The sequence below is a fragment of the Rhinopithecus roxellana genome, chromosome 9 (genome assembly GCF_007565055.1).
Source record: "Rhinopithecus roxellana isolate Shanxi Qingling chromosome 9, ASM756505v1, whole genome shotgun sequence".
Classification (NCBI taxonomy): Eukaryota; Metazoa; Chordata; class Mammalia; order Primates; family Cercopithecidae; genus Rhinopithecus; species Rhinopithecus roxellana.
Window position 1 is genome coordinate 67,325,549 of NC_044557.1, and position 60,948 is coordinate 67,386,496.

At 38.1% G+C, this 60,948-nt stretch overlaps 1 protein-coding gene across 2 annotated transcripts; it reads left to right on the plus strand.

Moving 5' to 3' along the window:
- The first annotated feature begins 16,951 nt into the window (after positions 1-16,951).
- Positions 16,952-52,571, plus strand: FZD6 (frizzled class receptor 6). 2 transcript variants are annotated; one of them, XM_010354525.2, is made up of 7 exons: positions 16,952-17,079; positions 18,094-18,422; positions 38,339-38,535; positions 44,231-45,248; positions 48,000-48,148; positions 49,326-49,736; positions 51,030-52,571. In XM_010354525.2, exons 2-7 carry the CDS (start codon positions 18,246-18,248, stop codon positions 51,196-51,198), a joined length of 2,121 nt encoding a protein of 706 aa, XP_010352827.2. In that variant the 5' UTR covers positions 16,952-17,079; positions 18,094-18,245; the 3' UTR covers positions 51,199-52,571. The 2 variants fall into 2 exon arrangements, with proteins under 2 accessions (XP_010352827.2, XP_010352828.2); XM_010354526.2 differs by lacking the exons at positions 16,952-17,079; positions 38,339-38,535 and having other exon boundaries at positions 18,249-18,422.
- Positions 52,572-60,948: the final 8,377 nt, after the last annotated feature.

A 60,948-nucleotide genomic window follows, 5' to 3' on the forward strand; every position in this document is an offset into this window, starting at 1 on the left:
GCTATTAGCCACACCACACTGCCTCCTGCTAGCCGTCCTAATGGGAAGATTGTGTGCAGGGACTATACTTGCACTCACAAAACCTAGTAGTTGCATTTCCTTATTATTTTCACCAGGCTTTCTTTACAGAGTCTGGGATGTCACCAAATGTCTCGTTCATTTTCCACGTTTCTCCCACCTGAAAGTCATTTTCTTACTGCCTATTTCTGAGTAATCTCACTGTTAAGCTTGAAACCTAGAATCTATGATCAGGAGAAATGTTTTAAAAGACTCATTACTGGCCGGGCACAGTGTGGCTCACGCCTGTAATCCCAGTACTTTGGGAGGCCAAGGTGGGCGGATCACAAGGTCAGGAGATTGAGACCATCCTGGCTAACACGGTGAAACCCCATCTCTACTAAAAATACGAAAAATTAGCCGGGTGTAGTGGCGGGCGCCTGTAGTCCCAGCTACTTGGGAGGCTGAGGCAGGAGAATGGCATGAACCTGGGAGGGAGGCGGAGCTTGCAGTGAGCCAAGATCGTGCCATTGCACTCCAGCCTGGTGACAGAGCAAGACTCTGTCTCAAAAAAAAAAAAAAAAAAAAAAAAAAGACTGATTACCAAAAACATGGGAGCAAGCAGAAGAAACACTCCTTTTCCAAAAGAGAATTAGTTCTCCAGTATGAGAGTTTCCATTCTATTCACAATTGGAAATGTGTGTAAATCAGGTTTAAGAAATATATGAGATGAGCTTATGCAAAAGTCTTAAGCAGGGAATCAAATGCTAAATAAAATGTTAAAAAAGCAGGTTTAATAATCATGCCTGACATCCAAGATGGGTCAGGTTTTTTTTTTTCTCCTAGATATAGTCTCCCTGAAGCTCAAGATAATTACAAAATGTCTTAAACCCCTGTTTTTCTTGTTGAATACAATGAACTGCCAACATTTCAACTACAGTTAAACCAGCCCAACAGGAAAAAAGCCAAGGAATGTGTCTATTCCAACATTTTCTGCAAAGTCTGGTAGTATATAGCTCTCTGTTTTGAGATATCTTAAATGGAAATTCCATTTCCAAAACTGGATGAAACATGACCAAGATATATACATTTTTCTAGAAATTTCTTCTGCTTTATCTAATTTCCCCATTAGAGGAGGCAGTATCATTTATTTCCCTGCCATTGTGGGTTTTTTCCCAGATACCTCTTGGGGCCCTGGTGCAGTTCTCCCCACCCCTAACACACACACACAGACTACAGCATAGCAATTGTTGACTTAAGTAATGTGGGGCAGTGGGAATCCCCTAGGACCCCCATCCCCCCCACCCCCCGCCCACTGCTAGGGATTTGACCACTGCGTCTAGGCAAAGTAGTGTCAATGCCTGTGTGTCTGCACAGACCTTGCTTTAATTTCACCCACTATGTAACTAATGTTTTAGGAAACTCTGGTAATTTCAACTTCCTCTTGCCCATGCCTTTTTAAGGCCCAGATAGGAGCCGCCCCCACCCCCTTCCACCCTTTAACCACCAGACTCTCGAAAGCAAGATGTCAGTCTTGTTCTGGGAAGTTTTCATGGAATCCTTCCTGTCCCCTCCTCCCCTCCCCTCTCCTCTTCTCTCCTTTTCAACTGTATTTTTTTTTGAGAAGCTTTAGGTTCACAGCAAAACAGCAGAAAATACAGAGATTTCCCATATCCCCCCCTGCCCTCAAACATGCACAGCCTCCCGGACTATGAACATCCCCCACCAGATGGTACACTTGTTATGATCCATGCACCTACACTGATACATCATTATCACCCAAAGTCTGCAGTTTGTGTTAGAGTTCACTCTTGATGTTTTATATTCTGTGGGTTTTGACACATGCACAATGACATGCATCTGCCATTAGGTATCTTACAGAGTAGTTTCACTGCCCTCAAATCCTTTATGCTCTGCTTATTTATTCTTCTTTCCCTCCTAATCCCTGGCAACCACCAATCTTTTTTTTTTTTGAGACAGAGTTTTGCTCTGTTGCCCAGGCTGGAGCGCAATGGCACAATCTCGGCTCGCTGCAACCTCTGCCTCCTGGGTTCAAACTATTCTCCTGCCTCAGCCTCCTGAGTAGCTGGGGTCACACGTATGCACCATCACGGCCGGCTACTTTTGTATTTTTAGTAGAGATGGGTTTTCTCTATGTTTGCCAGGCTGGTCTCGAACTCCCAACCTCAGTCTCAGGTGATCCACCCGCTTTGGCCTCCCAAAGTGCTGGGATTACAGGCGTGAGCCTCCACACCCGGCCCAATCTTTTTACTGTCTACGTAGTTTCGCCTGTGCATAGTTTTCCATATTTTCAGAATGCTACGTAGTTGCAATCGTACTGTAGTATTTTGACTTTTCAGATTAGCTTTTATCACTTAGTAATATGCATTTAAGGTTCCTTCATGTCTTTTCATGGTTTGATAGCCCATCTTTCTAGTGCTGAATAGGATTCCATTTTCTGGATGTACCACAGTTTATCCATCCACCTACTACTGAAGGACATCTTGGTTACCTCCAAGTTTTGACAATTATAAATATAGCTGCTATAAACATCCATGTACAGGTTTTAGTGTCAACATAAATTTTCTACACCTTTGGGTAAATACCAAGGTGTGTAATTGCTGGATCATATGGTGAGAGTATGTCTAGTTTTATACGAAATGACCAAACTGTCATTTGTACACAGAATGTACTGTTGCTGTACATTCTTGCCAGCATTTGTTGTTGTCACTGCTTTGGATTTTGACCATTTTAATAACTCTGTATGGTATATCATTGTTGTTTTTACCTTTGTGTATTTATTTCATTTTTGCCTTTTGCTCTTGTGTGTATACTATACTGTGAAATTTTCCTATTTTCCTCCAAAGTGTTTTTATAAAAGTCATGCATGATTGATGTGAAAGAAAGGCAACAGTCTCCTTTCCACATCAGACTCCCACTTGTTAAATGCAGCCATAAGGGACCCAAAGTTAATAGTTTCTTATACTTGCTTGGAAATATATATTTTATCTCCCCTCTCTATCTCTGTCCCTCTCATTATATCCCAGTCTCACCCAACTCAAGCCTAGACCTGCCAATTGTATGTGTGTGTTTTTAACTAAAGAAAATTTTATGTAGGAAGACAAACTTTCAGTTTGTCTTGTAACTGTAGTAAGACCACAGAATGGCTTTTACAATCTCAGATGTCTCTAGTTGTTAAACGTCCCATGTAATTCTCTTATTGTCATTTATGTTATGATGAATTTGTTAATCAAATTAAAGACAACATTTATTCTATCCGGAGTTCTTACTAAGATAGAAATGTTTTATTAATAAGATTCTTGTTTAAATTATCTCTTTCTTTTGAATAATATCTTTAAGATTATAATCCATTCAATTTGAGCAAAAGTATAATCATTTTAGTTAGGGCCATGTTTTAAAATTAAAAATAAAAGTGGTCATCCAAATTTACATTTAAAAACAGTCAAGACTGACCCATGTTTTTATTGTGAATTAAGTTGTTCATTGGTGGAGTTACTTGGAGGCTGAATCCGCCTTGAGGATAACTCAATTCTACTTTCAGACATGGCAGTGTGGGGGAAAATCCAACCCAGGGAAAGAGGATAATGAAGAGGACTGTTTGATGAAAAGAAATTCCTCATGATTAATAGAGAAGGTGGAGGGCCAGGCCAGGCAATGAGAGAGAAGAGTTTCCTCTTCCCACAAATTCTTCCTTTGGCAGCAAGGATCTCCAGATTGGAGGAAGGAGTGGAGGGACAAAAGCTGGCAGGGTTTACCTGGTTAGAAGATCTCTGCAATAAAGATCTTGCATGTACATGGGCTGCTCAGGGTTCCATCTCCCCGCAAATAAATAAACAAATAAATAGTTTTAAGTTTTGTCAAATTTATGCATACAAAAGTTAACTAGTAATACAAGGTTTATTATTCAAAAAAAAAAAAATGTCAGCAACTTCCTCTTCCACCATTCTCCCTTTCATTTCAAAGGAGAAATCAATTAAACTCTTCTAGATGTTATTAACTGCCTCAAAACCCATCTGAATTACCCAACTTCCCTGGTTTCCACTATGTTATTTTCCTCCATTCAAGAAGAGTGAATTTTGATTGTGAGGTTCTTAAAGCTTACACAATCTTGAGACTTTTTAAAGAAAAAGAATGTAAGATTCCATAATATCAAATTAGATAAAGCCTTGGAAAGGTCCCTGATGCTTAAGCTTCATTATTAATAGTACATCTGCTTCTGCCTTCAGGTGAGAACATACAAGATCCTTTGTATTAAATTATCCAATCGCTGCCTCTAAACCCATCTCCCCATCCACACACCATGTTGGGAACACCAAATCTCTCAATAATTTTATATTCAAGTAGATCCCCAAAGCCCACCTCCTCTATAAAATCTGTTCTATTGAACTGAAATATAGTCATATTTCTTTAATTCCACTTTCTCTAAAAATTTAACTCCATGTTTTCCTTCACTTATCAACCTATGATACATACTTATCCCATTGTGCTTATTTTTTGTATTTCTTTTTCCCTAGCTTTATTAAGGTAGAATTGGCAAATAAAAATTATGTATATTCAAGACATACAATGTGATAATTTGATACACATAAACATTGTGAAATGATGACCACAATCAAGTTAATTAACACATTCATCACCTTACATAGTTACAATTTTGTGGTATGTGTATGTGTGTGTGTGTGGTGAGACACTTAAGATCTACTTTCTTAGCAAATTTCAAGTATATAATCCAGTATACAACTATAGTCACCGTGCTGTACATTAGATCCTCAGAACTTATTCATCTTATTTTTATTTATTTTATTGAGCTGGAGTCTCGCTCTGTCATGCAGGCTGGAGTGCAGTGGCACAATCTCGGCTAACTGCAACCTCTGCCTCCCGGGTTCAAGCGATTCTCCTGCCTCAGCCTCCCGAGTAGCTGGGACTACAGGTGCCTGCCACCATGCCTGGCTAATCTCTTGTATTTTTAGTAGAGACAGGGTTTCACCATGTTAGCTAGGATGGCCTCAATCTCCTGACCTCGTGATCCACCTGCCTCGGCCTCCCAAAGTGCTGATCACAGGTGTGAGCCACCGCACCTGATCCAGAACTTATTCATCATAAGATGAATTTTTTTCTCCTTTGACCAACATCTTCCCATTTCCCCTATCTCCCACCCCCTAGCCACCACCTTTCTACTTGCTGCTTCTATGATTTTGACTTTTTTAGATTCCACATATAAGTGAGATCTTACAGTATTTGTCTTTCTGTGTCTGGCTTATTTCACTTGGTATTATGTCCTCCAGGTTCATCTGTGTTGTTGCAAATGGCAGGATTTCCTTCTTTTATGGCTGAATTATATTTCATTGTATACTTATATCATATTTTCTTCATCCATTCATCCACCAACAAATGCTTAAGTAGTTTCTATATCTTGGCTATTGTGAATAATGCTGCAATGAACGTGGACATGCATATATCTTTTCAACATACTGACTTCAGTTCTTTTGGATATATAACCATAAGCATGATTGCTGGATTATACAGTAGTTCTATTTTTAATTTTTTGAGGAACCTCCATACTGTTTTCCATCTGGCATACAGGCATACCTAGGAAATATTTCAGGTTTGGTTCCAGATCACCACTATAAAGTAAATTTTGCAACAAAGCAAGTCACATAATTATTTGGTTTCCTAGTGCATATTTGGTTTCCCAGTTCACACTATACTGTAGCCTATTAAGTGTGTGATAGCATTATGTCTAAAAAACAATGTAAAATACCTTATTGCTAAAAAATGCTAACAATCATCTGAGCCTTTAGTGAGTCATAATCTTTTCACCGGTGGAGGGTCTTGCCTTGGTGTTGATGGCTGCTGACTGATCAGGGTGATGGCTGGTGAAGGCTGCAGCAGCTGTAGCAATTTCTTAAAATAAGACAACTATGAACTGTACCTTATTGATTGACTCTTCCTTGCATAAAAGATTTCTCTGAAGCAGATGATGCTGTTTGATATCATTTTACCCACAGAACTTCCTTCAAAATTGGAGTCAATCCTCTTCAACTGTGCTGCTGCTTTATCAACTAAGTTACATAATATTCTAAATCCTTTGCTATCATTTCAACAATATTCACATCTTCACCAGGAGTAGATTCCACTTCAAGAAACCACTTTCTTTGCTCATCTACAAAAAGCAACTCTTTATCCATTAAAGTTTGATCATGAGATGGCAGCAATTCAGTCACATCTTCAGTCTCCACTTCTAATTCTAGTTCTTTTGCAATTTCTACCACATCTGCAGTTTCTTCCACTTCAATTTTGAACACTTCAAAGGTCATCCATGAGGGTTGCAATCAACTTTTTCCAAACTCTCATTTATGTTTTTTTTTTTTTTTTTTTTTTTTGACAGGGTTTTGCTCTGTTGCCCAGGCTGGAGTGCAGTGGCACAATCTTGTTTCACTGCAGCCTCAACTTCCCAGGCCCAAGCCATCCTCCTGCCTCAGCCACCCAAGTAGCTGGGACTACAAGCATGCGCCACCATGCTCGGCTAATTTTTTGTACTTTTAGCAGAGATGGGGTTTTGCCATGTTGCCCAGGCTGGTCTCGAACTCCTGGGCCCAAGGAATCTGACCACCTCAGCCTCCCAAAGTGCAGGATTAGAGGCGTGAGCCACTGCGCCCAGCCTCTATGTTGATATTTTGACCTCCCATGAATTATGAATGTTCTTCATAGCATCTAGAATGGTGAATCCTTTCCAGAAGGTTTCAATTTACTTTGCCCAGCTCTATCAGATGAATCACTCTCTCTGGCAGCTATAGCCTTATGAAATTTGTTTCTTAAATAGTAAGATTTAAAAGTCAGAATTACTCCTTGATCCATGGGCTGCAGAATAGATGTTGTGCTAGCAGACATGAAAACATTAATCTCCTTTTATATTTCCATCAGAGCTCTTGGGTGACCAGATGTAGTCTCAATGAGCAGTAATATTTTAAAAGAAATCTTTTTTTCTGAACAATAGGTCTCAAGAGTGGGCTTAAAATACTCAGTAAGCCATGCTGTAAACAGAAGTGCTGTCATCCAAACCTTGTTGCTTCATTTATTGAGCACAGGCAGAGTGGATTTAGCATAATTTTTTTTTTTTTTTGAGATGGCGTCTTGCTGTTGTCCAGGTTGGAGTGCAGTTGCACAATCTTGGCTCACGACAACCTCCACCTCCAGGTTCAAGTGATTCTCCTGCCTCAGCCTCCCGAGAAGCTGGGACTACAGGCGTGCACCACCATGCTGGGCTAGTTTTTGTATTTTTAGTAGAGATGGGGTTTCACTATGTTGGTCAGGCTCATCTCGAACTCCTGACCTTGTAGTCTGCCTGCCTCAGACTCCCAGAGTGCTGGGATTACAGGCGTGAGCCACCGTGCCCGGCTGATTTAGCGTAATTCTTAAGGGCCTTGGGGTTTCTGGAATGGTAAATAAGAATTGGCTTCATCTTAAAGCTGCATTAGCCTTTAACGAGAGAGTCATTCTATCCTTAAAAGCTTTGAAGCAGGTATTGACATCTTCTCTCTAGCTATGAAAGTCTTAGATGGCATCTTCTTCCAGCATAAGGCTATTTAGTCTACATTGAAAATCTGTTATTTAGTGTAGCCACCTTCATCAGTGATCTTAGATATTCTGGATAATTTACTGCAGTTTCTCCATTAGAACTTGCTGCGTCACCTTTCACTTTTATGTTATGGAGACGGCTTCTTTTCCTTAAACCTCATGAACCAACCTCTGCTAGCTCTGCAGCTTCCTCACTTCTCTCAGCCTTCATAGAATTGAAGTGAGTTAGAACCTTGTTCTGGACTAGGCTTTTGCTTAAGGGAAGGTTATGACTGGTTTGTTCTTCTATCCAGACCATTCAAACTTTGTCCATATCAGCAATAGGGCTGTTTTGCTTTATTATAATTTGTGTGTTCACTAGAGTAGCACTTTTAATTTCCTTCAAGAACTTTTCCTTTGCATCACAACTTTGCTAACTGTTTGGCACAAGAGGCCTACCTCTCAGCCTGTCTCAGCTTTCAGTGTGCCTTCTTCACTAAGCTTAATCATTTCCAGCTTTTGACTCAAAGTGAGAGATAGGTGACTCTTCCTGTCACTTGAACATTTAGAGGCCACTGTAGGATTATTAATTGGCCTAATTTCAATATTGTTGTGACTCTGGGAGCAGGGAGACCCAAGGAGAGGGAGAGAGATGGGGAAAACAGTCGGTTGGTGGAACAGTCAGAACATACTCAACATTTTTCAAATAAGTTCGCCATCTTCTGCGGGCATGGTTCACAATGCTCCCAAACAATTAAATAGTAATATCAAAGATCACTGATCACAGATCACCATAACAGATATAATAAAAATAAAAAAGTTTGAAATATTTTAAGAATTAAAAAATGTGACACAGAGATGTGAACTGAGCACAGATCACTGGGAAAATGGCACCAATGACTTGCTCCATGCAGGGTTTCCAGAAATCTTCTGTTTGTAAAAAGCACAGTATCTATGAACTACAATAAAGCAAAGTGCAATGAAATGAGGTGTTCCTCCACTAATTTACATTCCCACCAGTAGTGTGCCAAGTTTCCCTCTTGTCCATACTCTTGCCAATATTTATCTCATCATGTTGATAATAGCCAACCTAAGAGGTATAAGATGTATCTCATTGTGGTTTTGATTTGCATTTCCCTGATGATTAGTGATGTTGAGCATCTTCTCATACACTTATTAGCTATTTGAATGTTTTATTTAGTAAAACATCTATTCAGGTCTTTTGCCTATTTTTAGTTATTTGTTCTTTGGTTGGTTTTTGGTTTTTTTGTTTGTTTGTTTGTTTTGTATTTTTTGCTATTAAGTTGTATGGATTCCTTATATATTTTAGATATTAACTCCTTATCAGATATGTAGTTGCCAAATACTTTTTCCCAGTCCATAGGATTGCCTTTCCATTCTATTGATTATTTCCTTTGCTGTGCAGAAACTTTTTAGTTTGATGTAGTTCTACTTTGGAAATTTTGCTTTTGTTGCCTGTGCTTTTGATGTCATATCAAAAAAAAAATTATTGCCAAAACCAATGTCAAGGAGCTGTTCCTTTATGTTTTCTTCTAGGAGTTTTATAGTGTTGGCTCTTACATTTAGGTCTTTAATCCATTTCAAGTTAATTTTTTTTACATTGTATAAGGACAGGGCCCACTTTCATCTTTTGGCATGTGGATATCTAGTTTTTTCAACATCATTCATTGAAGAAACTATCTTTTCCCCATTGTACATTCTTGGTGCCCTTGTCAAAGATTAGCTGATTGTATTATACATAGGCTTATTTCTGGGCTCTCTCTACTGTTCCATTGGTCTGTTTTTATACCAGCATCATACTGGTTTGATTACTATAGCTTTGTAATACAGTTTGAAATCAGACAGTGTGATGCTTCTAGTTTTGTTCCTCTTTCTCAAGATTGCTTTCACTATCCAGGGTCTTTTGTGGTTCCGTATGACGTCTAGGATTATTTTTTCTATTTCTTTGAAAAATGCCATTGAAATTTTGATATAAATTGCATCAAAGCTATAGATTGCTTTGGGTACTATGGACATTTTAACAATATTAATTATTCTAATCCATTTGTTTTTAATGTAATTTTTAAAATCAGAGTTATTAGCAGCCCATGATCCATAATTGGTATAAAGTTGGTTCTGTACATCAAATAAAATTAATTTAGTTATTGTCTAAATTACTCAATTGGGGCAAGAAGCCCTTTTCTAGATGCTACAAGCTTTATAAAGGGAAAATACTATTTCTAATATTTGACTTAACCTGGCTGCTTTGGTTTAAAAAAAAAAAAAAAAGGATAACATATTAAATATTTAAAATGACCAGATGGTAGGTTTGAATCCACTAAAAACAAACTCAGCAGGGCAAACTCACAGGCACAAAATGTAACTCAAAGCATTAGTAGAGCTGAGGCTGTTTTTCTTTAGCATTATGAATCTCTTTATTTGCAATGACTATACCAGAGCTCTAAAGAGGCAGTCTTATACATCAAACTGTCATTAAAATATGTGGCTCTTTCCTGCAGTGTCATGTTACTACTGCACGGAAAATTTTATTTTTCTAGTAATACCGGAGGTAGTAATTAGAAGGTCTATTATTTCTGGCCAACCATAATAGATACAACCATAATGGACACAACCCAAAGGTTAATTGCTATGCTACAAACACTGCAGCAATTAGCTTTTAGAGTAGGGAGTGACAGGGAATGTATTTCAAGTGAAAATTAGTTTTTAAATAGAAACTATCCTCTATGTCGTATGCATAGACTTCCCTAAATTAAGTCAGTGCATGATCAAATTCACAATGCTACTTGGAGGGAGTGAAGCCATGGTAGAGCTTTTAAGGGTTAGGGAAAGAAGTATTTGGGAGAGAACTTCATGAGGGAAGGGGTTCATACCACTGGAAGTTCTAACTGCTTCCTCCCAAGCCCCTTTATGCTTCTGTACTCTTCTATGCCTCTGCTCAACCTAGGCTCCTCCAGCTGGGGTCCTTCTACTGCCATTTGTTCCTCAGACTACTAATGTCTCAGCATGAGGTCAGTGGCCACAAGCAGGCCTATCCCCTAGTATGTGTATAGGGACCAGGCAGGAGTACAAGGGAAGATACCATGCTATATGTCTACATAGCTAAAACTCATATATCAAACTAACAAACTGCTACTTGAAATATGTTCTATCCTCCTACTTTGAAAAACGTACCTTTATAAAGACAGAAATGTTTTTAATGTGTAAAGCTATGTTTTAATGAGTAGGCAAAATATCAAAAATAGATCAATTCAATTATTATTGCATGTGTTTGCATAGTCCGGTGATAGGCTGGAGATGTTCGGGTAAGTAATTAAATAAAAATTTACACAGTTTATAAATTACATATTTACCCCTGTGATATTTACTTTCTTCTCTTCATTTTAGTAAAATCCCTTAATTATATTGTCATAATCAAAATTTTCATAGTATTCTATGAATACTAATGCCAAATTACATAATTTTCCTGAATTATTGCAGCTATTGGGATTTTCAACTTGATTTTTTTTTTTTTATTATTATACTTTAAGTTCTAGGGTACATGTGCATAACGTGCAGGTTTCTTACATATGTATACTTATGCCATGTTGGTGTGCTGCACCCATCAACTCGTCAGCGCCCATCAATTCATCATTTATATCATGTATAACTCCCCAATGCAATCCCTCCCTCCTCCCCCCTCCCCATGATAGGCCCCAGTGTGTGATGTTCCCCTTCCCGAGTCCAAGTGATCTCATTGTTCAGTTCCCACCTATGAGTGAGAACATGCGGTGTTTGGTTTTCTCTTCTTGTGATAGTTTGCTAAGAATGATGGTTTCCAGGTGCATCCATGTCCCTACAAAGGATGCAAACTCATCCTTTTTTATGGCTGCATAGTATTCCATGGTGTATATGTGCCACATTTTCTTAATCCAGTCTGTCACAGATGGACATTTGGGTTGATTCCAAGTCTTTGCTATTGTGAATAGTGCCGCAATAAACATACGTGTGCATGTGTCTTTGTAGTAGAATAATTTATAATCCTTTGGGTATATACCCAGTAATGCGATGGCTGGGTCATATGGTACATCTAGTTCTAGATCCTTGAGGAATTGCCATACTGTTTTCCATAATGGTTGAACTAGTTTACAATCCCACCAACAGTGTAAAAGTGTTCCTATTTCTCCACATCCTCTCCAACACCTGTTGTTTCCTGACTTCTTAATGATTGCCATTCTAACTGGTGTGAGATGGTATCTCATTGTGGTTTTGATTTGCATTTCTCTGATGGCGAGTGATGATGAGCATTTTTCATGTGTCTGTTGGCTGTATGAATGTCTTCTTTTGAGAAATGTCTGTTCATATCCTTTGCCCACTTTTTGATGGGGTTGTTTGTTTTTTTCTTGTATATTTGTTTGAGTTCTTTGTAGATTCTGGATATTAGCCCTTTGTCAGATGAGTAGGTTGCAAAAATTTTCTCCCATTCTGTAGGTTGCCTGTTCACTCTGATGGTAGTTTCTTTTGCTGTGCAAAAGCTCTTTAGTTTAATTAGATCCCATTTGTCAATTTTGGCTTTTGCTGCTGTTGCTTTTGGTGTTTTAGACATGAAGTCCTTGCCCATGCCTATGTCCTGAATGGTACTACCTAGATTTTCTTCTAGGGTTTTTATGGTATTAGGTCTAACATTTAAGTCTCTAATCCATCTTGAATTAATCTTCGTATAAGGGGTAAGGAAAGGATCCAGTTTCAGCTTTCTACTTATGGCTAGCCAATTTTCCCAGCACCATTTATTAAATAGGGAATCCTTTCCCCATTTCTTGTTTCTCTCAGGTTTGTCAAAGATCAGATGGCTGTAGATGTGTGGTATTATTTCTGAGGACTCTGTTCTGTTCCATTGGTCTATATCTCTGTTTTGGTACCAGTACCATGCTGTTTTGGTTACTGTAGCCTTGTAGTATAGTTTGAAGTCAGGTAGCGTGACGCCTCCAGCTTTGTCCTTTTGACTTAGGATTGTCTTGGCAATGCGGGCTTTTTTGGTTCCATATGAACTTTAAAGCAGTTTTTTCCAACTCTGTGAAGAAACTCATTGGTAGCTTGATGGGGATGGCATTGAATCTATAAATAACCTTGGGCAGTATGGCCATTTTCATGATATTGATTCTTCCTATCCATGAGCATGGTATGTTCTTCCATTTGTTTGTGTCCTCTTTGATTTCACTGAGCAGTGGTTTGTAGTTCTCCTTGAAGAGGTCCTTTACATCCCTTGTAAGCTGGATTCCTAGGTATTTTATTCAACTTGATTTTAACTTGGAGATACTTTGCTCTGCTACGGCAGTAGCAACTGGAATTATCAATAAAATTCTTAAAGTCATACCTATTTTTTAAAATGAGATATTAAGGTTTGTAGTGTGGCATGTAAGGAGCTTAGCTGTTACTCCATCCTAACAAAAAGTAGAAAGTTGAATAAACTGAAAATCAACAACTCTTCCTAGATCTAGCAGAGAAGTGGGGACACAGAGCAAGCTGCTGCCTCCAAAGCTGGAGAGACAAACAGGCAGATACAGAGAATCTTAATTTATTGGAGCAGCAACCCACCAGCAGAAACCTCCAGGGGCAGGAGTACAGGGTAAGAAGACCAGAACTGTAACTGATGAATTGCTAGAGGCTCAATGTGGTCAAGACTAAGAGTTTAAAACTCCAGGGGGTTAGCCGGGCACGGTGGCTGACATCTGTAATCCCAGCACTTTGGGAAGCCTAGGCAGGCAGATCGCGAGGTTGGGAGATTGAGACTATCCTGACCAGTATGGGGAAACTCTGTCTCTACTAAAAATACAAAAATTAGCTGGGCATGGTGGTGTGCACCTATAATCCCAGCTACTTGGGAGGCTGAGGAAGGAGAATCGTTTGAACCTGGGAGGCGGAGCTTGCAGTGAGTCAAGATCACACTACTGCACTCCAGCCTGGCAACAGAGCGAGACACACACACACACACACACACACACATACACAAAAGGGGCGGGGAGCTAGTCTTTGGAGGGCACACCCACACTGTCATAAGTTTTACCTCCAGGAGTTCTTCCAGGTTCTCTCAGTGAAAATCAAAGAAAAATCACCTCCTACATCCAACAGGGAAAGGTTAAAAGTAACCATTTTGAAATATGTCAAAATATTCTGCTCTTTTTAACAAGGCCTGTCCTCAAGAGAAACTACTTTACCAGAGCCTAACCTATTAGTTTTAGCAGAGTCTAACCAAGCTGGTAGATGGCAAATACCCAGCCCCCTCTAGACATCCTGTCCCACCCAAGAAGGGGGATAAAAACTAGGAAGCACTTGTGAAGTTCCCAGCCTAGGGACACAGGCTCACTAAGACTGAGACCTAATCATAGGTCTATAGAATGCTTCCCCTCCTCCCACATCTTAACACCACATCACTAAAGCCCATTTATTCCAGTGCCTTTCACCCAGTACATCATGTCCAGCTTTCAACTAAAATTTACAAGGCACACTATAGAGCAAAAAACAGTTTGAAGAGACAAAGCAATCATCAGAACTAGACTCACATATGGCAGAGATATTGGAATTATCAGACCAGGAACTTCAAATAACTGATTAATACATTAAGGGCTGTAAAGGTAAATGTAGACAACTTGAAAGAACAGATGGTTAATGTAAGCAGAAATGAAATTTTAAAGGAAGAATAAATAAGAATTGCTAGAGATATAAAGTTCTATAACAGAAATGAAGAATGCCTTTGATGGATTCATTAATAGATTGGACATGGTTGAGAAAAGAATCTCTGAGCTTGAGGATACATCAATGGAAACTTCCAAAATTGAAAAATAAAGAGAAAAAAAGACTTAAAGAAACAATATCCAAGAACTGTGAAACAACTACAAAAATATAACATGTGTGTAACAGGAATACCAGAAGGAGAAGAAATAGAGAAAGGAACAGAAGAAATATTTGAAGCAACAGTGACTGAAAATTTCCCCAAATTAATGTCAGTCACCAACAATGTTAGACCAACTCTCTAAAATCTCTTCCAGAAGATAGAAACAGAGGGAATACTTCCTAGCAGCATTGCCCTAATACCAAAACCAAACAAAAACAATACTAGCAAAGAAAACTATAAACCAATACATCTCTAGAACAAAGATGTAAAAATCCTCAACAAAATATTAGCTAGTAGAATCCAGCAATGCATAAAAAGAATTGTACAGCATAACCAAGATTTATTCCAGGTATGAAAGGCTGGTCCAATATTTGAAAATTCATTCATGTAATCTACCATATGAATAGACTAAAGAAGAAAAATCACATGATCACATCAATAGATGCAGAAAATGCATTTGACAAAATCCAACACATTTTCATGATAAAAACTTTCAGCAAACTAGGGGCAGAGTGGGGAACTTCCTCCCTTGCTAAAGAACATCTACAAAAACCCTAAGGTAACATCATACTTAATGATGTGGAACTTACCTATAGAGGAATAAAAATAAAGAATGACATCCAACTTCTCAGAAACCATGTAGACAAGAAGAGAGGTGGAGTAAAACTGCTGAGAGAAAAAAACTACTAACCTATAATTCTGTACCTTGCAAAATTAGCCTTCAAAAGTAAAAGTCTGTTTCTTCTACTTTTGGTCACCACTGTCCCCTAGCATCAGCCCAGAGGAACAATGCAAAGAGAAAGAGAAGGAATATGAGGAAAACTGTCAGATAGTTCCATATTTACAGATGAAGAAACTAAAGAGGATCTGAATAATTTGCTCAAGTTCACACAGCAAGTGCCGGAGCTAGGTTTTGAACCCAGGGGTTTTCAACTCCAAAGTTTGTGTTCTTAATCTCGTACCATTGGGATGAAATTTGTACAGTGAAAGACAAGCAACGATATAGATGATTGCCTAAGTGTTCCAAATCCATCCTGACAAAAAAAATTGATAATTCCAGTTAATCACTGCTCACTATATAATTAAATACAATTAAAAATAAAACAATATTTCTGTATAAATCAACTTACTACAATTTTTCCTTCCAAATCGTGGAACAAGTATTCACTTGAATTACAAAAGTATCGTTTTCAAATGATACTTTAAGTGTCGTTTGTAAATGATGCTTTAAAAAGTATCGTTTTAAAATACTTTTAAAAGTATCATTTTTAAATGATACTTTTAGTGATACCTCACTGCCTGGTAATTACTACTTTTAGCGACACTTCACTGCCTAGTAGTCACTAGAGCCTGATCACAAAAAGATTCATTAAGTTCGTAGAAATTGGAGAGAAAGAGTCTTCCGATGTAGAAACTTAGAAATTTAGGGGGAAATATTCTTCCTACATAGAAATTTACTCTGCAATACATCAACTATCCAGCTCTTAATGATGTTAATATTTCTTCATCACTACCTGTCTCCCAACATCAGTCTTAAGCGTTTGATAAAACTGGGGAGGAATTCCCCTTTCCAAATTCAAGCCTTTTCCCCACAGATTTCAAAACTCTTACTCAGGTTGTTCAGTGTTGTCCTTCTAGGTATGGAAATATGACATTCCTTTTCTGCAACAGGATGATTTATCTGACAAGAATAGCCTCCATTTACAAGTTACTTTGCATTTTTCAAAGTACTTCTACAAGTTCCTTTGCTTCTCATACAATTCTGTTTCATAGGAGGGTCTTACAGGATAGGTGTAAACACTTGTAACGAACTTGGCACTATTTGACTTACAGCCAGGGCTCAATTAACGTTAATCACTACAACTATTGTCATTCCCATATTGTGAGGAAACTATGTCCCTGAAAGATTAGGGTAATTTATCTAATATCTATGACAGGGTTGGTACCCCAAACTAGGTTGATTTCTACAGCAGTTAACTTCCTATTAGGGTTTGTATCAATAAAACTGTAGGACCCGCCAGGGCTGGAATCCCACTGCTACCTGAGCATCCAGTTGGTGACCAGACTCCCCGAATTAATAAAAGGATTTGTTGTTGTTGTTTTTATATAGCAGTTGTCCAGGAAGTATCTCCTTTCGAACTCAAGTCACTGGGCAACTGACTTTACAGAGCAAATTGGCCCCGTTTAAGGATTCTTGGCTCCTGAAATCCGCAAGGAAGTGGGTTCTTTTAGAGGGAGCGCCAAGAGCTTCAAAAAATCCTTCTAAAGTGAACCCCTCCGGACCCGGATAGCGAGATGGGGCTCAGCCTTGTGCCTCGGCGGCCGTAACAGACGGCAAAGTGGAGGGGGCTTCCCGGGCCCACAGCTGGACCTCGGCACCCCAAGCCCGTTCACCCGGGCCGGGTCCTGGCGGGCCGCGGAGTCAGGCCGGGCGGCGCAGCTCAGGCGGTGCCCGGGCGCAGGGCCAGTCCCACCGCCGCCGCCGCCGCCGCCGCCGCGAGCCCGGACCTGCCCGCCCGACCTGGCGGCGCAGTCTCGCGGGATCGCTCAGCTCTCGCTCCCCGTGCGGCTCTCGAGGCAGCTCCAGTCCCGGACGCTCCCCGGAGCCGTCTCAGGTCGCTGGCGGGACGGTGGGCTAGCCGGGGAAGGCAAGGGAGAGCGGCCTTCGACCGCTGCCCGAGATGAGGCTCCCACGGCCGGGACTGGGCAGGGGCCGGGCGGGTGCCAGGGGAAGCGGGGCGGGCCGCGAGGGGCCGCGGCTGGGTGAGGCGCGCCGGGAGCCACAGGTGCTGGGGAGGCGGTGGCGGGACGGCCCGCACCCGAGTTTCCTCGGAAACGGGAGCCGGCTCTGAAAGGCTGGCTGTGCCGGGGCCCCGCGGCACCGCGCAGACCAAGAACGCGCTGTCTGGCTCTAGGCCTGGGGCAGGTGCCCGGGTGTGGGGCGTTGGCAGACCGGCCATCAGTGTGTGTTGGGGCGCGGGTAATTCGTAATCCGGGGCCCACAGCCTTCCTCCCCCAGGGGACTGCCTTCGCCCTTCCCGCGGGACGGTTTTGCGCACTTTCCTTTCGACGGCAGCGCTACACCCTCCTAGCCAGTGAGAACTGCAATGTTGCTCCTCCGCTGGAGGAATCCTAAAAGTCTCCCTCTAGTTGGCCTTTTGAAAAACGAGAAAACTCTAAGACTGCCACAAAAATTGACTCTTTAGAGTCTTTTACAAGTTTAAGAACTCTTTGGGTCTTAAGGAATTTCCTAGGGCCTTAGGTTTCTTGTACTTAATAAGCTTTCCAACAGGGGCTCTTAGATTGTATGCTTATATTAATCCTTTATGATTTACTCCGAATCACCAGCGTTCCTTTTTTCCTCCATCTTACTCTTGCCATTCCGAACCCTTTTAACCCTGTGTTCCATATAGCAGCAACCTCCTAGCATTGGTTCCTAGAGGTGCAGCTTCCTTAGCAAATGATATATTCCATGCTAAGGCAGGTGAAAGAGTATCTCGCTAGGACAGAATTTTCCGTTGTTTTTCCAGTGTTTGTTACCTGGGATGAAAATCTTAACTCTGCACTTTGACTCCACATTTGAGTTTATGACAAATGTTGCTAATATACCCTCTTGTTTGTTTTTACAGTAATCGACCCAGGACTTATTTTCAGGAAAACCTGAAAATGAGTAAAATCGTGAAATGAGGAATTTGAATATTTTATCTTTGGATGGGGATCTTCTGAGGATGCAAAGAGTGATTCATCCAAGCTATGTGGTAAAATCAGGAATTTGAAGAAAATGGAAACGTTTACATTTTTGTTGACGTGTATTTTTCTACCCCTCATAAGAGGGCACAGTCTCTTCACCTGTGAACCAATTACTGTTCCCAGATGTATGAAAATGGCCTACAACATGACATTTTTCCCTAATCTGATGGGTCATTATGACCAGAGTATTGCCGCTGTGGAAATGGAGGTGAGTAGTGCTTCATACCTTTATTGAAAAGTAGTTTATGCTCTGTTCTAGAAACTAGTAATGTGACTTATTTTTAAACACAGCCGATTTCTTCAAGTTGTGTACAAGTCGTGTTTTGAAAAGCCCTTTTGAAAATTAAATCCCTCTACTGACTTATGTTTTATGTACATTTGCGGCCCGGTTTAGTAGACTCGTTTAAATAGGGTTCATTTTATATAATGAAGTATGGTGACAAATGATTTCTAAATGCCTTGTACCTGGAAAATATTTTGCTTTCCTGAATCAAGTATGATAGTTCCTCTAAATGTGAATTCTGAATATTTTTCTAATTCAGTGAACATGTAATATTTATTGCCTGGACTAAAAGTGAAGAAATCTACATGTTTTTATAAGTAGTTGTAATATTCACTTGGTACAGTTTTTCTGAAATAAATAAATTATCAGAATATTTTGTTGCTGTAGACTGTATTTTAAGGTTATCACAAAGACTCTGAAAAGTGACTTTGTTTTCTAAGCATAGCACATATATGTTCTTTATAAGATACTTGTTAAAAGAAACCACTTGAGAGGAGTACAGTGACACTAAAGATTGCCTTAGGTGCCTTAGTTACCTGTCTCTGGTTTAGAGATATGCAAATTACTAGGGAGTGGGAAGAAAACTACCTGTACAGACAGGAACCTGCTTTCCCATGCAGATTTGTTAGGTTGTTAAGTCTCCTGAAGGGAACTGGACACATGTATTGTTTTTGTAGTTTTTCTCCAGAAAAACTGAGAATAGTAAAGGCTTTTTTCCCTCAGATTGTTGCTAAGAGAGGAAATCCCTACAAATTTAATATATATACTATTTTTAAAATTGATTAGATTTGATTTTGCAGCTTTGATAGTTTTCTATTGTTGTTCAATTGAATAGTCGTCTGACTGCCTCATTGTGGACTCATGTCTGGAATAGGAAAGCTTATAAATACTAAGTAGATGTTATTTAAAAGGATAATACAGATTGTATTATTGTTATCTTTCAGTGTTTTTTTTTCAAACCGATGCAAGATGTCCTTTTGAACACTGAACAAATGATGCACTGAGACTTTCATTAATCAGAACCATTTTGATGGTTCAGTCTGATTCAATATAAAGTGTATAAAGTATATAGTGAGAACACTGTGAAACAATAATTACTTCATTCGCTTTTTCTCTGATGATGTTTTGTAGTGTTCATGTTTTGATAGTGTTCCTAAATTTTTTAAATCTGATTTCCTTTGTATGTGGTAACTACATACATTTTAAGGTTTTTGTTTTTTCTTTTAGAGATGGGGTCTCACTATATTGCCCAGGCTGGTCTTGTACTCCTAGGCTCAAGTGATCCGTCCTGCCTCAGCATCCCAAAGTGCTAAGATTACAGGCGTGAGCCACTGCACCTGGGCGACCATTTTAAATTTGAATGCTAGCAGTGACCTTATAAATTGATATCATCTAGACTCAAGAGAGCTACATCCCTGCTATTAAATGCCTATAATTATAAGATAGTAGCACCTAGCTTTGTTCTACACATGTAGAACCAATTGTTTTTTACTTTCAAAAAAAAAAGTTACTTTTTAATTTACCTAGCTTCTTTCCCAAGTAGTTTTTTGCCTGGATATTATCAAGAAGGCTTTTGGTTCTTACCTCTTTTATGTGATTGCTAACACTACCAATCTCTTCATTATATAATTCTCCACATGTAAGTAACTTTTCTCATAGCCTTTGCTAATGAAGTTTTTTGTTTGTTTGTTTCTTTGTTTGTTTTTTGCTATAAATCATACTTCAGTAAGTTTAAGGATACACAAGAAGAAAGCCCTCAAGCAGTCACAATACCAGCGTTAACCTAAGTTTACAGAAGAAAGGAAAGAGAAATGAAAAGGCAAAAATATTGTCAACCTGGGTCAGGCTTTTAATCCCTATATGTAATTTTTTAGTCTATACTGTTGTGTTTTTCCTACCACCCCATTCCTATTTTTCCTTATACAATAGTATTCTCTTTTAGTTCCTGTATTTGAATGTCCAAAATCCTATAATTTGAGAGTTGTAAGTGACCCTAAAGATCATACAGAGCTTCTTAGCATTTTTTGTGCCATTAACCCCTTCTCAGAATAAGTTTTAATATTTAAATAAATAAAATGGGTAGGATTACAACGAAAACAAATTATATTGAAATACACTTATAGCTCAGGTAAAGAACCCCTGAACCCTTCATTGTACAGATAAAGAAACTGAAACCCAGAAAAGTTATGATTTGTCCAAGGTTCAGGCACTCCAATCTGGTAGTCTTCTCTGTCTACATGGACCATAATGTCATCTTTAACTGTTTTTTTTTTAAGGCCCTTGTCCTTATTGGATAAACAAGATAATATTTCTTATGCTTTAGAATGCAATGTATAAATTTCACACTTTGATACTTCTTTGCAAACTTCATTTAGATAAAAATTAAACTGGGTGATTGTTTTACCTCTGTTTAGCTCTGTCTTTCTTTTTCCTTCTTACAAGTGCCTTGAATACAAAGTCTTATGAGACCAAAAATAAAATCTCTGTGTCACACACCTGTAGTCCCATCTACTCTGGAGGCTGAGGTGCGAGGATCACTTAAGCCCAAGAGTTGGAGGCTGCAGTGAGCTATGATCGTTCCATTGCACTCCAGTCTGGGCAACAGTGTGAGACCTCAACTCACCAAAACAAAATGAAAACAATAACAACAAAAACAAAGCAAAAGTTAACTCCCTAATCTTCAGTCTCTCTAGTGGTGCCACAGTGATTTTACTATAATTCAAATTTGTGCAGTCCACTTTAGCGTTAAAATCCTTCATCATTTTCCCTAAAGCTGGGGAAATAAAGACCTGATTCTTGAGCACCCAGGCCCTTCATGTGGGACCCTGGCTTCTTGTCTAGTCTCCCATCTTGTACCATCCCACATTGCACACACTGCTTTAGCCAACTGACCTGTTTGGAGAATTCAAATCCATATTACTCTCTGTCACCTCTGTATCTTTACACACACTGTATCCTCTTGTGAGCTGTCTGTCTACCTAGCTTTCTTCACCTGCTCAATTCCTTCAGGTCTCAGTTAAAGCAATAACTTTTTAGTGAACCCTTCTTTCACCTTTCTCCTGAGCATATTTAATCAGCCCACTATACACCCTTACAGTACTTATAACGTACATTTGTTCTTATACTTATCATGCTGTTTTACAGTGATCTACATGTCTCTAGATTGAGAGTTTGTTGAAGGTAGGGATGGTGGGTTTGTTTGTTTGTTTGTTTGTTTATGTCCCAGTAAGTCAGCAAAGGAAATTTTCCCTCCAAATCTTTACCTTCCACTTCTATCATCTACAGTGTCCAAATCAAAGACATACTAATATTTTTAGGTGGTTTACATACCATTCTTTTTCATCCTGTCTGAGCCTAGCTCTAATGAAATTTATCAGTTGACATCCTCTGTTTTGTTTCCCACATTAGCTCTACACATACTTATTAGAATTTTGTTTAAAGAATTTGATTTTTAACCATTTCTAGTTATTTATATGAAGTAAAGGAATTCAACTTTTGATTGGACCGTTGGATTATAAGCTATATGCGTCTTTTTTTTTTTTCCAAACATTGTACTTTAGTCCTTAAGTGTATATTCCAGTTGAGTACTAAAGTATAGCTGCTTGTAACTTGGCTTTTACTAAAAATGTGTTTTATAGCTTCTCTAAAGATCAGTTTAGGTTATACACCTCCAACCCAATTGCCTTTAGTTTCTGCTGGTTCCTATTGAATTTCCAGGATTCACTGTGTATTAATGTTAGGATGAGGGGCTGAAGAATTGCCTGATGGCTATGGCAGTGAATTGTACTGTTAGCCACCAAGAATCCCGAATAAGTCAAGAGATCTATCTCACTCCTTTTTTGTTCCTAGTTTTCATTTTGTAACAGCTAGCCTGTTCTATAGAATGTAAGCATTTATGGTCATTTTTAATCTGTGATTATATGAGATGGTTTAGAGCAATGGTTCTTAAACTTTAGTTCATAGACCAGCAGCTTGTGAGCTTGTTGGAAATGCAAGTTCACAGACTCCTATCCCAACCTACTGAATCATGATCGCTGAAGATGGAGCCCAGCTGTGGTTTCATAAGCTGCCCAGGTGTTTCTTATGAGTGTTAAAGTTCAAGACCCCCTGGTTTAGAAGTTTGGATTGCAGGTTTTTACTGTTAAAGACAAAATTATTTTGGTTTTCCAGACCATACAGTCTCTGTCACAGCTATTCAACTTTGAAATTGTAGCACAGAAGCAGTCACAGACAATATGCCAACAAATGAGTGTAGCTGTGTTTCAATAAAACTTTATTTACAAAAACAGGCAGTGGGCTATGTTTGAACCAGGAGCTACAGTTTGCTGAACCTTGGTTTAAAGTATTTGAAAATGTTTTAAGGATAGTGTAGAATGTAATAAGTGGACATTATGTGCATTCTTATGTTAATACATTACCTGAGTTATATGTTACTTACTTTCCGCATAAATTTTTTTAAGTAAAATTTATCACAAACAAAAAGGATCTCACTGGGATATCTTGGTTCTTTAATTTTGTTTTGGAGATTGCTTAAAATGAGGGACTTCAGTTTTTTCCTTATTTTATTATGTGAACCTGAAATCATTTGTATTACAAAGAGTTAATTTACAATTCTGCATAGTAACTGGGCTTTGTAATGAAAAGGATGTACAGTCTAACTCTCCCAAGTGGAAAAACAAATGGCTGCTGCTTTTCCATTGTGTTCCTTTTGTTTCATATCTAGAGCATTGTTTCACAAATTGTGAGATTGAGGTCCCTTGAGAGACTGATTTCATCCCGAAAGAGCTGAGACTGATGTAGGGAAAATGGAAACAAGAATGTTGTATTTTTCTATTTCAATTGCCTTCATTGAGGTCTAGGCAAAAGCCAGGTCACGTATTGTGTTTGGAACAGCAAGTGGTCATTCCCCTTTTAAACAGTCTAAAGGGAAGTGAGCCAAAAAAAAAAAAACAAAAAAACTTTCCTTTCCACCTGTTAATATGTGCTGTTAGAATGTCTCTATTCAGTTAAAAATAAATGGAGAAAAGCTGGATAGACAGATTTTAAGGAAAATATCTATTTCTGTTGCATAGTGGCTTTTAAGCATTTTTATTTTCCTGCTTTTAGAAGAGTCCAGTCCCTTCCTGCTTTCACCTTTCTTCCATATTCTCTGCCCTTGTATGTCCATACACAAAGAAAGAAAATGTTTAGTGAGATTAACCTGTTTGTTTTTCAGGAAAGACTATCTGAAAATAACTGTAGCTATTCTGAAAGTAAGATATTAGTCATATAAAATGAAATAAATACTGAGAAGTGTTCCAAGCCAGTTGCATGTATAATGACTACTGTTGTGTTTTAAAGGTAGAAACCTTCCTTCATGATGTTGCATTGCAGTAGCAGGAAAAGTCCCTTGACTCCTTCTTTTGAATCTGCAGATTAAGGGCAGGACTGTATGTGAAGAGAAAGGATATTTCTTCTGGGAGGCTCTGCTGATAAGCACAAGGTTCCTAGCCCATTCCTTAGTATTCCACGGGAAGACTGTTGTGATTATTTCCTTTCCCCAAAAATGTGGCATGTAAAATGAAACTTTATTACTCTAGGTTATATATTTGTCATGTGTTCGTTCATTCATACTTATTGAATATGTACCTGAATATGTAGCTTTCCCAGAATTGTAGTTTTTCAAGTTCTAAGGTTTACATTAAAAAAATAATTGATTCTAGATCAATTCCTTTGTAGTATCAATCAGTTAATATGTACATTTGTCTAATTTCCAAAGGAAATCTCTTTTGGAGAAATGATTTAAATTTTCTAATGGTCCCTCACAAGAAATAGTTTTAAAATAACAAGTTTTCCATTATGGAAATAATGTAAATTCCTGCTTTTTATTCTCTTGTATTCCAGGCTCCACTTTACATTTTTTAAAGAAGGTGACTTGCCTGAGATGGATCACATTCATGAAAATAAGTAACAAAATTTGCACCACTTTCCTATACAGTAGTTCATTGGCATTCTCAAAGAATTTACTCGAGACTTTTATAACCACTTTAACAGTATTTGCCCAATGAAGTGTAACTGAAAACATTTAAGGGCCCCTTTAGACTTGAGTGAGACTATTGTTTTGCTAAGGTTCATCACTTTTTTTCAACCACATTTTAAATTTCTTTCACTCAGTTTTCATCACCATCACTGTAAATCGACTTTGTTTTTGGTGCCAATTTAGAGCAAGAAATATAACTTTTCTCACTGCATGGGAGTTACTGTGTATGTCACCATGAGTAGAAAGCACAAATCCTGAGCTTAGGATCAGATGCTTTGGAGTCACTTGATCTTGTTCACTGTTGATGTGGCTTGCTTCCATGTACCAGTGGGATTCTGATTCATGCTTCAGAAAAGTGACAAACGTTTATATATCCCATATTTTCAGTACTCAGGGAAGCAAGGCACTGCCAACATACTGCCACAGGACCACTCTGCTTAGGTTATGCTTTATATATTTTTAAGAAACCAAACAGTTCCTTCTTTTGATCCCTCTCAATTAAAATTCTAGCCCAGACTTTCCCTTTAGGACCTTACAGTGCCACCTACCCCAGGCCCATATTATGGTTCCTTCCATTATCATATTATTATAGCATCAGGAGCTAGCTGGTCCTTTCCCTGTATATTTCACTGAGACCAGCTGGTATTTATTCATTCAACAAATATTTGAATGCCTAAATAAATAAATATTTGAGGCACTGTTCAGGTACTTGACATACAGTAATGCACAAACAGACCTCACAGAATTTATATTCTGGTGGAGGGAATGTAAAACAACCTATCTGTTTTTGTCATTGTACTTTCAGTTCTACTTTTTGACAATGGCTTATTTTCTTAGATTACTTTTTTGCGCTTGTTTACTCATTTCCAAAAAATACTTTGACTTATTTTAATATTATTTTGCCCTGGTCATTTCTTCACTGATTTTTTTTTTTTTTTCCAAAGATCAAATTGGCTTTTATTACTGATTCATGAACTGGGCAATATCCCACCTACAAAATAGAAAGGGGCTCTGCTAAGCTGAGCAAAATGGGAGGGATTTATGGGTAGAAAAAGCTGAAAAAAGCAGAGACAAGGAAGAAAAAGCCAACTGGTCATTTCAAAGTTATTTTCTTTACAGAGTTGAAACAAAGGAGACTTTCTTATGCCAGCTCACATTGACCAGGCCTCTTTAGATTGAATGCTGTGAATCTGTAAATTGTCTGCTTTTTTTAAAAAAACAAAAACAAAAAAAGATCTGCTTTTAAGTTTGATTTGATCGTGTGGCACCTAGCACAGTGACTCCATTACGGTTTGGTCTGGTCTGTTGGGCCAGTGCAGGAGTACCTAGTGTGGGAGCTCAGTCCAAAACAATGGTTTCCTTTAATTTTTTTTTTTTTTTTAATACTTTAAGTTCTAGGGTACATGTGCATAACGTGCAGGTTTGTTACATATGTATACTTGTGCCATGTTGGTGTGCTGCACCCATCAACTCGTCAGCACCCCTCAATTCATCATTTATATTAGGTATAACTTCCAATGCAATCCCTCCCCCCTCCCCCCTCCCCATGATAGGCCCCGATGTGTGATGTTCCCCTTCCCGAGTCCAAGTGATCTCATTGTTCAGTTCCCACCTATGAGTGAGAACATGCGGTGTTTGGTTTTCTCTTCTTGTGATAGTTTGCTAAGAATGATGGTTTCCAGCTGCATCCATGTCCCTACAAAGGACGCAAACTCATCCTTTTTTATGGCTGCATAATATTCCATGGTGTATATGTGCCACATTTTCTTAATCCAGTCTGTCACAGATGGACATTTGGGTTGATTCCAAGTCTTTGCTATTATGAATAGTGCCGCAATAAACATACGTGTGCATGTGTCTTTATAGCAGCATGATTTATAATCCTTTGGGTATATACCCAGTAGTGGGATGACTGGGTCATATGGTACATCTAGTTCTAGATCCTTGAGGAATCGCCATACTGTTTTCCATAATGGTTGAACTAGTTTACAATCCCACCAACAGTGTAAAAGTGTTCCTATTTCTCCACATCCTCTCCAGCACCTGTTGTTGCCTGACTTTTTAATGATTGCCATTCTAACTGGTGTGAGATGGTATCTCATTGTGGTTTTGATTTGCATTTCTCTGATGGCCAGTGATGATGAGCATTTTTCATGTGTCTGTTGTCTGTATGAATGTCTTCTTTTGAGAAATGTCTGTTCATATCCTTTGCCCACTTTTTGATGGGGTTGTTTGTTTTTTTCTTGTAAATTTGTTTGAGTTCTTTGTAGATTCTGGATATTAGCCCTTTGTCAGATGAGTAGATTGCAAAAATTTTCTCCCATTCTGTAGGTTGCCTGTTCACTCTGATTCTTTTGCTGTGCAGAAGCTCTTTAGTTTAATCATATCCCATTTGTCAATTTTGGCTTTTGCTGCTGTTGCTTTTGGTGTTTTAGTCATGAAGTCCTTGCCCATGCCTATGTCCTGAATGGTATTACCTAGGTTTTCTTCTAGGGTTTTTATGGTATTAGGTCTAACATTTAAGTCTCTAATCCATCTTGAATTAATTTTCGTATAAGGAGTAAGGAAAGGATCCAGTTCTTCACTGATTTTATATAGCTCTTAATTCTTTTAACTCTGAAAAAGGAGCCTCCTTTCCTTGTGTTCTAAGGTTTTGGTTTTGGTTTGTTTGTTTTTGTTTTTATATCCTTTCCACCTTAGGGTACCCAGACTGGTTAAGCAGAAAAGGAATTGATTATAAGAGTAGCAGGTAGCTCATAGAATCAACAGGTGGGCTAGAATTCAAGCTCAGGCTGTAAGGAAACATGCTACAGCTAAGATGCTGGCACAGGTATGGTCTACTTGGGAACTTATAAGCAGGGGATTTCAGTGAGGACGAGTCTTGGATAGAAAGGATCCAGGATACTTAACCTGACACTAGATAGTTGGTTGATCCTGCTGGGACATGATACCATATTGAGGGCTTAAGATTGGTTACTGCTCTGCTTCTGGCAAATGAACTACTCAGCAATAGCCAGATCACCCCAAGAAGGAGAATTCTATGCTATTGGATCTGGGCACTCTTCTGCCACCATGACCCTTTTGTTCCTGAGCCTATTAAGCCTATACTGGTATAACTAGAGAAAAGGCTGATTGACATCCACAGAGTAGATTATTTAGTCTACACATTTAAGAGCCTCCTCTGTCTTGGGAACTTTGGGTTTGCATTCACATGCAAAAAAAATTTTATTTTTGAGATTATAGGCCCATTTTGGAGAAGTCCAGTCACATACTGCTTTTCTGGACTCCTAATACCAGTTCTGTAGAACTCTTCCAAGCTCTTGTTGCTTGCAAGTCCCTATCTTGTTATACCATTAGCTATAGTCCATGAATCAATGTAACTTCTTACCTGAGACCGTCTTTCTACTGATAACATAGACAGTGATTAAAGTTCTGCCTGCTAGGGTCACCTCTGAATGGAGTTATAATCCTACAGTAGCTCACTCTTGGCTGGGGCCAGCTATTGTAAGCCAGGCTGTAATTGTTTCTTCATGAGTCATTTGGTCAGAGGGAACTCTCCTTGAAGCCGTAGGTGTGTTTTAAGGAAAGGATTGTAATATGGCAGAAGCAGGCATTCTGAGAATGTGCTACTTTCCCATATCTTTGAGATCTACCCGGCCACTTGAAGATGGAATGCAACTGGTCCCTGACATCATGAGTTAGTGAGTTCAGTAACACTCAGTTCATGAGAGGTAACTTGACTTGATGATCTCTAGATGTTCTCTCCTGTTTAGTTTCTATGAGGAACTAGTAGCAAAAGCCAAGTTCCCTTTTAATTATGTAGGGTTAATCTCCTCATCTGCACTTGTGTCTTACTATGGCATCTAGAGTACATGTCTATGGCCTCATCATCTTTATGTCTTCGATAAGATAGATTAGTGTGATGTCCTGTGAAGTCGGTGATATGTTTCACTGACTGAATTTGAGGCACAGAGTTGATGTGATGCTAGCACACTGATGTTCCCCTAAGGCTGAAGCTCTTAAACTTTGGTGTGCATCAGAATCATCTGAAGGACTTGTTAAAACACAGATCACTGGCTCCACCCCTGAGTCCCTGAATCAATAGGTCTGGGATGGGGTGGAAAAATTCCACATCTAACAAGTTCCTAGGGGATGCTGATGCTGCTCACTCAGGGGCCACTCATTGGGAACCACTGCGCTAAGGCAAGTTGGCAAAGATATGCTGCTGTCCCTCCTGGGTGAGAACAAATTGCTTTTGTAGAAGAAAGAACTGGCTAGCTTAGAGAGGCATACAAGGTGCCTGAGCTTTAACTATTTGCTACAGGAAAGAGACCATATCTGGAGAATCACCTTAGCCAATTGAGTTGAGGTTGCTTAAGACAATCCACTGGAAAGTTGAAATGAGCAGGTGGTGGGAACTGTTACCCCTGAGTGTGTTTCTGTGGTGTTGCCGATCTCTCAAAGTCCCCTTAATCTGCAGTATGGTTTTTGATTTTCTATCATGGTAGGGGGGGAGACCCTAATGGTTTTTGTTTGGTCCCTACCATAATAACATTTACCCAGGAAACAAATATGACGATTGTGCTTTTGCTAAATACAACTATTTTAAGTGTGCATACATGAACTTGGAAAATTGCAGTGGGTTGGATTTAGGTCTCACTGAACCCTTGTCAAAAGCCCATTTATCATCTTACCTCCAAAAGCCCAGTCTCTGAAGCTAACACACTGAATCTAGAATCTCTGAGAAATAACCCTGTATCAGTATGTCTTAGCCCCATCTAAAATTGTATTATTTCCTCCTCAATTTGTAACCCTCAGAAACCAATATAAATTACAGTCTTACAACTAGTTTGTAGGTCTTTTTTTCAGATTCGATTTTGACTTGATGTTCCCAAGGCATGCTGGGGTGAAACTCTCGTTATAGGTTGAGACATTGAAGACTGGTGGGATGGGGCAGGGGGCTATTTATTTTCTTCTTACAGAAAGGGTCTACCTTGAGAACTGCAGGTTCCAAGCACTCTGTGATATCCTGAGCCTTGTCATGTGTCCCCACTGCAGAACTCTGGGTCTCACTGTTTCCTAGTTACAATATCACCAGGTCTCTTACATGAATGGGAAGCACATTAAACTGATATAATTTAGCCACCTGCAGATCAAACTGCTTGGTTTTCAACTCCTTAAGCCTTAAGTCCTTTTAGTCCTTGTGTGTGTGTGTGTTTCATTTTTTTTTTTTAAAGACAGGGTCTCACTCTGTTGCCTGGGCTGGAGTGCAGTGGCACAATCATAGTTCAGTGCAACCTGGAACTCCTGGGCTCAAGTGAGCCTCAGGCCTCAGCCCCAGAGGCAGCTGGGACTATAGGGCTGTGTGCATCCACAACCTGCTAATTTTTTTTTAAGAGACAGGGTCTTGCTCTGTTGCCCCGGCTGGTCTTGGACTCCTTGTATAAAGCAGTCCTTCCACCTTGGCCTCCCAAAGTGCTGAGATTACAGATGTGAGCCTCCGTGCCCAGCCTAGTGTTTTGCTCCCTACCTTGAGTCAAAAATTCAGAGATGCCAGTTTGTTATTCTCTTCCTAAACCAAGCAGTACCGTTAGAAGTCTACACCTTACCCTACAATCTGAATAACTCATGCTTTTTATATTATTTTCTAGTTCTCTGGCAGCAGCCACTCATTTGATCTCCCATAGCCTCATGTTCACGGGGCACATCACTCTAATATGTACAGAGAAGCTAAGCAAAAACCAAGCTAAGTGCTTACAAGGATAACTTAATTCACTTTGCCATGGGTTGCCAGATTTCCATCTTTAAATACTAACAGGATGCTCACTGCCTTTGGCCTCAGACCAGAAACCCAGTTCTAGAGTTCCTCCTGTTTTGCTGAGATCACTTGCAAACCATTCTGTATGTTTTTTTTTTTTTTTTCTGTACTGGTTGGTCTTCTTGATTACAAACAACAGAAACTAATTCTGACTAAGCCAAAAATGGATAGATATTGGACAGCTTGTAAGATCAATGGGAAGGCAGGAGAACCAGGTTCAAAATGTAAGGAGGAGCAAAGGGAACTGGGGCATAGCTAAGGTCATACCACAGGATTAGTTTGTCACCAGTGCCAATACCATTGGATACTTCCTGAGCCATTGTCAGTGGACGCTTATTTGGCCACTGCAGGAATTACTGATCGCATTGCAGCTTCCTCAAATAATCTGACTATATCTGTTCTTTTGCATAACCCTCTCCCCAGGAATCACAATACCCAGAGTATACAAATGGCCAAGCTTAGGTCAGGAGCCTATGTTTTCATTGCCAGGTTGTATTCCTGAATCCCTCTTAGCTTCCATGCTGTCTTACCTACTTTTGGATTCCCCCAAATAGTAAATATTCACTCTAGAGCACAGTGCAAAACAGTGTTACTCTCTGGGAACAGTGATTCATACTTGCAATCCCAGCATTTTGGGAGGCTGAGGCAGGAGAATCACTTGAGCTCAGGAGTTCAAGACCAGTCTGGGCAACACAGACTCTCTCTCTATTTGGGAGGCTGAGGCCTGAGGCTCACCTGAGCCCAGGAACTGGAGGCTGCAGTGAACTATGATTGTGCCACTGCACTCCAGCCTAGGCCACAGAGTGAGAACCTGTCTCTTTAAAAAAAAAAAAAAAAAAAAAAAAAAAAGTGTTCCTTACCAAGGAGAAAATTTCACTGTAACACCTACAGTTGTTTTGAAATTGATCTCCAGTTCTTCTACTCAATTCTTTGTTACCCTCTTCCTAAACTTTTGAGCCATAAATCTCCTTAGTGGTCATCTAGTTCATCACTCTCACTTTACTGGTGGATACTCTGAGACTCAGAAACAGAAAACTACCTGCCAAAGGGAGCACAGGTAGTTAAATTAAATAGTTAGAATTAAAGTATTAGAATTAAAGAAGAGTTAGAACCTAGTTAGAATTAAAATGCTGGCATTATTTCCAACGAAGGATTATATAAAATACTCCATGTATTTTGATTTTGATTCTCATTTTTCATTTTTCTTACTGTTGGCTCAGGCTGTTTTTCACGATAGAGATGCGAATTGCCTTCTCAGATGCCCTCTTCTTTCTCATCTCTGCCAGTACTAATAGTAACTGCTATTTCCAGGAATTTCTGCCAGGGACTGACCATTTCCTTAAAGGAGCTGACCTTTTATTTCTTGAGTTTTGAAACTGTAATAAATAGCACTGTTTTGGTTATTGAATGGTAGAATCTCAGAACCAACATTGATAGTTATGAGTTTTTTTGAGAATGAAATTTGAAAGGAGGAGTTTATAAGTGAGATCACGAAGGCACTGGGTTACTAAGAGAGTTGAAGAAGGTGGTATCACTAAAGGGGAGTAAAAGGAACAGACTGATGTGACCAGGTTTGATATCTACTCAATTCATGGATTTGCACTTTAATTCATGAGTTTAATTCACAGGTTTGGCACTTACCATGCTAAATGCTAGTTTAATAACATGATGAAATTCATAGCATAAAATTAAGGACATAAGAAATATCTCAATGTGTCATGTTAGATTTGGTTTCTGAGAATGGTACCCAGAACATTTTGAGGAAGAACATAAAATATTTCTATCATGATTTTTACTTCAAAAGACTGAAAATATGTTCCTCCTAGTTATGTTTCAACAGATTGGTATAACGAGTTCAATACTAGGCTGACTACCCATTATTTAAAGTGCTGTGATTTGTTCTGAAAGTATTCTATATGATGGAATACTTGCTTTTGCTTCAGGAGATACATCATCATCTGGAATGTGATCAACATAGCTTGAGGTTTTAAAGTGTTTGATATGTATTCTGTGAACATTAATTTTTTTAAACTGAAGAGTTTCTTTCATGTGGAAGAGTCCCAGTCCTCTTGATATATTTGCTTCCCTTCATCCTCACTGGCATTTCTGCCTGTCGCTGTGCTTTGGGAAAGGGTAATTTTCAGGGAGAAATGGACAGCAGCACAGAGTGAAGGTTAAAGAGGACATACTCTGGAGTCATAGGGACATTGGTCCTAGTTCTGCTTCTTACTACTATTGTGACTATACAAGTTACTTAACCTCTCAGAGTATCAGTTGCCTCAGCTGCAAGGTGGAGAGAACAAGTTGTGATAAAGGAAAATGGTATATGAAAAAGCACAGTGCCTGGTTTTTGGTAAGTACCAAATGAGCCAAAGCTCTGATTTATTATCAGTAGCCATAGAATTGGTAAAAGTAGCATTCAATCAGGAATAAAGATACCTAGCTTCTAAATCAGAGTACATTTTGGAATGTGAGTAACAATTTTAATAAGAAATTGGCTTCAGTTTTCTCGCTTGATCCAACAAGGGCTTAGATTAGGTCAGTGGTTTTCCATCTGTGATCTCTGGAGGTACTTTGAGGTCACTGGTAGCAAAGAGGAATGGTGAGAGGTATCTCAGCAGGGAGAGCTTCCTTTTCAGCCCAAGAAACTGTGCTTTTATTTATTTAGTATATCGGCCTCCTCTTAACTTCTTATTTAAGGAAAATGTTTCTTGGCAAAATGTGTATGTGTGCATGCACAGACACACATACACTTCAAAAATAATTAACTTAAAGGTTTTCTCTCAAGTCCCTTCCAAGTCTAAAATTCTTTAAGGCTGTTCATCTGCAACTGAACTTGGAAGTTGGTGGCCCACACTGGATCTGAACTGAGACTTGATTTTTCTATGTGTGTGTGTGGTGGGGAGGGGGAGGGGGTCCTGTTTCAAATGTATAGATTAAAGTGCCAAAATCTAAAATTTGGGAAATTATGCATAACAATCTAAGTTCTGTTTTCTTGGGAAAAATGGATATACCTGACAATTCTATGCCCCCATTTCCAAATAATAGTCTGCTGGAGTTGAGTAGCAGCTACTTCCCAAATACTCCCTGTCGTCTTACAGGCATTTGAGTTTACCTGGCTGGCCTCTGAAGGTATCTGAGTTTTCAGCATTCAGTTTATCCTACACACAGTGCAGGAATATCAACGTTATTGGATTAGCCACCTTTGGCACTGTAGAAGAATTTTAGGGAAGTGACTTGTGTTTTCCATGTAAGAAAATTGTTTTAGTATAGCAAAAGTACATGTATTGCATTCATTTTGCCTGCCCTTGAACTAGATAATTACTTAAGTGCTGACCACCAGTTAATCATGGCTTCTGAGTTAGAAGAACTAAATAAACACAGTGTGTTTTAATTCTTTCCACCAAAGGATCTGATTACCAGATAGTCAAAAAATTTAGGAACTAGGCTTTTTTGGGACAGTAAATACTAGAGTTTACCAGTTGCCCATAGTTCCCCTTCTCCTACCTCAGGCTCAGAGGAAGATTTGCACACCGTCTGGGCATTCTCTCCCACTCACGATGGAGGAAACTGAGAAAAGTACCATGCTGTTTGCACTCCAAGTTCCTGTGAGGTGACAAAGGATCCAATCTCAGAGCATCATTCAAATAAAAGCAATAACATACGTCAACGGTGGCAACCCTGTCTCTGCTTAGTCACTTTGCACTATCAGGACAGGGGAACTTCCCACTGGTCTGACATCCTCCATAGCTATTGTCCTCTAATTGTTGGGTGTGGGTTCTGTATATGCCCTTTAAGTCAGACTTAATTGTTAATTGTAGTCTGTAATCAAAGCTTATATTTACCTATTAATTTTTGTCTGCTTGACTGTTCATTTACTAAAGAAGATATATGGAAATTTCTCATGACCATGGAATTGTCCATTTCTCCCTACAGTTTTATTGCTTTTTGTTTATATGTTTTAAGTCTAGTTTTAAGGTATGTACAGTGCTCAGTAATGCATTTTAAAGTATATTTGTTGCACTTTATCCAGAACCTGAATGTTTTGTGGCAGGAGATATTTAATTGGCCATACTGATGAAAGAAGTTGTCATTGCTTCTTTTTATATTTCAAAAATTTCCCAAAGCTTATAGGGAGCCCTTTCTTTATTTTTTTAATGCAGTTATAGATTTTGTTTTTTACCTTTAAACCTTTTCTTTCATTTCAATGACATTTCTAGTGGAAGGAGATGCTAATATATAGTCAGTGCATTTCCCTTGAATCAGAATTTTCATCTCTCACTCTACTTGTTCTCCTTAGGTAGTTTCAGCCAATTATTTCAATTACCACTTTTATACTAATGACTTTTAAATCCATATCCTTAATTTAAAGTCTCACCTCTACATAGCTTTATTTAACCGCCTGCTAGTAGATATTCCACACTCAAATGTCCCATGGGCACTTCAGACTGTCCATCAACTGGTAAATTGTTAAGAAAATTATGGTACAGCCATACAGTGAAATACTACTCAGCAATTAAAAGGAATGAACTGGCCGGGCACGGTGGCTCACGCCTGTAATCCTAGCACTTTGGGAGGCCGAGGCGGGCGGATCATGAGGTAAGGAGATCGAGACCATTCTGGCTAACACTGTGAAACCCCCTCTCTACTAAAAATACAAAAAATTAGCCGGGCGTGGTGGCGGGCGCTTGTAGTCCCAGCGACTCGGGAGGCTGAGGCAGGAGAATGGCGTGAACCTGGGAGGTGGAGCTTGCAGTGAGCCGAGATTGCGCCACTGCACTCCAGCCTGGGCGACAGAGCGAGACTCCGTCTAAAAAAAAAAAGGAATGAACTACTGATGCATCAAACAACATGACTAAATCACAAAACAATGATGCTGAGTGAAAGAAGCCAGACAAAAAAGAAAACATACTGTATGATTCCACTTACGTAAAATTATAGAAAATGCCACTCTGCAGTGACAGAAGGCAGATTAGTTGTCAGGCGTGAGAGTTACTGAGGGGCTGAGGAGAATGGAAGGGTGGGAGGGATGACAAAGGAGCCAGAGGAAACTTCTGGTGGTGAGGGATATATTTATTACCTTGATTGTGATAATCATTTCAAAACCTATCAAATTGTATACTTTATACATGTTCAGTTTATCATACATCAGCTGTACCTGAATAAAGCTGGAAAAGAAAACCCTCAATACTAAAAGGCTTTGAACAGAAAAATAATAGTCCTTACCCACCTTTTCCACCCACATCCCAGTCCTGCGCTTGAGAGGCAGCCTCTTTGAACTCTTTTAGGTGTTCCTCTGGTATGCAGGCCACATTCTAACTAATAGGTTTACTCTGTTGGTTATAGATTAATCAGTTTAGAACTTCAGGCTGTTTCTGTTTATTCTTTCCTATTAGGGTAGTTGATAATTCATTTCTCTTACCCTGCCACTTTTACTTCTCCTAATACAGTTTTTGATGAAATGAATAGTCACTGATAACATTACTAGAAATATTAAATATTGCACACTGCTGAGTCAGGTAGTATACTTTGAGTACATTTATGTTTTTAATACTCTCCCGACAATTAACACAGTAGCTGTATTTTGCTTTGTTTTTTATGTAACAATGTCTGACTGTTTTTAGATATCCTAACAGACTTGTCATACACCTGGCAGCAATTTTCCTAGTGCTCAAAATAACATATAATCTGTCAATCTCAATCCCCACTCCTTTCCCTTGGAGACCTTTCTTCCTCAGCCATCTGCCCTTCTGTCAAATGTGCTCTGATTGCTTCTGGACTAGATTTGTAGTTGTCACACGGAGAATTTCTCTTGTCATTCTTCACTGTTGAATCAGCTAATTCCTGGGTCCCATATTATTTTCCTTCCTGGTTTATTCATATATTCCTTCAATTTATTTCAGGACTATTACATCTTCTAGTTGCTTCCTAAACAGGGATGCTTGAAAGTTTAAATTTTGTATTCCTTACAGCGCCAAAAATGTCAGTAGTCTACCCTGTAAATGTTTGAGTGGATCTAGAATTCTAGGTTGAAATGCATTTTTCTTTATAATTTTATAGTTATTTTTTCATTTTTTTCTAGCTTCTGATATTATCAAATATTCACAGTTTAATTTAGTTACATGTATGCTGTTTTTCCCCCCCTCTGGAAACATTTATGATCTTCTCTTTGTCTTGATGCTCTGGAATGTTTTATTGATATGCTTTTTCAGTGTTCATTTATTGTTTTGGAGAATCATGTATTTATTCTGTAAATATAGAGAAATGGCCATGTAGCAGACACTGTTTTAGGCACTGGAGATAGAGCAGTGAGCAAAATAGAAAAAAATCCTTTCCCTCTTAGAATTTACATTCTAGTGGTGAAGGCAAAAATTAAATAAACTAGTGCATAATGAAATGTCAGATAGTGATAAGGGCTTAAAAGAAATGCAAACCAGGGTAATGAGAAAGATAAGAACAGGATAATTTTAGATAGGATGGGCAGGAATGCCTCTTTGAGGTGAATTGAGCAGAGACTCAAATGCTCAAATGAGGGCACAAGACTCACTATCTGGGTGAAGAGGTGAGGGGAACAGCCAGTGCAAAGACTCTGAGACAGAAATACACGTGAAACTATGGGAAGCAAAAGTCCAGTGTAGTGGCAATGGAGTAAATAAGAGACAAAGTGGCCAGAAATGAAACTGGAGACATAGCGGGAAACCTGGAAATTTAAGGGCTCCTGGGAGTTGGAAAAGACTTTGGAATTTATTTTATTGGAGTCTTTGAACAAGGATACACTTACATTTTAAAGAATCACATTGGTTGGGAAATTGACTGTAAGATTAGCAAATGTGGGAAGTAGTGAGACCTGTTAGGAGGCCATTTTAGTAGTCAAGGTGAAAGACAATAGTGGCTTAGATTGGGTGGTAATAGTGAGAAATGGTCAGATTTGGAATATACTTTAAAGGGAGAGTCAACAGGATTTGCTGATGGGTTGGAGATGGGATGAAAGAAGAGAGGAGTAAAGAACGAGTTGTAAGACCAGCCTGGCCAACATGGTGAAACCTCGTCTCTACTAAAAATACAAAAATTAGCTGGGCGTGGTGGTATGCGTCTATAGTCCTAGCTGCTTGGGAGGCTGAGGCAGGAGAATTGCTTGAACCTGGGAGGCAGAGGTTGTGGTGAGCTGAGATTATGCCACTGCACTCCAGCCTGGGCAACAGAGCAATACTCTATCTCAAAAAAAAAAAAAAAAAAAAAAAGAAAAAAGAAAAAAAAGAAAAGAAAAAAGAAAGAAAGAAAGAAAGAAAAAAGAGTGAGTTGTAAGATTCTTGGCCTGAGCAACTTGGTGAATGGTGGCATTATTTATTGAGATGGAGAATACTAAGGGAGTGTTTGGGAGGCAGAGATATGGTGGGATTGAGTTGTATTTTGCATACTTTGGGTTCGAGATGCACATTAACAGCCAAATGGAGTTGTCCTGGAGCAGATGCTCATTCAAGTCTGTGGTTCACAGTAGAGATGGAAGCTGGATGAGTTTCCCCTGAGAGTCAGTAGAGATAGAGAAGAGGTCTTGGGGACTGAGCTCTGGAGCATTTCAGTGATCATAATTGGGAAATGGGAGAGGACCAGAAAAGGAACAGCCAATGAGACAGCTAGAAGTCCAAGAGAATTTGTGTCCTGGAAGGGGCCTCAAGAGGAAGCTAGGAGCCACTGTGTCGATTGCTGTTAAGAGTTGAGTAGAAGGAACATTCAGAATTTACCATCAGATTTGACAATGTGGAGTTTCTTGGTGACTCTGACAAGTGATTTCCCTGGAATAATCCATGTCTTCTTGAAAAATATATGATTGAATAAAATAGTAGTATTTCATTGTGTATGAAGAGTTCATAAGTCTGGTAGAGGGAGATTTAAAGATTCTTATGGAGTATAAGTGAAAAAATATATACTTTAAACAGTAAATATATTAATTTTATTCATCTATTATTAAAATGTTTTCTAACTGTATCTTGATGTCTTTAATAGCATTTTCTTCCTCTTGCAAATCTGGAATGTTCACCAAACATTGAAACTTTCCTCTGCAAGGCATTTGTACCAACCTGCACAGAGCAAATTCATGTGGTTCCACCTTGTCGTAAACTTTGTGAGAAAGTATATTCTGATTGCAAAAAATTAATTGACACTTTTGGGATCCGATGGCCTGAGGAGCTTGAATGTGACAGGTAAATTATGTTTTTCATGGAAAGCTACTAATGGTATTTTACTACTGGTACTAGCTCTCTGGGATGTTAGTGACAGGCTTTCATTATTTAATTCCATAAATGTTTATTACACACTTAATATATGCCAGGCACTATAGTGCTAAGTGTTGTGGACACAATGGTGAGCAAAAAACAGACTCAGTTCTTGTTCTCAGGGAACTTACAGTGAGGTGAGAGGGACAGGCAGTAATCAAATAATTATGCAAATAAGTGCAAAATTATGACTGTGATAGATACAACAAAGGAAAGGTAGATAGTTCTATGAGAATATATAATGATAACTTTGACCCAAACTGGGGAAAAGCGAAGGAAATGACTGTTGAGCTAAAGTATGAAGGGTAAGGGTAAGACAGGTAACTAGGCAATGAGACGAGGGAAGAGCATTTTGGGCAGTGGGAATAGCTTATTCAGAGACCCTGCAGAGCCTGAACAGGGAGTGAGGGAGCATGGCATATACAGGGAATTCAAAAACTAGTATAGCTGGAGTGATGAGAGTAAGAAAGAATATGGTGCAAGATAAGGAAGGAGAGAGAAGCAGCAGTCAGACCATCCAGGGCCCATCTTGCATATTTTTATGCTGAAAGCAATGAGGTCTTCAATATTTTAAGATAGGAATGGGTAGCACAATCCTGTGAGCTTCTGTATAGAGCATGGCACCTGTGTCAGTCTCCTGAGGGTTGGGCAGCACTCTGTGGCAGTTTCTGTTAGGAATCCAGGACACTTCCATCCTGCAACTCTGTCAGCCAGGTGGATGGGAGAGAGAAGATAGAGAACCCACACCTTTTCTTGAGTGCCTCAGATGGGAAGTGTTATACCTTTTCCACATGCATTCCTGTTGGCAAGATGTCAGTCATGTAGTTATAACTGAAACAAATAGTAAATGTGTGTCCCGAAGGAAAAAAGTATTCAAGGCAGAGGACATGTCGGGTGCTGCCAGTCAAAAAGAATATTACGCTATGCTATTTCACTAGAGTGATTGGGGCAAAGGACAGATGACAGTAGGTGAAGGAGTGAGGAGAAAGTGAAGCCAGAAACAGAGTTCTTAGGGAAGTTGGCTATAAAAGAGGAAAGTTTATGAGTTTAATGGGAAAGAACTATTTTAAGAACTATTAGGAAAAAGGAAGAAGCAAGCATATATGGGGTAGAAGAAGTCTTCAATAGTAGTTTTCTAAGAAGGAGGTAGGATCCCAAGCATAGATGACATTTTGACCGTGGATGGGAGGAACATCTGTTGTAACAGTAGGAAGGGATAGGATGGCTGTGGATATAGGTAGGTTTGTGTGTTTGGTAAGAGTTGTTGCAAGAATTTGTTTCTGATGGTTTCTATTTCCATTGTGACATAATAAGAGTCAAGGAGGTCCTCTGTTGTGAGTCTGGAAAAGAAGGATATGTGTTCAAGAGAAGTGGTCATTATGGAGCATAGGAGAATGAGTCAACTAGAGAGGCTTCGTAACATTTCAGGTAAATCAGGCAATCCTGAATTTGTGGATCTCATCTGGCCTATTGAGAACTTCTCCAGCTGTGGTGGGATGCTTGGGACTAAGCACAGAGAAGGCAAATAGTTGTGGTTGGGGTTTTGTCAGATTCATTCAGTGCAAAGATAAAGGTGCACTAAAAAATGAAGGATCATGAGAAGGGTGTTACTGAAACAATAGCCTATGAAAGTCTAAATGGATGGGGAGTGAAATGAAGAGAGAAAAGAACTAATGTATGGAGACAAGCTGGAGGAGATCTATCCCAGTGAGGTTTTTTTTTTTTTTTAAGGCATAATGAGAATTTTTAAAAAAATGAATTGCAAGGATAGGAACTTGCAGACGAAGGGCAGGATGCTTGAGTTGATTTTTGGAGATAGTATGTACAGGTTGTGGCAGGGTTCCCTGTGTGACTTTGATTACGGGTGGCCACTGTGGGTTAGGGATAGTCACTGGAGATGAGGAGGCTAAATGGCCGAGAAGCCAGAGTATGGATGGCTTGTTCTTGGTCAAGTCACCAAGGATGATGACAGCAAAAGCAAAGGAGAGAAAACTGATGATTCATTTAACTCATATTTCTTGCACTCTTACCGTGTGCCAGAACTGTTCTAGGCACTAGAGTTATAACAGGCAAAAATTTCTGCCATCATGAACCTTACATTTTAGTGGAGGGAAGGAGAAGATTCAGTAAGTAAGTTATATTTATATGAGAAGATGGTGAGGCCTATGGAGAAAATACTTGCTCTTTCATTATGAGATTGCCTACTCAGTTTCAAAGCAGGGGAGGTTATAACTTGAAAAAATTTATGCTGGCACCTATGCTTAGTTTCTAACTTTGTTGGAGTTTTGGTCTTTGTAACTTGATTTTTTGAGAAATAGATAGTTTTTAAATAATTAAACTAAATCAAATTTATTCATGTTTGAGAATGCTTGATACATTGAATTGGGAAGTAGAATTCATTTTTTAAAATTGTTTAAACCCTACATTAAACCATATCCCATTAATATAAAGCAAACCCATAAACATCCTTTTATACAATGTTAGTTGGGTCAGTTGCACATAAAAATAATTCTAGTATGGCCTATACTGGAGAATATTTTTTCATTTCTATAAATAAGAACTTCAGGCTTTTGTGGCATCTTACTTACTTTGAAAACACATGCAAAGAAAGAGGGGAACCTCTGATTAAAACATAAAATCTAGCTCATTGAAAGATTTCTAGCATAATGAAAGATTTAACATAACTGTGGTAAAAACATGAAGGCCACATCTATTATTTGAGAAACAGCAGAACTGTGTGGTTATGACATGCATTAGGCTCTTGGTTCCCCAGGAGAATGCCTTTGCCTTGAAAGAAAAAGGTGCATTCATTCTTTGAGGTCTGTAGTTTCCTCAGCTCATCAGAGCACAGGCACATTCTTTTCTACGTGAAGCGTTTTGTAAACTGAACTTTGTTTTCACTTCCAGCTCTAGCCATCCTCGGGTAGCTTGCCAATAGATGAATTCCACTCATTTGACCCATAGTCCTCCTTCTCTTCATTTCTCTCTCTTTCCTCACAGCAGTGCATGTCCACCATACCACCTGAGAGTCTGTGGAATCTTATTTTCTGTTATACTTGTTTCCTTACACTCATTTTCCTGTCTTTATTATGATAGTCAAACTTTCTCCTCAAAGGTATAGCTGACTTGCTTTCATGAAAACACACTTTCCTAATAAGATTTATCAGAGGTCTTTCCATACCTTAGCCACTATGCTATGACAAATTTTATAATTAATAAGTGCATTTCAAAGTAAAAACGTTACAAACATGCTTAACAGATGTTTTTATAACATGAAATATTCTACTGCGTTAAGATCAAAATGCTGACTGTACTTGTTCCATATACCTTCAGACCAGTGTTAATGTAATATTTTGGCAAGGTGAATCGTCTTTTTTGGATATAAAACTCTTAGCATAAGCCAGGAATGGTGTTGCACAGCTGTATTCTCAGCTATTTAGGAGGACTGCTTGAGTCCAGGAAATCAAGACCAGCCTGGGTAACACAGCAAGACCCAGTCTCCATTAAAAAAAAAAAAAAAAAATAGAATCTCAGGCATATACAGGCATATATTTAAGAGAAATACTCTATCTGGACCTTTCTGTGATAGTGAATAAACATGATGAATACTGACTGACTTGATCGTTTGCAATTAGAGTTCATGTGGAGAAAATAAGATTTTAAGCACAATTAACTTATGAATGAATGTATGCATTCACTGACCTTTTCCACATTAGTCTTGATTAATTATTTTTTTTCCTATTCTCTAGACAGTGGAGGCTGCTAATTTATTCTACTGATACAGTGAGACCTCATATAATAAATTGGGGAAAGAAACTGGTTAGCTTTTTGTTTTATTTTTAGACTGAAGAAACTATAGAACCTATGTGGAACTTACACACTTCTGGTAGATACATAATCATTTTCAGGAACAACTTAGTAATATATAGTAAAACGGCAGATGCTTAACCCTGCATCCTAGGAAATCCCTTCCCATAGAAACTCTTACACAGAGAGTCGTGCACAAGAATATTGACTGTAGATTCTTCCTAATTCTTTTAATGGGAAAAAATCTAAAAGTCCATCATAGAAGAATTATTAGTAAATTGTGATATACTTAGACACTGGAATACTACCATACAGTTGATAAAATGAATAAAGTTGACCCACATCTGTCAACATGGATAAATCTAGAAAATATAGTGTTAAATTTTAAAACGTAAGTTATAGAATAAATACAGCATGATGTCATTTATATAAAGTTCAAAACCTGAAAAACAATACTTTATAAGGTTATGGTTAGTAAATAATGTAATAAAAATATTTTTTTAAATGTTTGAGAGTAAAAACGGAGTTTGTGGTAATGAATACTTCTGAGGAGAGAGAGAAGGAAATAAGACCAGAAAGCGGTCCCCACTGTATCTATAATGTTATATTGCTTTATTTTATAATGTATAAAGCAAAATTGACATAATATTATGTTTTAATAAAGCTGGTAGATGATTTTTTTGTATTTCATTTTATGGGCATATGTTTTAGTCTGTTCTTTCTAAGGTATATTTAAAATGCTTTCTCATTTAAAACCTCCAATACTTTTTTTTTTCCTTGAGACAGAGTCTCCCTCTGTCTCCCAGGCTGGAGTGCAGTGGCTCAGTCTTGGCTCACTGCAACCTCTGCCTCCCAGGTTCGAGTGATTCTCCTGCCTCAGCTTCCCAAGTCACTGGGATTACTGGCACCTGTCACCACGCCCGGCTAATTTTCATATTTTTAGTAGAGACAGGGTTTCACCATGTTGGCCAGGCTGGTCTTGAACTCCTGACCTCAAGTTATCTGCCTGCCTCAGCCTTCCAAAGTGCTGGGTTTATAGGCGTGAGCCACTGCGCCTGGCCAAAACCTCCAATACTTTTTAAACCATTATAGATTCCCCAAAATAATACTGGTATATACAAACTCAACTTAGTGATAAAGTTCTGTACGAGATGGAAATATCTCCATCTGTCACTCAGGACTGTCCATAAACAAGGGAGGCAAAGAGCCTGACTTGAACAAAATGGTGATCTTCATTAAGCTGGTCCTCAGCCTACCTCTTGCTGGTATACTTGCCTTTCTTTAAAAACTTGAACTCTATCCTGTCAATCCAGAGAAGGATCTCATTTCAGTCATTTTAGTTCTCATCACCTTAGTTATATGGTTGCTTCACTTTTCTTATGGGCATGAGAAAATAAAAGTGAATAGACAAGACAGGTCATATGATATAAAGACATACTTTATATGCTATAAAGAGACAAGCCAGTACTTCTCTGGAAGCTACCAATTAAGATAAATTCTTAAATATTTAGCCTTAAAAACAGAAATTATTTTAAAATTGTTAACTGGCTAATTTTGTCCAAGGAAGTGCCTTTTCATGTTCACCTGCTTTGTATTTAATATAAATTATTGTGTTGAGGCCCCATTAACAGCCACAAGTTTTTAGTCAACTTCAAAAATTTCTACTCAACTCTTATCTGTAATCCATTTAGGTTTGTATCTCTTCCCATCAATCATGAATACATAAAGTAATATTTTATAGTTGGAAAGTGTAGCTTAAAATAGTAAATCAATAAAAATGTTGATTTCATATATTTAATTTTTATAATCTTTACAGATTACAATACTGTGATGAGACTGTTCCTGTAACTTTTGATCCACACACAGAATTTCTTGGTCCTCAGAAGAAAACAGAACAAGTCCAAAGAGACATTGGATTTTGGTGTCCAAGGCATCTTAAGACTTCTGGGGGACAAGGGTATAAGTTTCTGGGAATTGACCAATGTGCGCCTCCATGCCCCAACATGTATTTTCAAAGCGATGAGCTAGAGTTTGCAAAAAGTTTTATTGGAATAGTTTCAATATTTTGTCTTTGTGCAACTCTGTTCACATTCCTTACTTTTTTAATTGATGTTAGAAGATTCAGATACCCAGAGAGACCGATTATATATTACTCTGTCTGTTACAGCATTGTATCTCTTATGTACTTCATTGGATTTTTGCTAGGCGATAGCACAGCCTGCAATAAGGCAGATGAGAAGCTAGAACTTGGTGACACTGTTGTCCTAGGGTCTCAAAATAAGGCTTGCACCATTTTGTTCATGCTTTTGTATTTTTTCACAATGGCTGGCACTGTGTGGTGGGTGATTCTTACCATTACTTGGTTCTTAGCTGCAGGAAGAAAATGGAGTTGTGAAGCCATCGAACAAAAAGCAGTGTGGTTTCATGCTGTTGCATGGGGAACACCAGGTTTCCTGACTGTTATGCTTCTTGCTATGAACAAAGTTGAAGGAGACAACATTAGTGGAGTTTGCTTTGTTGGCCTTTATGACCTGGATGCTTCTCGCTACTTTGTACTCTTGCCACTGTGCCTTTGTGTGTTTGTTGGGCTCTCTCTTCTTTTAGCTGGCATTATTTCCTTAAATCATGTTCGACAAGTCATACAACATGATGGCCGGAACCAAGAAAAACTAAAGAAATTTATGATTCGAATTGGAGTCTTCAGCGGCTTGTATCTTGTGCCATTAGTGACACTTCTCGGATGTTACGTCTATGAGCAAGTGAACAGGATTACCTGGGAGATAACTTGGGTCTCTGATCATTGTCGTCAGTACCATATCCCATGTCCTTATCAGGTAAAAGCTATCACTTGGATTATGTCTATATTTACATTTAATGTAGAAAATGTTCCATGGAAATGTACTTGTATTAGTCATGGATGTAAAAGTTGATTTCAGCTGAGAAAATACAAGAGCCATAGGTAAGGATTTCCTACACATCAACTGAAACTGGGGTGAATGTTTCATGACTTCCTTCCTCAAGCTTTAGCTTCAGTTGTGTAGTAAAGCACTTCCTTTATTCTCTGAAAAATTAAATTAAGCTACAAAGGCAGATTAATAGCAATAAAGAGCAGAGTCAAAAGAACAGACCTTGACATTGGGAGGAAAACAGAAGTCACTTTTTGCCGCGTTGGCAATTGTTTTTAATTTTTTAGTTAGTAGTAAAAAATCTTATTTGGATATATTTAATTTGATCATATTATCTTATAGCTTTTTACATAGTATATACTTACAAAAACAGAATTTGCTTTTTGCCTGACTCATCTGTCATTTCTCAATTGAAAAAAACACAGTTGTAACAAAATATGTTTTATGTATTTCTGATTCTTATGATTAGTATAAGGGTGGTGTTTTTAAAATTAATAAAAGTAAATTTCTGAAAATATAAAATTTCTTAAAGCTTTTTAGTTGAAGTTTTGTAAATATAAATTTGGTTTTGTTTTAATAGATTTTAGACATTATTCCTGACTCTGTGTGGTATTAAGTGCATTGAACAAGAGCACTGCCATCACAGTGTATCAAATTATGCAATGGAAAGGTCAAACTTACTGCTTTATAACATTGTGGAACCTATTTTTTATGTTGGTATGTGGGGATACTAGTTTTACTGGCCTTATACCTTGTCCATAATCTGTTACCCATAGTTTGTTTTTACTATATACTGAATAAGAGGGCTGTGTCTTAATGTGATCCTGCTATATTAATAATGACTCCTAGATTCCTCAGTCTTTTTAGCAAGGTCAGGGAGAGGAAATTATTACATACTGCTAAAAAGTTTAAGATCTATGGTTTTTAAGTTTAAGATCTATGTTTCTTATGTTTTATGTAAGAAATTATAAAATATAGGATATAATTAGAAAATTATAATCTTCAAGTGGAGAAGGATATAATATTCTTGTAGTTACAGAAATTACAAAAGATTGCTAAATTTGACTAAGTAAAAAATTTTTTTAAAAATTCTGTGTGACAAAACAAAAATAACAACCAATCCATAATCAATGTCAAAAGACCAACTGGGAAAGTTTATTTGCATATGACATCATAGTTGAAGAGCTAATTTCTCTAATTTATAAAGAGTTGCTACAGATCAGTAAGAAAAAAACCATCCATCTGATATAAAAATGAGAAAAGAGTAGGAAAAAGATTCACAGAAAATAAAAATGAAAAAACTATTCTTAAACATGTGAAAAAAGTTATATTAAAATAAATGTAAAATTAAATTAAATTATATTTCCATGTATGATATGGCAAACATCTAAAGGTGTCCTAACCACTGTGTGGTGAGACAATAGCAAAATACAATTTTCAGACTTTGCTATTAAGAGTTAGTTCTTAACTAACTCTTAATTCTTCAACCTTCTGTTGAAGCAGTTTCACAGTATGTATAGATTTATAATGTGTGTACACTGATCCTGCCCTTCTGGGAATTTATAGACAGATTGCTTACAAATATGAGAAATTAAATAATACCAAGATAGTCACTACAATATTATTTGCAAATGACAATAGATTGGAAGTAAATATCTATTAATAGGGATAGTAGAATAAGTTATGGTTCACTCACACAATGGAACAGCCTTTACAAAGAATAAAGAGCTCTGGCCGGGCGCAGTGGCTCACGCCTGTAATCCTAGCATTTGGGGAGGCTGAGGAGGGCGGATTGCCTGAGCTCAGGAGTTCAAGACTAGCCTGGGCAACATGGTAAAACCCCGTCTCTACTAAAATACAACAAATTAGCCGGGCGTGGCTGTGTGCGCTTGTAGTCCCAGCTACTCGGGAGGCTGAGGTGGGAGACTTGCTTGAACAGGGAGGCGGAGGTTGCAGTGAGCCGAGATCATGCCATTGCACTCTAGCCTGGGTGACAGAGTGAGACTCCCGTCTCAAAAATTAAAAATAAAAATATAAAATAAAATCAAGAACTCTATTTGTACTGATACAGAATGGTCTCCAAGAAATATTAGTAAGTGAAAAAGGCAAGAAATGCAGAGTATGTAATATCTTGACCTTTGTGCAATGTTTAAGGTTAGAATTTCAAAGTTTATGCCTAAAAGAAAAGTATAATTTCAATTCTTAGGAAATTTTCACATTTTACTTAATTTACTTTAACCAAGTTTTTATAATATAAATATTAATAGTGTATAAAAGCTGTAAAATATTTATTGTTATGATGAGTTTAAATGCATTTTTGTGGTAGACTATAGTGGGGGAAAATAGGTAAATATTTAGAGGCAAATATTCTGGCAATTATAAGAGGCTACTGTATCTATCGAGAAAAAAATGTGAGGAAATCATGCCAAGATTTAGGAGATTATTCTTAAATATATTTCAGTATTTTCCCCTTTCTAGAGATTTGGTTCATAAAGCTTCTTTGTTCAGCATTTAGATAAAAATGTATTGCACTTAGAGCATGCTTCATTATATCATTTCAAACCTTTTTAGTAAAACAGTTGAAGATTTATAATTTTTGTTCGTATTATATGGATAATATAGACTTCTTTCCACTTTAAGTGCATCACTGAAAATATTATTATTCACTATTTTTTGTAGGCAAAAGCAAAAGCTCGACCAGAATTGGCTTTATTTATGATAAAATACCTGATGACATTAATTGTTGGCATCTCTGCTGTCTTCTGGGTTGGAAGCAAAAAGACATGCACAGAATGGGCTGGGTTTTTTAAACGAAATCGCAAGAGAGAGTAAGAAACGATTGAATTGTCTGACACGGTTTTTAAATAAGCAGATCAAAATACCAAGGAACTGTTCAATGTACTAGAGTTTCATTATATCAACTATTATTTCAATTTGATTAGCCAACTGAAGTTTGGAAATTTTTTTCATGAAAGAGACATGCTTTATTTTTGCATTTGTTATACTAGTCTGACATATACTATTCTATTTGAAATATGAATGAAAGATTTATGAAAGGCATATTTTCTTTTCATGATTTATAGTATATCCAATATTATTACTGCTGTCATTGGATTCATTATTTTGGGTACAGCATTTTAAATAATTTTATCCTTTTTATCACTGATAAAAGATTAAATAAGACTAAGTATATATAAAGAAACCTATAAAGTATGATTCAAATATAAGTGATGTGTTATGGCCATTATTTACTACCTTTAAATCTTATTACACACAGCTATGACCTATTTTCACTTATTTGTCTTAAGATGTTAAAAATTCAAACTTATGGAATATTCTATAACAATATTGATTTATATTTATGAGTAATTCATCTTAGTTATATATATATTATATATACACGTGTACACACACACTATATACAATGTACTATAGCTTTTTAAAAATTGTTCCCCACTGGTTTGATTAACTTATTTCAGAACTGTAGACCTGAAGAATCATATTTAACTGGATTTTTTTTGCACTATTATTATATATCTATCTCATATTTATTTACTCACACTAATTTCAGTGTAACTTGCTAATTTTTAATGTTAGAAAGGAAAGAGTTATATTTAAATGAAGCCCATTAATTGTATTCTCTATCCTTTTCTTCTGGTTTACTTCTATATTACATATTTATGTACGATACAAATACAGTATTATGTATAGTACATTTATGCTGTTTTGAGTCTCCTTGCCCTCATCCTTTGATTCTTGCCTTTTTAATTTCTTGCCAGTTTACTATTTATACTGACAAAAGCAACTTAGAGTGTATACCCAAAAGATTTTATAATACCAATTTATGTCCTAGTATTTATAATCTCAGATTTTATAATAATATAAACCATAGAATTTTCAACCTTAGCGACTAAGGATTTTTGGCAAAAGATATGTGATATCCTTTATAGCCTCTACTGTAACACTTGTAATTTGAGTAAATCCTCTCCTTCAATTTTCTTACAGTCCAATCAGTGAAAGTCGAAGAGTACTACAGGAATCATGTGAGTTTTTCTTAAAGCACAATTCTAAAGTTAAACACAAAAAGAAGCACTATAAACCAAGTTCACACAAGCTGAAGGTCATTTCCAAATCCATGGGAACCAGCACAGGAGCTACAGCAAATCATGGCACTTCTGCAGTAGCAATTACTAGCCATGATTACCTAGGACAAGAAACTTTGACAGAAATCCAAACCTCACCAGAAGCATCAATGAGAGAGGTGAGAGCGGACGGAGCTAGCACCCCCAGGTTAAGAGAACAGGACTGTGGTGAACCTGCCTCGCCAGCAGCATCCAGCTCCAGACTCTCTGGGGAACAGGTCGACAGGAAGGGCCAGGCAGGCAGTGTATCTGAAGGTGCACGGAGTGAAGGAAGGTGAGATTTGATTTTATGTAAAATCATCACTATTTTAAATACTGAATTACACATTTTTTATTCAAGTGTAACACATCTGGAAAGCATTTTGTGATATATTATGTCTGTACTCTTACCCGAAGGAAGTTTGGGTTCAGCCTATAAATAATGCTATTTAGTAGTTTAATTCTTGGCTTTGAGAACAGCTTTAATATATGTTGTTCAAGTAGGAATGTTCATTTCTGTGGTAATTGTTAAGAGTTCCTTGTACATTTAAGTAAATGCAATTTACCTGAAATACAGGCTAAGTTTTAATTAATACTGCATTTTAATTCTGTCTAAAAGGGGTGTCACCCTATACAAAATTATAATGTGTCATTTTATCTAAAATTATTTTATTTTCTGAACATGAAAAGATATTGACATTATCTTTAATGAGTTTTCTCAATGGCCATAGGTGACCAAAACACAGGTAAGCCAGAATGCAAACAGCTAATTGCATTAAGATCTCAAAGTTATCTTACCTAACCCTCTCAGACTAGGCTAAATGCACCTTCTCTGTGTTCCTATGGCAGCTTTCATATATTTGGATTGGAATTAGATACATGCTTTATCTTCTAGTAGATTTGTAACCTTCTCAAAGGGAAAGCTGAAGTCTTACTCATCTTTATGTTCCCAATTTCTTACACAGTACTGATCCATGGTGGGAAATCAATAAAACATTTGTTAAACTGAGGACAGGAATCCTGCCTTATTAATTCTATTCCCCATGAGACTCCATGTTCAGCCTATATATGAGTAGTGCTTGATGAAGTTTCTGAAGTCAGTGAATATTATATTTTAAAAAATTATTTGGCCAGGCATGGTGGCTCACACCTGTAATCCCAGCACTTTGGGAGGCCAAGGTGGGCAGATCACAAGGTCAGGAGATTGAGACCATTCTGGCTAACACGGTGAAACCCCATCTCTACTAAAAATACAAAAAATTAGCCGGGTATGGTGGCACCCATCTGTAGTCCCAGCTACTTGGGAGGCTGAGGCAGGAGAATCTCTTGAAACCAGGAGGCAGAGGTTGCAGTGAGCGAGATCACGCTACTGCAGTCCAGCCTGGGCAACAGAGTGAGACTCCATCTCAAACAAAAATAAATAAAAACAAAAATTATTTGTATTTTGAAGTGTTAAAGTACACCTAAAGACTTTTAACTACTTATTCTCTGATAAAGGTGGACACTGGTGAGGGGTTAAACTCATGAAAAATGGCATCATATTTGTGCTTGTGGATGTGTGTGTGTCAACGTTTTTTCTTTTATCTAGGATTAGTCCAAAGAGTGATATTACTGACACTGGCCTGGCACAGAGCAACAGTTTGCAGGTCCCCAGTTCTTCAGAACCAAGCAGCCTCAAAGGTTCCACATCTCTACTTGTTCACCCGGTTTCAGGAGTAAGAAAAGAGCAGGGAGGTGGTTGTCATTCAGATACTTGAAGAACATTTTCTCTCATTACTCAGAAGCAAATTTGTGTTACACTGGAAGTGACCTATGCACTGTTTTGTAAGAACCACTGTTACATTCTTCTTTTGCACTTCAAGCTGCATTGCCTAGTGTTATACTGGAAAAAATAGAGTTCAAGAATAATATGACTCATTTCACACAAAGGTTAATGACAACAGTATACCTGAAAACAGAAATGTGCAGGTTAATAATATTTTTTTAATGGTGTGGGAAGACAGAGTTAGAGGAATCTTCCTTTTCTATTTATGAAGATTCTACTCTTGTTAAGAGTATTTTAAGATATACAATGCTATTTTACTTTTTTGATATAAAATCAAGATATTTCTTTGCTGAGGTATTTAAAACTTATCCTTGTATCTTTTTATACAGATTTAGAAATAAGCTTATATGTATTTGAACTTTTTTGAAATCCTATTCAAGTATTATTATCATGCTATTGTGATATTTTAGCACTTTGGTAGCTTTTACACTGAATTTCTAAGAAAATTGTAAAATAGTACTATTTTATACTATAAAAAAAGATATACCAAAAAGTCTTTTAATAGGAATTTAACTTTAAAAACCCACTTATTGATACCTTACCATCTAAAATGTGTAAATTGTATAGTCTCATTGTTTGAGGAATTTCACGAATCTAAATTATGTAACTGGAATAAGGTGCTTACTCAGAGTGTCCACTGTTGATTGTATTATGCTGCTCACTGATCCTTCTGCATATTTAAAATACAATGTCCTAAAGGGTTAGTAGATAAAATGTTAGTCTTTTGTATATTAGGCCAAGTGCAATTGATTTCCTTTTTTTAATGTTTCATGACCACCCATTGATTGTATTATAACCACTTACAGTTGCTTATACTTTTTCTTTGTTTTAACTTTTGTTTTTTAACATTTAGAATATTAAATTTTGTATTGTACAAATGTAAAATTTGTATCCTTCTCAGACATTTTGTAGAATTCATTTCGGCAGCTCACTAGGATTTTGCTGAACATTAAAAAGTGTGTTAGCAATATTAGTGCCAATCAAATGGAAAAAAGGTAGTCCCAATAAACAAGACACAATGTTTTTATACAACATACTTAAAAATATTAAGGAGTTTTCTTAATTTTGTTTCCTATTACGTATTATTCTCTGAACAAGGTTTTCTGATGCTTTTGGTTTTCTCTCCATTTAGCATTTGCTCTCAGTTTTTTTCTCTATTTAGCATTCTGTTAAGGCATAACAACTATGTACTGTATGGAAAATGTTGTAAATATTACCTTTTCCACATTTTAAACAGATAACTTTGAATACAAAAACTTTGTTTTGTGTGATCTTTTCATTAATAAAATTATCTTTGTATAAGAATTATGGAGTATTCTGTGGTTAGGTATAGTAGTTCTGGCCGAGGAAGTAGTGTTATTTTTTAGATTAGTGACTCCATGACTGATAAATCAGAAGCTTCTTTTTAACTTTGAAGGAGAATACAGTCAAGACTCTTGTTTTTTGTCACGATTTCTCTCCAAAAATGTAGATTATACAGCTATATTAAGTGTAACTTTTTAAAGCCAGTAGGAAAGCTCTGGGGTGTGGGGGGTGAAGCAAAAGGAACCCCAGGACCCTGTTTTCCTCCTAACAGTGATTAGGTGATACAGACAAACCTCCCAAAAAAGAAGGCTAAAATATATGGATGAAATAAAACAGTAGGCAGATTTCTGTGATGGGGGAAAAAAAGAAGTAAAATAATATTACCCCCAAACATTAAAAAACTAATAAGATAGTGAGGAATTGCCAGGTTTCTCGCTATGAAGCCCAACATTTGGAGCTGCTTTTGCCCAGGAGCATTTGATTACTTGGAAAGGGTGGCTGAGAAGTGGAACAGTGCTGTTGACAGCCTCAAAGGGCTGGAAGACAAGGGGTCTGCAACCACCCTACACTTAGAATTTTGACCTCAAAGGGCTGGATCCTAAAAGTACATGTGAGTTGTACATAAAGCAGCCCTGCTTCAAGTTGTCTGGGTAGATAGAAAAAAGCTCAAACCCTGAAATTAGATTAAGGTAGCTCTGGATTAGTAATACCCTCAAGCACCAGGTAAATGAAAACCTTCTCTGGAGGAAGAAAATGTTATTTTATATACTCTAGAAGTACCACAGTGCTCATCATACAATCAAATAATCAGGTATGCCAAAAAGACTATTTTTGTTCATTAAAACATGAACAAGAATTGGCACAAGCAAGAGAAAAAGATCCCCAGGTACTGCTGATGTATTACTAGACATACATCATGTAAATTAAAAGTACAAGCAAGGAAAACAATAAGATACTACACACCTATAAGAATGGGCAGCACATAGTGACTTCCTTCCAAGAATCCAAGTACAGGTGGTACAGGGAGAGTAGCATTTGCAGTGGAGAAACCTGACAAACTCTCAGTGAGAGGTACCTCACTACTCAGAAGGCGAACAAAGTCAAGAGTGGTAAGTCATGTTGAGAGTGTTACCTTTCATATGATGTGATGAAAATTGCAGTTTACCTCTGATCTTCCCAAAACCTATAACCTCATTCTAGTTGTGAAATATGAGATGAATCTCAGCAGATGGACATTTTACAAGATAGCTGACCAGTCCTCAAAAGAAGTTAAAATCCTCAAGAACAAGGAAAGTTTGGGAAACTATCACAGCCAAGAGGAGCTGAAGGAGACATGACAACTAAATGTAATGTGGTATCTTGGAAAAGAAAAAAGCACATTAGATAAAACCTAAGGAAATTTGAATAAAGCTTAGTCATCCAAGTCAGCTAAATGTTCTTTAATTGTGTGTGATAATTTTCTTCCTTCTGCTTGCTTTTTCCACCTTTTAGTCAGATATTGAACTCCTTGATGAATCCTTTAATTTTGTCATCTTTCCTCTTCTTTTGCCCATCTCTTGGGATTTTTTTCCTTGAAACTTTATTAAATGTATTTTTAAATTTTTGTTTGAAGTTTTTTTGGCTATAATTTTTTAATTTCACAGCATTTTAAAAATTGTGTTCTTTTTAAGTACCTTTCTGTTTTATGATTATTTTATATATGCTGTATTTCAAGATACACAATTTACTTCTTAAAGATCATATGGGAAACATTAATTTGTAATATTTATTTTGTAGCAGGTGACTTTATTAAAGTCCCTCAGTCCCTCTAATAATTTTGCAGTTGATTTTTCCTGGATTTTCTAGGTGGATGATCTTTTCCTCTCAAATAATGGTAATTTTATTTCTCAGATATAAGCTGGAACTTCTAGCCAGTTAACATTAATAGTAGTAGCAGTAGACATCCTTGTCTTGTTTCTTTGTTTTAAAGAAAATGCCTATAGTGCTTCATCATGAAGAACAATGTTAGCATTCAACATAAGATAGGTATTTCTTAACGAGTTAAAAGAATCCTATTCCATCTTAATTTTTTTTTTAATGAGCAATATGTACCGAATTTTATCAAATGCCCTTTTGCTACCAGGATTAGTCAGTATGAAGCTAACTTCTGTAACAATCCTCAAAATCGTAGTAGCTTTAGAAACTTATTCATGTGACAGGTGTGAATGTTCTTGAGGTAGCCTTCCAAATTCAAGCAACCACCACTTCCATCTTATGGCTCTGCCATCTCTCTCACTGAGTGAGAAAGAGAGAGAGTAAATGATTGCACAGAAAAATGTTTCATGAGCTAGAGTTGAAAGTGACATGCAACATTTCCAGCTGCATTTCATTTACCAGAACTCAGGCATAAATCCAGATGTCTTCCTGACAGGGAGGAGAAACAGATTTACTGAGCCATTGGCCAGCATGTCAGTCTGCTAACGTGATGTGTTAAATAAATTTCCTAACATAATGCCATCCTTTCATTCCTTGAATACCCTACTTGATCATGATGTATCATTTAATACTTCTGGATTTGATTTGTTAGTGATTTATTTAGGATTTTTAAAATGTGCATCTATATCTACCTATATTATAAATGATTTACCAGCCCTGGGCAATATTACAATATTTGTAATAAATAAGCTTGAATTTTAAAAGTATTATTTTTAATAGCAAAATTCAAAAGCATTATTTAATTTTTTTAAAAAGCAGTTTTTCTTTTTCATGTCACCAGAGTCTTTGAGGCACCACCCCACCCCCAAAAAAACCCTGCTGTTGACCAGCCTGACAAACATGGTGAAACCTTGTCTCTACTAAAAATACAAAAATTAGCTGGGCATGGTGGCGGGCGCCTGTAGTTCCAGCTACTCAAGAGGCTGAGGCAGGAGAATTGCCTGAACCCAGAAGGTGGAGATTGCAAGTGAGCCAAGATTGCGCCATTGCACTCCAGCCTGGGTGACAGAGCGAGACTCCATCTCAAAAAAAAAAGTCTGCCGTCTCAGAAAAAAAGGTGAAGTTAATTTTTATAAGAATTACATAGCAGTTTTCAGCCAAGAAAGTTAACTTAAATTACATAACGCATTTACATTTACAATAACAAAATTGGCATGAGCACTGTGCAGCTAAACCCAACAGCAGCAAAGTCTGCTAGAAACCCTCACTTTGAAAGCCTGCTACAAACCTTCAACAAAATTTCATGAAATGCCATGTTTCAAAAAGACTCAGAACACACACTGGGATCCACCACTGCTATGCTGTTCATGGTTCTGAAGAACTCTTCCCTACACTTTCTTAATCAAACTAGACTGAAAACAGATCATAATTACCAGCCATCATCAAAATCACAGTTTTAGTGCTTTCTTACTCTTTCATCTTCTCAGAAACGTACCACAGGTACGTGTTTCCAGTTCCTACTGCTGGAAACTTTTAACCTTGCCAAGCAGGCAGTTACTCTCAGGAAATGAAAGATATGATTTGTAATAACCACAAGAAGTCCTGCAGTTGCTTTTCTGCATGGAAAGCATGATATTAATACCTCACTGCCCACTGCACAAGTCAGATACTTAAATTCCAAGTTTTAACCATGGCTCCTGTGATCTGTCATGTGCAGAAGAATCAAAACTTTCATTAACTCACAGTGAAAATGTGTCCACAAAGAGCGAGAAAAAATTAAAAGTTTAATCCAAAATGATCAAAGGCATTGGGATCCAGAGCCAGGCAGTAGTGAAGAGCAGCATAGTAAAGTTCATTATGAATATTACTGCAGGATGGTAGCCAAATGGAAGCAGTATGGAAAGAAATACAATGAAACGAAAAGGAGAAAAGACTTGTGGCAGTAAATACTAATTAGAAATAAAAACAGATGGAAAAGTATTGCTAAGGTGAGTCAATTTAGCAGCCAGTTCTGAGGTTTGTATTTTCTATCCCTAGAAGGAAAAAAGAGCCAGAGAAAACGTTGAAGAGCAGGTTTTCTAATTTTCCACCACAAAAAGAAAAAAGGACATGAAGGAGGATGAACCTACTTAAGTCTTGATAGAAACATCTTAGAGAAAGTTTTCAAATAAATTATTTTCTAAACACATGCCATAGTTCATCTTCATTAATACTGAACACACTTTAAGTATTTTCTACTATTTCACTTAGATTAGGTTTTAACAAACATACCTAGTGTAGAATCTATAAAGCTTACATTTAATACCTATGTTTATATACTATTAATTATAATAATTATAATGATCATAATACATTTAGAATATGTTGAAAAGAGAGGCACAAAATCAATAGAGATTAAGAAAAAAAAATTTTCTAAAGTTGCACGAAAATGAAATATCTGAATATCTTTTTTCCCAAGTGCTAACTAGAGTAAAACTGTCTAGTTTGTGGGTTTATTTCCTTAGGGACCTATTCCAGGATCTAATTAGTTTCACTATCAGGAAATACATAAGTCTGAATATACATACTACACATTATCTAGAGAAACTGACCAGCAAGGTAAGAGCTTCCCTCATGGTTTTAGTCCTTCCTGTCAGCCCAGTGTTCCCTCATGAGAATTCTCATAAAACAGAAACCTTCAGACTTGTAAACAAAGCTGACCACTGGCAAAACCCTTACTGGCATTTCCAGCCTCTTAACCACCACCTCTATTAGTGCAGGCTCCATGTGAAAAAGAATGACATGCTGTGTTTCTGGAGCTGACCTTGTTGGCAGGCTGTGGGCAAATAAAAGGTACAGTAAAACAAAACAGGAGGGCTGTGTTTCCTCGACTGACAGGCATCACTGCCTCCTTGTCACGCATCCTCAGGCTCTGGGGAGGCCTTTCCAGGCTTACCACATGGACACTGAGCAGTCCAAAGGTGTTCTTTTATGAAAGCAAAGACCATGAACGTGGCATACAACACAACCCAAAGTGGGGGGAGGGTGCCTCAGGGGCACTGTAGACAAGGCAGAGTCTGGCTACCTGGATACTCTGAAGAGACCAAACACAATATAAAAACACAGCCTCAACTCAGTAAGAGTACAGAGTGACAGGGAGACTGCATTCACCCTTGCAAGGGTGACGAACATCTAAAGAATTAGCAGGTAATCCATATGAAATCTAACTGCATGGACATGGAAGATTCTTGTATTAGTCTGTTCTCACGCTGCTCATAAAGACATACCCCAGATTGGGTAACTTATAAAGAAAAGAAGTTTAATTGACTCACAGTTCCACATGGCTGGGGAGGCCTCACAATCATGGCAGAAGGCAAAGGGGAAGCAAAACTATCTTACACGGCAGCAGGCAAGAGGGCATGTGCGGGGTAACTCTCAGCATCAGATCTCGTGAGACTTATTCACCATAACAAGAAAAACCTGCCCCCATGATTCAGTTACCTCCCACTGTGTCCCTCCCGTGACATGTAGGGATTATTACAATTCAAGGTGAGATTTGGCTGGGGACATAGAGCCAAACCATATCAATTCCCAAAATATTTTCAAGCACAAAAAAACTTGCAAAATTATACTTACACAATAATACCATGTATATAAACAACCTCCACCCCACAGAACCACACTAATATTTTCTATTATTACTTACACATGTATCTACATGTATAATGATACCATGTGTGTTAACAACCTTCACCCCATAGAACAATACTATATGTTTTCTATGGTTACATGTAAATAAATGCATACGGGAAGTTGAGGAAAATATAGAAACATGGGTTATCTATGTGGAGAGGGTCAGTATTGTAAGTGATGATCAAAGCAGACTTTAGCCTGATCTGTAATGTAAGGGGACTCTATTAATGTATCATATGTAATCATTAAGAATCTCCTTATTTATTTACTTATTTATTTTGAAACAGAGTCTTGCTTTGTTACCTAGGCTGGAGTGCAGTGGCGCAACTTTTGCTCACTGCAACCGCCGCCTCCTGGGTTCAACTGATTCTCCTGCCTCAGCCTCCCGAGTAGCTGGGTAGCTGAGATTACAGGTGCCTGCCACCACGTCCAGATAATTTTTGTATTTTTAATAGAGACAAGGTTTCACCATGTTGGCCAGGCTGGTCTTGAATTCCTGACCTCAAGTGACCCGCCTGCCTTGGCCTCTTAAAGTGCTGGGATTACAGGCCTGAGCCACCGCACGCAGCCAAGAATCTGCCTTTTTAAAAAGAAAATCCACTAAGCACAAATCTAGCTAATTCGTGGGTTCAGCCACACCTGCCTGAGTCTGGGCCTGATGCAGCCATTGTTTCTGTGGCTGTGGGCCACACACCTGCAGGCCAGGGAGGGGCAGCCCACACCGCTGAGGTCAGGAAAAGCCACCGGTGCATCCAGTTTAAACTCCCTTTGGCTCCTCGATCCTGTGCTTCTCCTTTCTCTGGAACCACATTCTCTTTAGTTGGCAATCACCACATGTTTATTGGGAACCTCTGTGCCTGCTTCTTTGTCTTCAGTGCCTTCCCCAGATTTGACTCCTACCCCCACAAATAAAGCACAGACCTGCTAATTTGTTCCCGCACCGGGAAGATGGAGGAGCCTCCCAGGGTGAGACATCAGGGACAAGACGAAGGAGACAAAGCTGAGGTAGGCTGCGTTCAGTGGAATACCCACCAGGGCCGATTCCTCCTGTCCACACCCTAGTGCACACACCACCAGTACCTCAAGTGCTGCCAGCAGCAGGCAACTCATCACCACAATTTTACTTCTATGTGCCTCAACCTCAAGTTGCGAAACTGCTCAAAAGTGCGATCTGAGGTTAGGGAGAATCTAAGGCATTTGTGGCTTTCTGCAGAAGATAAACCCCTGTTCTTCTCTGGAAACTCCAGCAATATATTCACCCATGTCCCTTAGAGCCATGCAGTTATCCAGGCCCTTGAGTTCTGGACAGAGGAACAGGAACCCATGGAGCTGAAAAAGTTGGCTGTTTATGGCTCGCTTTGTCCTAGTAGCCATGGCTAGGTGTTCATGGGGACCACCGAATTTTGATCAGCAGTTCCCAACTTGCTGGATAGTTCCTACATAGGCTGAACTGCGAAGGGCCTAAGTTTCTTGTCTGTACTTGCCTACTGCCTAAGCTGCTAAGAGATTAGGTTTTGATTTTAGAATTTAACCTAGTCCCTTCCCTCTAGATCAGATGAGTCAACTTTTCCTCTTAACATGTTTGCCAATAGCAAAAATAACTTTCCTAACCATCTGACACTTAAACCAAAGAGTCATTATTTTTAAGCAAGAGGACAAAATGTTCCAATAAGAATACTTAATACATCAGTGAAAGATAAGCCCCGGTTGTGGCCTGGGAGACCACTAGAGCCTCCCAAAGATATTCTTCTATCACTGCTGGATCTGCCATTCAACCTCTAGAATATAGCCAAGAAGAAAGAGCATATTATATTTTGACAAGATAACATACACACTATAGACCCTGAACTCAGTGACTCGCAAGAGTTTTTTCTGTCTTTAAAATTTTTGTTTTGTTTTGTTTTGTTTTGAGATGGAGTCTTGCTCTGTCACCCAGGCTGGAGTGCAGTGGTGTGATCTCATCTCACTGCAACCTCCGCCTCCTGGTTTCAAGCGATTCTCCTGCCTCAGCCTCCCAAGTAGCTGGGACTAAAGGCATGCGCCACTACACCCAGCTAATTTTTGTATTTTTAGTAGAGACAGGGTTTCACCATGTTGGTTGGCCAGGATGGTCTTGATCTCTTGACCTTGTGGTCTGCCCGCCTCAGCCTCCTAAAGTGCTGGGATTACAGACATGAGCCACTGCACCCAGCTAAAAGTTTTTTTAAATTTTTTAATTGACACATAATAATTGTACACATTTGTGGGATACACAACATTTCAATACATATATAGTGATCACATCAGGGTTTGGGTTGATTTTATGGTTTTTTGCAGAACTAGAGGCTGATATTCAGACTGGGATGCATGTTACAGTTCCTCCTCCTCATTGTCTGGAAGTGGGAGGAGGTGATAAAGTCCACTGTCATCTGTACTTCAAGCTCTAGACCAGGTCCTCATGGCACAGAACTCGAGATATACCAAGGAGTTAAGATTATGTCTCATACATAGAACAGAGACCCATGGAAATAATAGAACCTTATGGTTTTTAAAATATTTTACTAAGACCCTTTTTCCATATTTCTCTGGATCTGGAAACAGGACCATTTATTGGTTATAAAGCCCTGTTTACTAAGGCAAATTAAAGGATGTAATTGGCATCCTAGGTTTTAAAATTTATAAATATCAAGTGCATGTCTCTCTCTCTCTCTCTCTCTCTCTGTGTGTGTGTGTGTGTGTGTGTGTGTGTGTGTGTGAAGCTTTTGGAACACTACTTAAGAACTCCTTAAGAAAACCCCACGTCAAGCCTCCA

Coding starts and splice junctions, on each gene's coding strand:
- FZD6 (XM_010354525.2), top strand. CDS start 18,246: ATGGAAACGTTTACATTTTTGTTGACGTGTATTTTTCTACCCCTCATA. Junction 18,423..38,338: donor TTGCCGCTGTGGAAATGGAG/GTGAGTAGTGCT, acceptor TGTCTTTAATAG/CATTTTCTTCCTCTTGCAAA. Junction 48,149..49,325: donor AAACGAAATCGCAAGAGAGA/GTAAGAAACGAT, acceptor ATTTTCTTACAG/TCCAATCAGTGAAAGTCGAA.